This window comes from Embiotoca jacksoni, unplaced genomic scaffold (assembly GCF_022577435.1).
Source record: "Embiotoca jacksoni isolate LCO1_2020_lvr unplaced genomic scaffold, fEmbJac1.0.p SCAF_5, whole genome shotgun sequence".
NCBI classification, from domain to species: Eukaryota; Metazoa; Chordata; class Actinopteri; family Embiotocidae; genus Embiotoca; species Embiotoca jacksoni.
In genome coordinates, this window is record NW_027185403.1 from 3,922,458 (window position 1) to 3,994,546 (window position 72,089).

The following is a 72,089-nucleotide window of genomic DNA, read 5'->3' on the forward strand; positions in this document are numbered from 1 at the left end:
CTCCAGAGGATCAGCCTCATTGTTAAAAAAAAACAAAACAGTGACCTTAAATAAAACCACAAACCCTCATGGACAAGGCAAGAAGAGACACTGCTGATAAATTGTAGCTTATGGTCCAAACATGGGCTGTGTTAAAACAAACTCACTGAGACAAAAAAAAAAAAAAAAAGAACATAAAGATGCACAATAGATAACAAATTTACTTGCTTTAAAGGGAGTAATGACAGTCCACTGGCAGCAGAGATATTTAGTCCTCGAAGTGAAACTGCCGAGTTGATTGTAGCTTCCCTCCAAACTCCTGCCATCTTCGTCTACGTAGAGCTACTGCATTAGGACACGTTTTTCCGTCTTGCTGTGTAGCAAGAGTCAGCCAGGCTACCTTATCTGCCACCAATGTTAGCACAGGTCCCCTATGACAGCTGCTGGTTATTTGCTGCTGGCCTCAGAGGCTGAAGTGTTTTCATAGATGAAAAAGTAGTGAATTCCCCGCACATCCTGAGCCCTGACCACCACGTGTGGTGCAAATAAAAGTTCCTTATCGGACAAAGCTTAAAAATACAAACCCGCCGAAGGACTAGTGAACAGTGACAGACAATTTTTTATTTCTCACCTGTAAGAGGATGTATGTGGAGTGAAGATCCTTAAACTAGTGCATTCTGCTAGCTGCAACAAAAGAACTGGTTTTGGCCAATGACGGTCTGCTCAGAAGGGAATATATTCTTATTTGAACATGCATTTGATTCAATATGGTTGATTCAATATGGTTGATTCAATATGGTTGCTCATTTATTCAGAGGATGCAAGCTGAAGTCATTCTATCCATTTATCTTTAAAATATTTATACTGTTGTTGCAGAAATTGGAAATGTTTGTTGAAATTCATTGCTATGCTTTCATCTACAATAGGCTGACATAATACACCAAAAGAGTCCACCAGCATGCAACAAGAATCATCCCACCTTGCAAAACATTATATAAAACCAGCTTGGTGCAAATAATAATAAGGCCATAGAGACCTCTTCTCTTTGACCTCTCTATTGTTTCATGTTAGATATTGTTTGTGAATTTATGATACTGAGAGTCGAAGGAAACAGTTTGTAGACGAATCCTAAGCTTATCTTGGAACGGTCTGCAACAGATGAACTATTTTCAGGGACCTGGTTTGCACTGATGTCAGCTTTTCAACTCTGTCAAAGTTGTTTGTAAGATGACCGTGAACACTGACAAGTGGATGAATTTAATGTTGGATGTCTCCACCATCAAATATACAAAATTCAACATGTGAAATTTATGGGATATTTTATCAGGCTTCATCTATAAATTAAGACTTTGCCATGGCCTAAAATGTATTATATGATATGTCTGCCTTCCTGCAGAACAAGCTAGTTCTTTTATAGAGTTTATCTTATCAATTAGATGATTTTTAAAATCCAGAGACCCACCAGAGATGAAGGAATAAAAGGCAGACACAATATACAGTATATACTGGCCTTACCCCTCTGCATGCACCTCTGTCAGATGCTTTCTCTTTATCTGGACTGCCCTGGTAGCCATTGAGATCTTATCTGGACAGGCAAACTATGAAGCCAGGTCATTTCAATTCTTAAAACAGATTAAATCTGGCCAAATGAATAAATCTGATTCCCTCACATCCAAAGTGCTTTGAGAAAAAGCAAGCAGACATTGAAAGTTTGAGATGTATGTTCTGAATGAGATGAGTGTAATGCTCCACACTGACAGTTTGAAGCCTTGGAGGAAGGAGCAATTGCACAAAATGGTCTATGTTAAAACTGCTATACAATCGTTTCATGTCACATCATGTAACAATGCATGACATACTGGAATTGAATAGTCATTTAAATTTGTAATGCTCTCAAGTCTTGTCATCTTATGTAACGCCAACTGTCAGTGAAAATTACAACCATGGGTTTGCAAATTTATATCGCTAATGAGTGCCTGCATTTAATTTATTTCACATTTAGATACTATAATTTGTGATAGACATTAGACACATACTGTATAATGAGGTAACAAATGAACTGAGGAAATTAATGACAAGCATATTTTCTGAAAAGTGTGATTTATTAATGAAGTGACAGTGTTTGTACTTGGGATCTCCTCTGTGTAATCATATGGAGTAAGAAAATGCAGTGGCAACTTCAAACAGCAATAATCACATAAGGTAAGGTTCAGGTACATGTATACCCACCCACACAAATTCAGATGACGTTGTTGGTCGAGGCTTATGTCTGTACTGCATTCTTGTGGGCGTGGTGTTTCTACATTGATAATAAAATATCTCTTACCGAGCTACATTCACATTTTGTGAGCCCGTATTGAGAGGACTAGTGCGTAAACATTGTTTTCAATCTTTATATACTATGTCCATAAATAAAGACATGTTACACTTTTTGACCTGTGTTTTCTTCTCAGGTGTGTATATATGCAAGTACAAATATAGCATTCATGCAGTCATGCATCATTAGACATACATCTTTATACTTCCTTTTCTTTGTTTAGCCAGGCTAGTGCCAAAGTCCTTGGACTGGAAATATCAATTATTACCATGTTGGTTTTTTTTAAGTCCGTTGATCCACCCCTTTAGTCCACAGATACCTGAGCAATTATGGGCATGAAATTTTGTACAGATAGTCACAGGATGAATTAGGGCATCAGTGTTATGGTGTTGATGGTGATATCATGGGGGGACTGCACAAATCATAGCTGCTTACATTTTTTCATACACGTTTTTGGAGCTGGTGGAGATTGATGAGAGGGATGACATTAGGGACGCTAAGTAGTCATCATCCTTTCAGTAACAAACACGGAACAAAGAGACCACACTGAAAACCCTGTGCTCCCCATGGTTGTCACTGTGTTAATGAATGAATGTGAACAAAGCAACTGCACAGTAGTTGTCTATTACTCAGTAACAAGACCTTGAGGAGTAACATTAAAATTTGCCAAAATGCAATTTCAGTACTATCAATCCTTGTGTGTGTAACCTACTGCACACACAATGTAAATGAAAGAAAGCAAATACTACTGTACTCTGAAGAATATCATAGATAACACATGGGTACAGCATTGGTGATATCAACAGGGGAAATCTGACTATCAACTATAAATCAAACCCTATGCTGTAGGTGCCAAGGGTGGGACTCCTTTAACTCATTGTGCTGATTATACATAAAGCATTAGTCTTGTTATTAAATGGGCACCAAATTAAAAAAAAAAAAAAAAAAAACATCTCTGTGGTCTAAAAGTTAATTTTCTTTTTTGTGACAATTTTATTCTCTGCAGTGTTTGCCTTGAACTGAAATCTCCCCTCTAAGGTTACAACTCAATCACTTAGCAGGGCCCATTTTGAGGTCTTTTACATTTAAGATCTCTTGAATATCAAATTATTGGTCATGTCCTCAGATTTGCACAATGAGAGTGAACACTCAAGGACGAGAACAAGAATTTGGTGACTTAAAAGACATTGTTTCTGTCTGGTTGAGATGTTTTTAAGACAAAACGTGAGGGCCTCTTTTCACATAATATGCGAGTTGTTCACAGTGAAGGAATCTGCAGCTACTTAGTTGTTGTTGTTGAAGTCTTATCGTAAATGCCATGAACAGAAAGAGAGCAATTCAAAAACTCCAGAAGCCTTTTAAATAATGTTGCCCTTTTCTATTTTAGTAAGTTCGAGTAATCACTATAGCAATATTTAATTGTGTTGGTTAACTCTTTTGTCACCTGTGTTTTTTACCTGTGTTCCCACACTATAAGGTGAAAGCAGGAAAATAACAGGTACGGGACAAAACTGAGAATCGGGTGGAAAACAAAGTGATAATTGGAATAAATTTGACTTTAAAACAACTGCAAGGATTGCAAACGAGTGGAAAAGAGTCATTGAGTCATGGGAATTCATTCACTTTTATGCATGTGATGTTTGTCTGAGGGAGCTGACACAATAAGTGACAAATTAAACATGAAGGCAGATGATTGCTATAAATTTAGCATATTTCTTCATCTAGTGCTTCAGCCTTGACTGATCTTTTTTTTTTTTTTTTTTTTTTTTAAACTTAATTGTCTCTCACAAGCCCGCCAGTATTAATGGGAGTGCAGTACCTCTTCAGGGTAATGGATTGCGAGGCAGGGTTGCCTTAGGGCTGCTTTGGAAACATAAGATGTGCTGTCCTACCATGTCAACATCGACAAGGGTAACAGTACACATTTTCAAACATCCCTCCAATTGAAAGATGAAAATGCCAAAAAGAGCTAGCAAGACACAGCTGACCATTCACAGATTGAAGTTGGTGTGAATATTACAGCTTCTGTTTGGGTTACAGTTACGGAGCTATTCTGACACTCCCTAATTTACGTCTTAAAAATGTCCATCAGACTTGCATTTCAGACAGACCATAAATCCAACTTTAGGGCACCAGTATTCTTCATTTGATGTGCTTGTCAAAAACTCCCCTCCTCCACAATTTTCTACCATCTGAAATGGGGGACTGTATATGAAAAATACTTGAACTTTCAGAAACTAATGATGCAACAGTCACAACCAATGTCCAGGAGGCAAGAAAAGTTTGTACTCCTCCTTTAATTCTGCTTACATTTTTCATTTCACTTTTCATGTGCATAAACAACTGCAATATAAATGCCTTCCAGGAGAGACTTTATCAAAATGTATGCAGTTATCTCAATATTCAAATGAGGATTATTGTACCTTGTTCCTCTTTATGACTCCCTGCTTTCAACAATGGCCCATATGTGGCCATCTATACATCTATAAACAGTGAGGCTATCTAAGAAAACTGGTGACTCACACATTCTTTACCTGCTTGAATGAGTTCACAAGAACTGCTTGAGTAACTTGTGACAGCAGTATAGCAGTGTGTACATAGATACTGCACATTAACATTAACTTTGTTCTTGTCTCTAGACTGCAAAAGTGATTAATCACAGGAAAAACAGCAATTAAGTGTCTAGGCATTGACAGTAAGAGCAGAGTAGAGGTAACGCATGCCTATTTAGAGAGATCCTTGGATTAAGCTGCATTAATACTGCAGGGAATAATACATGTAAAAACTTCCCTGAAAGACTCTGGCATCACTCATGGTTTAGCATAACAGTAAAGTGGTAAACAGCTCGCAGGACAGCCACATTAAAAAAAAAACAACCTCCCAGCATATGTTAAAAGTTGCTTCCGTACACCTTCCTCCCCAATCTCTTATCCTCCCCCTTCCCTTTATCCAAAACCTACCTTCGCCTTCCACATTACCTTTAGCATTTAAAGTCAGCTCCTCTGTGATTGGCAGAAAGGACATCAAGGTGTTATTCATTTGTAGTGACCCCAGTCCCTTCCACCCATGTCCCTGCCAGCAAGGCCATTCATGCTGCAGCTTTCACACACGATCCACACGGTCCTCTGAGCTCTTTTTATCACCACACCCAAAAATATCACAGATTTCTTTCTGCCTGCAGTGTAAGAACCCCAGCTTGATGAAGACCAAAAAGGAAGCCGAGGAGACGCTGGGAGTCACTTTAAATCATTTCGCTGAAGGTAAGGGTCATTAAGCTACATTGCAGTCTAAATATTGTCTGCGAATAATCATCATAGTGTTTGTTCTTTGCTTTGTTGGAGCATTGTATGGCAGGATTGCATCATGACAGGAGAAGTTTGCCCTTTTTTCACACATAAAATTACAATAAAGCAACATTCAAACAGTGTTGTCATCATGCACTACAAAATCTACCCATCTAAAACCCAGCCTGAGCAACACCACTTTTAAGTCTTATTCATATATTTTTTTAAACCAAATATGATTACTGGAAAATAAAATCAGACAAAATGTGTGATGGAATGCTGCACCTTAAATCTATGATGCATGCATTTTTATTTTGCTTTTTTTGGAGGCAATTAAAAATGCACAGTTTTGATGTCATGACCTTCATGGAGAGGGTTCAAAGTGTGAAAAGAATTAGCAGCAGATGAATGTAAGCAAATGTGGCATGCATCTTCCTACCACCGGTGGGTTTTCCCAGCATGAATGACGACAGTCGGCTGAAGTCAGGTTTCCAAGGTGTTTTATTCCACCACAAACATACATTGCATTCATACACACTTTCTGTGTCCTTTGTCGGTCTCGCAGCCACCCTGCTACTCCGTGTCCTTCCTCGTGTCCTGCTGCTCCCTTTTATCAAGCCAGAGAGGGACAATCAGGGATCAGTTTCAGCTGGGCCCAATTAAGCCTCTCCAAGGCACCTTTCCCTGAGCCACTCCCCCAATCAGCCCCTCCTGCAGCTGAGCCAAACCACGCCCCGCCACCACAGCAGATTTTACATTCAGGGTTTAAGCAAAGCATTTCTGTTGAACTTAAAGTTGAATGGTTGCATCAGACAAATGCCTAGTGTGACATGTCAAACAGATTGACCATGACAATATTTCCTAAACAAAACCCATTTTACACTATTAAAATCACAGCTATTGATTTAGAATGAAAATTGACATAAACAATCTGAATCAGTATCTTAAGTTCTATATGTGAAAGAAACTCTTCTGTGTGGTAGTTATCACTGAATCGGCAGACATGAAATGTCTACACGCGTCTCACTGTGTCTCAATAATCGCACTGCAAAGTTTGTTTAGGTGGGTGTATATTTAATGTCTGACTGCAATGAGGATGACTGTAAGCTTTGACATGCACTCTGTTACACATTTATAGCTTTTAGTCAGTAAAATATTGTCAACAAATTCCTTCGGTAGCTCTTAAATGTCATCTAGTACTGAAATATGAAGCTACTGAATTTTATGTTGATAATTCTTCTGTTGATAAATGGGCCCTTCAGCAGCTGTTAATTGAATGTTTATCGTAAACAAGTATAATTTATTTCTTCTATAACCAACAATGCAAAAAAAGATTTATGTTTTATGTTTTCCTCTGAATACGCCCTGCAGGTAGGCGTATGTGAGTGCTTCCACCAATTTTGGCCCTCAGGTGCTTTTGGAGTTTGATTAATGTTTCACAGTAGACTAAACCAAGTGTACAAACCCCTTGACCACAGAACATTAGTTTATTAATGCAATATTTCATTGTTTTTCTGGCCTCTTTGTTAGTGATTGTTGAACTGGGGATGAAAGTCCACAATACAGATGCAGGATTAGTTATCTGAGGATAATATGTGGATTCCTGCAGTAAACCTTGCTTTAAATTGAAAACTAGCTTGCTGAGCTCCGAGCTGGACGGTTAACTTTGGTAGTTTTTTGGTGTCCAGCTGTGGATCCTTACTCTAAATTGATACAATCTCTTAAGATGTGTGTGTGTGTGTGTGTGTGTGTGTGTGTGTGTGTGTGTGTGTGTGTGTGTGTGTGTGTGCGTGTGTTTCATATTTGAGATCAGTAGCTTTTCTATACTTATATCTTATTCTCCAAATACATATTTTAAAAGTATAGTACAACAAATTATGTATTTCTAGTGTTTAATTATTCAAATGTGGTATGTGTGGCCATTTTAGTTTGGTGCATGGTTTTATCCTGCCTGTTACAAAATAACTTGTAGTTTTCTGCAAAACACTAAAATATTGAGGAAATGAGCACAGTGGACAGGCACTGCAGAATGAAAGAACAACAACAACAACAAAAAAATCCTTTATCTTCAGTGTCAATGTCAAGCTTTTAACTAGTCTCTTTCAAGTTCTTCTATCCTGCGACTCAGAGGTGTGTGATGTTTAAAAAAAAAAGTAAACAACATTAGAAATATCATTCATTTCTAGTAGAGTCACATTGTGGTTATTGCCATGTTGCTTTTGAACGACAGACTCTGCTGCCATCTTATGGTAAACAAGGGGATGTCTACTCCTGCCCTGAGACTTCTTTTTATACTTTTCTTTTAAGCTTTTCTTTTTAAATGCCAAGTTACAATTACTTCTTTGCCAAGTTAGGCCAAGGGGTAAATGTCCTTAAGGCTGCCAGCTAACCTAGAGTCCCAATTCACTCTCAGTCATCATTACATAAAATAACTTTTCCTATCAGGAGACGTAGGTGTATTTTGTTTGCATCAACCCACTCATCAAAGCTCAAGCTGCCCTGTATGAAATAAAACGTTTAATATGCACCTGAGGTGTTCCCCCAACTACCTTTGATGTCAATTAAAAAGAACCTGTAAAGTTTTACAAGGCTTGTAACTTAAAAATAAATAAATAACAAGCAGATATAATATGAGTAGTTACATCATGCAATTAGGAATTCAATGGAAGGAATCCACAGGACAAAAGTTGTCAACTTATACGAGGATTGTTTGTTTTGGATGCAAATGGTCTCCCTGCTGAAAGGCACCTAAATCTTGGATAAGTCACCTCTTTCTTATATTTGTCTGCTTCATTCCATCCTGGCAACAAAATTCTTCAACCCAAAAGTCAGATAAAAACATAAAGAATTACTTGGGGTATTTTCCTTTCGGCTAAACTGAGCATTCCTCTGAAACCAAATTCAATAAAGAAATTAATGACTTGCAGACACAAATGATAGTTATGCAACACTTTCTCAATCACCCCAGCTTTATTCAGTTAAATGAGATTTTACAGTTACTCAATCTGCTGTTTGTCACTTCTACTTCTTAGGTGCGTGAGAAAGACAGAGGACAAATAGTATTTTCAACATCTTTTTTTAAAAACAATTTATTTTAACATGTTGCTGTTTTATGTTTTATGTTTTTGTTATTATTTCTATAGCACTTTAGGGCATGTGCCCTGTGTTGTCAAGGTATTTTAGTTCCCTTTGTTCTTTATTCTGTGATATTCTTCCTCTTGTTTAACTGTGAAGTACACATTTTCCAGAAAGGCAGATGAATGAGGAAAGAGTGAATTATTGAGGAACAAATAATGAAGTCACTTTTTGATAAAGAATGGCTGAATAGTTACTGTGTAACTCTAAATCAAGAGTCGTATTGTAAATATTAATATGATGCGTAACAACAGACTGCTTCGTGTTATGGTAAGAAGATTTGCAGCCTCCATATTATCCAATGATCATGAACAACACATAATTGATCTAATCACTGATGTTTTTTAATTGATGAACTTTGAACAGATTTTGGTGATCAAAGGTCAAAGGTCAAGACCACTGGGCTTTCTCGTCCTTCCTATCGGTCCATTCAATTCTTGTGAAAGTAATATCTCAGGAATGCCTTGAGGGAATCTCTTGAAATTTGGCACATATGTTAATTTGGCCTGACCAATAAAGTGATTAGATTTGGTGGTCCAAGGTCAAGATGACTGTGACCTCATGTCCCAGATGTGATATCTCAGAAATTCCTGTAAGGATCTTTTTCAAATTTGGCACAAAACAGTCACTTGGACTCAAGAATGAACTGAATAGATTTGGGTTATCAAAATATATTCAAAGAAGTAATACAAATTTGACAAAAGGAAGATGAATTACTAAAATAAAGATGGACATGCACAGTTAATGTTAAGCAACACACTTACTACACAGACCAAAAACAAACCATTAAAAACGGTCTAAAACAAAAACTAAAATATTTCTTGAAATTGATCTCAGGGGGTTTAGTATTAACAACTGTTTGGCTTATATCAGAAAATAAGTTTTGAAGGGAAGTGAAAATAAAAAGTAAACCAAAAATGTTCATATAAAACCCAAATACCTTACTTACTTTAAGTGACTAAAAGTATACTCCAGTTCATAGGCACAAGGACCCAGCAGAAACAAACACCCGTCTCACCCTCGTGCCTTCTCTTCCTGCCCTCCCCCGCTTCCTCCCCCGCTTCCTCCCCCAACCCCATGTGCTCCTGGAGGAGGTGATTTTACCTCAGTATGAGTGTGTATGGGTCTGTGTATGAAAGATATTGAGGAAGTATCACCACTGAGTGCAGGGGAACGGAGCAGAGAAAAAGATGATGGGTTGACCTTTGGAAAGTGTCTTATCTAAAAAAAAACCTGGAGATCATGGAAGACAAAAAAGTCCTCCATTTTGTGCCATCTGGTAAGTTTTACAGCGGTGGAGTGGGGTGAGAAGGTCTTTCATGGTGCAACCCGAGCCAACTGTGTCAAACACATGGAGAAAGTCTGTTTATAGCACATGTGTGTATGTGTTTATGTGTGTGCTGATAGGATTTATAAAGTTGCTAAAAAAAACAAAAGTGTGTTTATAGCGTACGGTCATCTTCAGAGGTGAAATTATTTTTATTTATTTTTATTTGTTTCTTCTTTGGGTGCTTGTTAATTTTTTTTAAATGTTTTTATTGGTTAATATTAAAACCACAGGATAAGAGAAAGATGCTTTCATTGCCAAGAGAGCTTAAAAAAAAAAAGGCAAGGCAAATCATAGAGGTCAATATTTACAATAAGACAATAAATGGTACACTTGTCTGTCATGACGGGTTTTAACAACGGACCTGCAACACATTTCTACTCTCTGATTTAACCCTCTTAGAGCACCACCAAGGTAAAGGATTCATTTCAGAAAAGCACATTAAACTGATCTAAAAATATTGGTTTGATTTAACTTTTTCTTTTGTTGTATTGAGTGGGAAAGTCTCCACCTTTATGCTACTATAGCATCCTGTTAGCAGTGCATCAAACACAGGATATCTAACACACCAGAGCTGAAGCAATTCAACCTAAAATTAATTAGAGACAGTTTGATAATCAGTAAATATTGTTTCCAGGCAAGGCCGCAGCTTCTCAAACACAAGGATTTGCTGCTTTTGTTTGTCATTTGATAGTAAATTGAAAACTGGGTCACCTAGAACTTCTCCTCTGAGTATGTTTTAAGGCTTGAAGTATTGGTCAAGTGCTTTAAAAATGTAAACATGTCAGTAATTTTTTTCACTGTTTAATGACATTTTACAGACTGTTAATTAGATAATTTACCGGGAAGATAATCATCAGATTAAACAATAATGAAAAGAAGTATTAAATCGCAGTACACAATTAGTTTCTGTTTGGTTAATGGTTTTAAACAATCCTATTTATATTTGTTCAGGTCAAGGATTAAGAATTAATCTGGATTATCTGGTACAAAAATGTCCACTATTTTAATCTGCCAAATGTCAGGCTTTTCCACTCTTTTTTAGGAAACGGTATTGAAGCTGACAATATCCCCACCGTTTGTTACTTTATTTTGGATTATAATTTACAAGGTTTCAGGTTTTGTTTAATTCACCACAATGTGAAAGTTATTAACAATAATTGGGTCTTTGAAAAATGTCTGTTTCCCTTGATGTCACTTGATGTCTAAATGAGAGGGGGGAAAAAATAGCCTTAAGGTGTATGCTTTGGCTATAACCTGTGTGATTACTGTTGGTCCAGTAGTCATATTGACTGTGCTGGATAAACAAACATTAGCTTATCCTTATTCTCAGCCTTTGAGGTGTTGAAGTGGAATGAGCTGTGGTTCCTCCTTCCTGTTATTTGCTTTATAACAAAGCCTATGAATGTGTACATTTTGACTTACAGTGTACACACCGTTCAAGGTATAAGAGTCAAATGTATTGTAGCATAGCACAACTATTCTGGAAAGAACAAAACTGAGTTGGTGACCTCCACATTTGAAAAGCAAGCTGCAGTAACCCCTTACTTTTCTGAACTTAATGTCCCTTCTGCCTTGATAGTTAGACCTTGAACAGTTATCAGGTTTGTGGCTCGGTGCACTTGTTTCTAGAGACCCAACAGGGATTCTTTCGTTTCCTCTTGCTCAAGGACATCATCTGCCCACAGATAGCAGGGTGGCAGGGAATGATGAAACACGCCTTATGCTTTCAGTCTGCCTTGTTTGACCAGCGAGATAGACCAATTACAGACATTAATAAAAAAAAAAAAAAAAAAAAACATAAATCATGGGCAGTAACTGAGTAATGTTTTGGTGTCTCAGATTTACAGAACTGCAAGATACAAAATAATTTGAGATTCAAAAATACTGATGACAAACTAGTGCAAGGACATCGAAACAAGACATACCATCACTCTGCAAGGCTGCGACTTGTTTTGAGATAAATGCTGACATCAGCATGTTAACAACGCTAACATGCTGCTTTTAAAGAAGCAAAAATGGATACCGAGTTCACATCGTAGTTTATTGTGCTCACATGCTTAACATTGGCTAATTAGCAGTAAACACAAAGCGAAACTGAAGCTGATGGGAAAGTCATGAAGTTACTATGGAGCGAAAATAGTGCGTCAATTATTTGCTTGTGATTTATAAGATTTGTAGATAAGGTTTTATGCAGCGTAAAAACACAACAGTTGGCAGTTTATTGTTCACATGGTCTTATTTTTATTGATAATTATAAATCACATTTTGTTTCACTATTATCATTTTACAGTTTAATAGTGAAGCAAATGTCTATATCTGACATAAGGAACATAAAGAGGGCATGCATGCGAAAATTCATGGTAATTCTTTTAAAAGTTATCAAGACATCTAACTAACAACCCAAAAAGTCAACCTCATTAGGGAATTGGAGGAAAGGTCTATGATGAACAGACTGGCTTTGAAACAGTTCACGGACAAGGTGACGGGGTCAGAAAGGAGACTGTTTTAAGGAGTAGTTTCAATGTCATGGCTGCAGAGCCCCTAATAGAAAAACTCAAGGCTTAACTTACGCTTCTGTACACCAGAACTTACACCAGACTGTAAACATGGGGAAGTAATCTCACCTGCCAAAAGTACACCGACAGGAATGAGTCATCATAACCCACTGATTTAAAGAGAGACCATAAAATATTATGGCTCTTACTGTAGCAGTCTGTACTGAATGAACAGTGACTGGTAGAGAAGACAGACAGGTGATATTTCCAACACAGACTGTCCTGTCATTTTTCCTCGTGGAGCACAAATGTCATTGATGTCTTCACACCAATTTCAATTTTAGAACAGATGAGAAATTGTGCTGTTCAGTGGCAGTCAGTCTCTATTGTTGATCACACTGCTGATATGATACAGTTAGTATTTACAATAAACCTGACCTTTATGAGACTTTAAAGGTCTCAATCATCCTCCACTCTCCCAGCTGTGATACAGACAGCTCATTGCATAAGCTGTGAGGTACCCTGTTGTCAGTGCAGACTCCTGTGAAGTGGAGGAGGCCTGGGAATGTTCTGTCTAATCTGCTTTGAGATGTAGCCTTGCTCTAGAGCCCCTGGAACCAAACTCTGCTTCAGGCTGCAGCAGCGTCTCACGGCTACATTACCGCCTGCACAAACATCAGACACAGCTGGCATCAGATTTTTGTTATAAGTGAGATTGAAAGGATCTCCTTTCAGTTTCTCAGCACGTGCCATTTTGTTATGGTCTTCAATATTTACATAACTGGCATCCACTCCCTTTTTCATTCCTGAGTCACATCATTTTAAATATCTTTAAGGTCTAATTGACTGTGACTGTATTGACTCAGCAAGCTAAAATGTTAAGGGTGATAAGCTGGCTTTTAATTCAAAATAAAAATTCATGCCACCATGTACAGTGAGAGCAGCTGAAAAGATGAACATTTTTCTGCAGTCTAGAAACCTGCTGGTCCATGCTGACTTTTTTGTCATTCTTGAAGTGAGAGCTACTGTTGCACTGAGGGACAGCCCCAGGGTCTAACTGTCAGTCCAGTTTCACACAATAATACCACACTATCACCACGTGGTGGTAACTGTGTCAAACATCTCCATTAAAACACACTCAAAAGAGTCTTAATATTTAAGATGTTTTGGTGTCACACCGGACTACAGCTAGAAGTTCAGAAACAAGTTCATAGGCAAAAGAAATTCACAAAAATGATTGATTTAAACTTAAATATATGTTTAGTCTAAATGTACTGGAGCAGGCCTGTAAAATAGTCAACATGAGTAAGTTTATACTGTTGAACGCTGCTTAAAAAAGAGGGAAGAACCTTAAAAACTTAACACAATAGCAATATGTATCATCATATAAATAAATAAATCATCTGTTTGCATAAAAAAGCTAAAAACGAAAAAAACATGCCAGATATTCCCAAACTTTTCCAATGATGTACCAAACCACATTTTCCCAAGTACTACTTTCCCCTGCAAATACCAATTTTTTTTTTTTTTTTTTTCATTCATTCAAATAAAATTCACAGATTTAACCATGCAATAGCCTCGGAAAGGCTGAATAACAGCAACACAAAGCTATTTGCCACTGAAGCATTTTAAAAACAATGATTAAGAAGTCCAAACCTGATGTGCCGAGCTAACGTTGGCGTTATGCTATTTTAAACGTGACGTCACGTTTAACGGCGAAGCACAGACAAATTACATTTCTAAAATATTTTTTAACAACTAAGTTTTACATCATTGTAATGTGATGTGTATATGTTATAGCTGTTTTGTGTAATACAATTAAATGACTTGGAACATTGTTTTGGACTTAGGCCAGTTGAAGCACAACTGTTAGGCCTTTCAGGAAGGCTCCAGCAGGTGGAGTCTTGCCAACGTACCATAGTTTAGGAATCACTGATTCGCACTGGCCATCACCGAATTGCAGATAGACAAAGTTAGTGGCTAGCTGGTGAACATAGTGGAGGATTGAAGAGCCAGATATTTATCTTAGAAGCTGGTGACCAAAAACTGAACTAAAGAAAGTGAATATTGGATTTATTGTACATTGGCCGGGTGGCCAAAGTCCCTACTCCAAATTAACGATTATGTTGCTATGAATCTGCTCAATGTGTCAGTAAGAAAAGGTTTGTTTGGCCATGTCCATTTTATCATGTGGTAAAGCGTAGTGCTGCTCTCATATGGCTAAAAATGAATTATAAAAGTAAGTAATACTATTTTAAAGTCAAAACTCTTTATTGTTAAAAATCTGAATTCTTTTCATTCTGCTTCATATGATGCTAACCTTTCCATAAAGTGATTGTCGGTGCCTTTGCCAAACAATAAAAACAACAATAAAAACTTTTAATATAAAAGACTTTGACTTGAAATTGAGCATGAAGTTTTCTGAAGATAATATTTGTTTTCTCACTCCCACAGAGACTCCATCCACTGGGAGGTCTAAGAATGGATATGTTTTCCAAGAGATGGGTGCGTACAGCTGCAGTAACACACATCATATTCACTGATATTGCTTTTCTCAGCGGAGAATTTTATCTGCATTATACCAAACATTATTCAGGCTTATTTCTTCCTTCAGGACGCTGGAGATGATACACATGAAACACGTAAATATATTGCATCAGTTATTTATGCTAATGCCAATGCTTCTCGCTGCTCACTGATGACCCATTTCACATGCTGGTGAGCACAGCCAGTCCCTTCGCTGTGTGTTGAGAGGTTAATTAATGGGTAAATGACGAGGCAGATGATCTCTGAGTCAATGGTGGGAAGAGGGAATAATCATAGCTCAAAGCTTTGCTCATGAAGGGTTAATTATCTAATTCTGAGGCCGTTTCTTTCTTCCTCAATAAAACTGGCAATTGAGAAGCCATATTTATCTTCTATACAATGAAGGAATTTACGAGGGGCTGCTGTTGTTATATTGCTGCATGTCTGGTTTAAGGGGGATTTTTATTGTCTCTCTCTCTCCCTCTCTGCCTCTCACTGTGTGCTTGTCAACAGATGGCAGAGTGGTGGGAGGGCAAAATAAATTGTCCCTTACTGGAGACACTGTTAATGTGGATAGCATAGCATCTTAACCTCGATACAAAGAACAGTTTTATCTGTGTGACTCATAATAAAGCAGAAGCTGGTGTAATGACCTGTATTATTATCTCTTATTTTATGTGATTCCCTGAGCTGTAATATGAATTTATACAGACATAAATACCTCTCCTTTTTTTTTTTTTTTTACTTGGTTGATACTCGACTGTGCACATTTATGTTTCATCCACAGAGCTGCAGGATGAAGAGCAGGAGGATTGTGGGCAGGATTCAGCTAACAACGACATCCAGATTAGTGTCTCAGGTGTGTATTACCTAGGCAGGTTTATTTGTGGTCAGATTTGCTCTGACTGTAGGTAAAATAGAACAGATGTCTCCATCATTCAACACAGATTGAGCGGTCATTGCAGTGGCGGGCTGTCATATTGTATCATACTCTTGGACTTAATTGTCTGAGATAGATTTGTAGCCTCTCCAATTAGGAAATGTTTGACAGCTGGATACAGCGAATCATAACAAAATAAGACACTGATAACTTTGGAAATACAAAGCAAAGATATTGTATTTTAAGACTGCGACAGTGTGAAAGTACATTTTCTCATATTTCTTGTGTTGCAGCTCCTGAAGGTCCTGAATATGGGCTTTTAAACACAACAAGAAAAGTAAGATTTACTTTTCTAGTCACCCTCTCTGTGTTGTGTCGTCATCATTATGGCAAATAAAACATCCTTTGACAGTTTCTTTTACATTTTTACCTCTGAATATACAGCCAGAAAAAGATAATTTTTTTCATATGTGGTGATGCACACCACATTACTATAAACTAACTGAGAACTGTGCCAAATCTGAGAGTCTTAGCAGTGAGCTGGGAGGAAATGTAGAGAGTGGATTTACTTGCTGCATTTTGATATACCAGCCCAGTATCATGTGTAATAGATCCGTCAGTGCACTAGAACATACCGTGTCAGTCTCATGCGTTGCCATGCCTCGGTATGCAAAGTACACGCACTTATAGCCAGGGTTGAAGAGGGTCATTGGACAAAGTGCCAAAAAATTATCAAATTCCCTGACTTTCCCTGTCTGGAAAATAGTTTTTTTTAAATTTCCTGAAATTCCCTGACACGTGGGAACCTTACTAATCCTCCCCACGTGGTTTTGTTTTCCTAAACCTAAAACCGTTCTTTTTCTTAGTCAAGGCAAAATGTGACACTCACACCCCGCTGAACACAGACGCCTCCAAAAGAGATCAGTTTAACATTTTTGATTAACGTTCAAATAATGTCCACTGAGGAGACAGAATGGAATTGAACCCATCTGTGGGTCCTACTCAGATGTTCAAATATTGAGTCCGTCTTGGACGTCCATCAGACGTACAAAAGACGTAGACATGATCTGAACGTCTCCCTGGCATCATGTGTCTGCTGGGACTCATAGACTGTGTATATAAAGTGGACATAGCTTCCGGGTCTAAAAAATGAGGCTGATGCACGAGCGGTTGGCTACAAAAAGCATCTGGCTCCCAAGACTCCCATTAAACTAGTCTCAGAAAATTCTCAGTCTCATCTTGATTTTCCTAGATAAAGTCACTCCTTCTGTTTAGTTTTCGTGCCGTCCATCTGAAAATAATCCTATCATTAATTAGAAAATAAGCTTTAAAAAGCCATGTTCTTGGGGGCGTACCTGTTTAATTGACAGGCCTGTGGTGCAGTCAGATTACAGCTGTCGGTGGGTGGGACGTAGTAATTGCAGCGTTTCCAATCAGATCGAGTCAGATCCCCCGCTCGCTCCCCCCAGTGTGCCCAAATATGGTCACGACCGGCTCCATAATGGCCAGTCACAAACCAATGGGTGACGTCGCTGCTGGTTGTCACTTGCTGGGACAGCATGCTGTAGTGGGCAGATGGGTGTATTACATGCTTTGGCGTGATACTAAGCTGGATATACAGTCATCAAAATCAGAGGGGGAGGCATTCATTTTTCACCAATTTGCATCAATAAACCAAATTTCCTTTGTTCTTGCTCCTCTCAGTATGTGAAGCCCATGAACTTCCAGGAGGAAGTGCGTGCCCACAGAGACTTGGACGGCTTCCTGGCCCAGGCGAACATCCTTTTGGATGAGAAAGCTGCAACTCTGGACCAGGTTCTGAGGCGGATGTTAACTCACGTGGTAGAGGACGGCCGCGGGAGCTGCGATGTGGACGAGGTCATGACCTCAATGTTCACAGACGCAGGAGGGAAAGATATTAACGGTGAGCGAAACTTATTAGCAGTGAGTCACTCAATGAAGTGTTTGCTTAAAGGCAGCTTATAAAAACAGCATTATAGATTTTCTGGCTGTCTATTATGTTGCTTTATGTTTCCACAGTTCACCTTCTGTCAGAAACCATTCAGGGTGTGACGGCTACTTCTACTGGCATCCATTACCAGCAATCTTGGCTTTGTATTCTGTGAGTTCATCAGCAATAATAATGTCATTTTGACTTATTTGGGTTTCCACTTAAAGCCTCTCGCTAACTTTATGATGGAAATCTGCTTGAAATACAACTTCATAGAGTTCATTTGACTGCACGGGGACAACTTACAAAAATATTTTAGCTGGAAAGCAAATTTCGTGCTTTGAAAGTGGAACACTAATTTACACCTGTCAATACAGAAAGCTTCACAATCAATCATTCATGCGTCACAGATTCAAAACAAGTAATTTTTTTATTAATTCAGCTCCAGTGTGAGGAGCCTGCAGAGACGTCATGTGTGCATCGCGAGGCTGGAGAGGCCACAAAACTGGGGAGTCAACTGCCACGAAGCTCGCTACGTCATCCTCATCCTCGCTCCACCTAGAACGGTAAGTTTTCAGTTCTCCTGTTAAATTTGGGTTACTTGGCCAGTACAATTACTAATTGTTTAAGCTCATCAATCAGTTAAGATGGATTTAATCAGTTATCAGTCAATCCACAGAAAATAATTAGTAACCTATTCTGATAATCAATGAAGTGTTTGCTTAAAGGCAGCTTATAAAAACAGCATTATAGATTTTCAGGCTGTTTATTGTGTTGCTTTATGTTTCCACAGTTCACCTTCTGTCAGAAACCATTCAGGATGTGACGGCTACTTTTTCTTTTATTCACAGCTTGCAGCCTCTCAAATGTTAATATTCACTGTTTTTCTTAGCCTTCTATAAGAGTAAACTAAATATCATTAGATTTTTGACCAGGAGTATGATAGTGCCTGGAAACTTGTTGTTCTTTTTTCTGATATCTTACAGACCAAAAAAATGTATGAATCAATGATTAATACAATGAGTTGGACTCAAGTAACCCTCTGAATCCTGCTCCTTTTTCACCATTAGCGGTATATTTCCGTAATGCTTAACAAAAATGCCAACAATTATTGAAATCTGTGAGAACCTAAAGATGATTAACAACTAGATATCAATCTTAAAATAATCACTTTAAAATGATCTAAATCGACTGAACAGAAGAGAACTTTTAAGCCTCTCTTTTCACTTTTGTGTCACGTTTTCCAGAAAAGCACCAAGACGGCCATCGAACTGGGTCGAACATTTGCCACGATGTTCTCTGACATTTCATTCAGACAGAGGCTTCTGGAGACCAGGACCCAGGAGGAGTTCAAACAGGAGCTGGTCTTCCAGCGACAACAGCTCTCGATTGTCAGTGAAAAGTCGGTCGTAGAGGAAGTGGATGACTCAGATCCACGTAGAGGAAAATCACTACAGGTGTGAAATCCGAGCAAACAAGATGCAAAACAGACAGTGACACATCGGTTCTTTGCTCTACTCAGTGCCGAATTTACTGGAATAATAAGTGGCCATTTGACTTACATTGTTATGTACAGTATGTTGAATAAGGATACGACTGAAATTGAATGTCAAAACTAATATGTAGCGACATGGAAACAAAGCACACACAAAAAAACAACAACATTTACATTCTTGATTGAGTGTTCGGTCTCTCCAGATGTGGAGACCACCCTCATGTTTTCCCACTTTATCCAGGCACATAAAGATGTGGTGCAGTAAAGTAAAGTAGTTGAGCCAGATTATCTGAGTATCCTGTTTCCACACTCTATTAGCCAGGCCTGAGGAATGAGAAGCAGCTGGGCAACAGACTGAAAACGCTGCCAAGTCTTCCACGGAGCTGGCAGCAGAATGTGTGCAGCCCCATGTAATGATAAAGTACTTCATTATGTCCAGTTTTTGAATTAAGAGGAAATGTGTGTGCGCAGCAGGGGGTTGGTAAAGAGGGAACATCCAAATGCTGCGGAGAGAGGAAGCAAGCATTTGGGTTGTAAAAGACCAAAGTTAACAACAGGTTGTGGTTTCACCTGATGTCCTGACGGCGCTCAAAACAGCACTTAAATGCTGGTTTGTTGCTGCCAAACCAACCTTTTTAACCTGTTCCGCAATTTCAAAAGTGTTTAGCACAAAAACAAACAATGATGGACGCTTAAATATGCCAGTATCTTTGCTTTTATATTCATCACTCCCAATCAAAACATCCATTAATGTGGGAAAATTTATGTATTTCAAATGAATTTTCTCTTTATAAATATTTTTTCTGTCTTCTCTTGCTCACAAAAGTCACAGTCAGATGTATTTTTTAAAGTAAGGTTACCTTCAGATCTCCATTAGCTCTGCGGGGGTATAAACGACAGTCAATCAACTCAGTGTGAGCACTACATCAGCACCAGAATGTACTGTATCACGGAGCTTTTTGTGTATGAGCGAAAGTTTGGCTGATACATTGCAATTTTTTGGCAAACTTCAAAAAGAAGTGTAATCTACTATTGACACCCTGATTAAATACATAAACATTGATCGAAGCCTCTGTGGCCCTGATTTTTATCTTCCTTGTTCTTCACAGTGCAGAGATTTCTTCAAAGCCGGTAAAGGTGTTTACGATGACATCCGTCGTAGACTACCTCTGTACCCCTCAGACTTCACAGATGGTATTAACAACATCTTGTAAAAATCTATTTTGTGGATTTGTTCCTGCTTTAGTTTATGACATCTTTAATGATCTTTTGAAGGTATAATTGGGAAGGACCGCTCACTGCTGAAGTACACCACCACTGCCATTTTCCTCTACATTGCCATTCTATTGCCCGCTATCGCCTTCGGCTCACTTAATGATGAAAGCACAAGAGGAGAAATAGGTATGGACTTAATTTTTACAGCCTTGATCCAGAACATCCTATCCTCAACCTGGTGTCATGACAGCAAGAGTAATGCTTCTGTCTGTCCACTACAGTGTACTGTGTCAGTGTCCCATTTTGTGACAGGGCATGGAAACCATGTGGTACCACGAAGGAAAAAACAACAACACATTAGGGTTAGGCGCCAAGATTACTTGGTTAGGGTCAGGCAAATATTTTCTTAAAAGTATCCATGTGACTTTATCCTAGGCTTTGTCAAATAAGGTCATCACTTGACCTCTTTCTTTATCCTGGTTACACGTGCGTGTACTTTATACGCTTAGGCGGGGAAGCCGTGACACTGACATGGTATCCTAGTGGTCTGATTGGTGTATTGCAGGTTTTAGTATCCCATATTATTGTACGACTATTTCAACTGACAAGCATATGAAGTACACTGGAAAGATAAACAGTGTAATGTAGACGTCAAACAACTTTCAGAAACACTTTTATACTTTGTGTTGATTTTGTCTGTTGACAGATGTTCAGAAGACTATCGTTGGCCAGAGCATTGGAGGAGTGATCTACTCATTATTTGCAGGCTCACCACTCGTTATTCCACTGACTACTGCACCACTGGCCATTTTCATCAGCGGTCTGTATTCTGTGTTACTACTTAAAAATGAATCAAAAACAATGTTTTTTTAAAAGTGCTATTTCATTTTTCTATTAAAAAGGTGATAAAGTTACATTAACATGGGTCGGTTGCCAAAAGAACACCAATCGGCTTGTTGCTCCATCGCTGTGAGCTAAACACTCTACAAAATCACGACTGTTTGCTGGCCTGGCTCCTAAATGGTGGAATGAGCTCCCCACCGACATCAGGACAGCGGAAACTCTGTACATCTTCCGCCGCAAACTAAAAACACACCTCTTCCGACTTTACCTTGAACAGTAGAACTTTAGTAGTACTTAAAATGGCACTTACTGATAGAACTTTGTAGTTTGGCTTTCTTGAAGAAATTGTATTTTCTTGATTCCTGTTGTTCTGGGTTTTGTATCCTCATGCACTTATTGTAAGTCGCTTTGGATAAAAGCATCAGCTAAATGAAATGTAATGTAATGTAATGTAACACAGACGATAACTACATTACATGCAGCAAATGCAGCCCGATTCAAACCTGACCCACAACATACTGTAAGGTAGCATCAAACAAAGAAATGAAGACAGCCTGATAGGTGACATAATAAAACTGATGTTTACCAGCTACTTTGGTTCGAAAGTGTCGTTGCTTTCAAACACCAACCACACAGAAACGTATGACCTACAGTAACTCTGCAACTTCGTGAAGCTTCTCAGCAACTTTTAGTTTGGGTTTTTGTTTTTACATCATGTACTGAATGCTTCAGTCTCATTGTTCTTTTCAAAACCATCTCCAGCCAACACAGGCAGCTGTTTACAGCAAAAAAAAAAGTTTTGATGAACCTCATTATACATTATACACGCTCATCGTCAAATGGATATTAGCTAATTGCAGTAAACAGGACTGGAAATTAACACTTAAAAAGGGAAAATGTTCCCCAACAACTCATTATCAGCATGTTTTCAAAGCTGTTAAACAGTAAAACGGTTGTAAAAATTAACAATATTTATGAGTTTATGTCTGTGTGTGTGTCTCATGCATATTTTATAGTTATCAGGGGTATCTGTGATGACTACGACCTTGACTTTGACGCTTTCTACGCCTGCATCGGATTGTGGAACAGTTTTTTCCTCATCCTCGGGAGCTTATTCAATGTCAGCCTGCTGATGAAACTCTTTAAACGGTGAATACACAACAGGACTCTTGCACAACATTTGTTTCAATTACATATCACAGACAGAAAGCCCATACATGTAACTGAACTCTGAGCCATACGGCCACACACTGAATTGAAATTACTGATAAGAAAAGGCACATCTGTTATGACTTCCATTTTTCAGCCATAATCATTAATTGTACATTCACACTATCTGGGCAACTATTTTGCCTTGAATGGACTGTTATGTCTGTGGGTGCATAAAACAACACAGTTTTGATAAAATATGAAGGATCATGCTGGGCTTCTTTTTTCTCCCCTTATCTCCCAGCTCAACAGAAGAAGTAATTGCACTGTTCATCTCCATAGCATTTGTCGGGGATGCGGTGAAAGGCACCGTCAAAAGTGAGTAAAGCCAAGGTCAGACTACATTAAACATGTTGTGAATAGTTTTGTTCGAGTTGACGTAACCCAGCAAATAGACATAACCATAATGGAATGTTTAGAGGAAAGGCAAGCATAAAATCAAATAAGTCTGCATATGTGCGGTGAGAAAATAGAAGGGATATTAACATAATGTGGTCTTTCACAATGTTTCTATTTCTACTTTTTTCACAAGTCGGGAAATAAATAGATTAACATATGGTGGATTGTTTAGAGATCTCTTCTTTTCTCTAAGCTTCAGACTGTTGCTGTTTTCTGCAAACTACACTAAACTTCGAAATGCTTGAATGCTTGGAGATATACAACCCGTTCACATTTCAGGGCATCAAATACTCCTGTTTTGTCACAGCTTGCTGGTGTCTCAGAGATTGCACAAGTTGCTAAAGTAAAGTAAAGTAAAGTAAAGTGAAGTAAAGTAGCATCGGGTAATGTAGCATGATGCTACTTGCTTTACATATGCAACGTAAGTTAAATACATTGCAAAATTTACATTGACTTTTGCTTTCTCAGAATTTAATACTGGTCTCACAAGTCCCATTTTGTTCCATCAAACCATCCCTGACCTCTTTTCTACAAAAAACGTTATAGTTATTTCGAGTCTGTCATACGACCTCCTTCTTCGGCCCGGATGGTCACGATACTGATGCCCAAGGGCACCTTGCATGTGCCTCTCTGATACCAACAACATTGACAAAGCTGCAGTATTCGATGCCCTGGGAAAGAGAACAGGCTAAATATACTGAGAATCACAACATAAAAATAAATTATATGAACAAGTTGATACATTGTAAAACGATACCCTTTTAAAGGGATTTGTTATTTCACATTCTCCACATCGGCTTTTAATGATGGTCATCAAGATCTAAACTGAACCTTGTCTTTCCTCTCAACACTTGACAAGTATATTTTGTTGAATGTGTCACTTTTTAGAAAAGAAGAATTTAAATAGTCCTGCTTTGTCCTCTAGTTTGTCCTCCGTGTCATCCCTGTCTTCTTCCCTCTTTCCTCCACACTCTACAGTTTTTGACCACTTCTACCACGGGCCCACGCTGGTGACCACAAACAGCACGCTGGTGCTTCAGCAGATTAATGAGATTCTAGAGAAGGCAAAGAACCAGATGGCAAACACGTCAGAGCATCATAATGACACAATCTTCCTGCCTGAGTCTTTGGTGATATGCACAAGAGAAAGGCCCATCCTCTGTCTGCTGCTCATGTTGGGGACTTTGTGGCTGGGTTATGCCCTCTATCTCATCAAGAAGAGGTACCGATTGTTCAGTTATTGGTTCATGTTTTGGAGGTCTGAATCATTTGATCAAATTTGTTTCATTATATTGCATAGCTTTGCTTCTTTTTGGGCTCATCTTTGGAGTTATCCTTTACTTATCTTCCCACCACTAAGTTTAAGTGTGATGTAGCACATGTAAACTTTACAATAAATGTAGTTATTTCCCACCCCTGCTTGTAGAAGCTGCATATGGGCTCAGATAACTTGTACGGGAACATGAATAAAGATGGAAGAAAAACGTCACATCCCAGGAGTCAGGCAGAAGATTACAAATCATCCAGTGAATTTCACCCTTCAGCAATAATAATGTAATACATGTGGTAGATAAATGTGACTCTGCCATCACGCATTTCCATGTGTGACTCCTGGGATGGCATTGTTCTTTCCCTTCAGTGGCAAACTTTCAGGACTTGACATGAAGGTTCTCTCAAACTGAAAGAGTAACTACAGTAAATACTGCTGTGAAACACATGTAGAATTTATTACATTAGAGTTGCAAAATGTTGAAATATGTATTTCTTCTTTCCCCCACAGCCCATATCTGAATGACAGAATCAGAGAGGTGGTGTCTGACTGTGCTTTGCCTATCTCTGTGGTGATATTCTCCTACATTGGCTCTTACCTTTTCCTTGACATAAAGCGTGAGTACAGCTCTCTCAAATGAAACAACTGAAAGCAGAGGACCCTTGAGACTTAAAGTCACAACCCTGGCATATAAAACACTGTTCAAAGGCTAAATCTTCTGTTGGAGGGGAAGGAAAGGAAAATATTTGTTTTCAGTGAACTTTCAACCCAGTGTGGGTTTTGATATGTGTGCCAGGAACAAAGAATTTAAATGTTGGCTTTAAAACAAACCTTACTCGCAGAAAAAGTTTTTTTTGTTTTTTGTTTTTTTTAAACCCTTCATCTGTGTTTAGTGTGTTTTCTATAAATCCTTTGCCCCTGTCAGTTCCTATATTCAGTGTCCACGATGGTCCGATCTTCAAGTTCCCTCCATTTGAGAAGCTGACAGGATTGAATGCACTGAGCGCAGTCGGACTGGGTTTTCTGCTCGCTTTGCTCATTTTTATCGACCAGAACATCGTCATCTCACTCACACATGTACCAGAACACAAGTAAGACCAATATTTTCTGTTTGAACAACAAGCGGTGACTACAAATTGACCAGAACTGGTCTTGTAACATATTTGCAGCAGTGAATACTGTTGCTCCTTCACTGACAAACCACTTGAAACTCATGTGTGTGTGCCAGGTTGCTAAAAGGCACCGCGTTCCACTGGGACTTAATGCTGACTGGCTTCATCAACATCCTCATGTCCTGTCTTGGGTTGCCATGGATGCACGCTGCCTTCCCACATTCCTCCCTGCACGCCCGTCAACTCGCCAAAGTAGAACAGCACGTAGAGAACGGACACCTCTACACAACGTGAGTGAAGTTAAAGCGAGGGCAAAAACCAGGCGGTGCTCTGAAAGACATCCAGTTTGTCTAAATCCTTTTAATCCTCAATTTGGAGGTCTTGTGACAAACCTTCTTGTTTTCAACCACGAATCTGGTCGCATACAGCGATCTCCACTGCTATATCGGAGCATTCACCCAACCCACCTCCTCAAAACAAAGAAAAACTCATATTACATAGACATTACCTGAACTATGTCACTTCTCCGGGATGCCATATTGTCGTTATCGACATGCCTGCTAGAGGTCGCTAAACCCTAAAATGTAGCTGTGGGTTGTAATAAGCTGCTGCACGAAAGATATTTGGGGCATTTTTTTTTTAGAAGATGACAGTTGTATATTCTCTAACACAAAGTTTTACTTCTTTCTTCTGAATTATTGGATATTTTCACCTGTTTAGGGACCACAGAAATCCTTCAAATAATAATAATTAAAAAAAAATCGCTCTTTGGTCTGCTTACCCACGATTGCATCATTTTAGTGTCACAAGCCAAAAGGGAACACATTTCTTTACATGTTCTGTTCTGTAGCCAGATAAGACACACTTACTTTTCTCTGCCTTTTCTCCCCATAGTATCGTCAGTGTGAAGGAGACACGTCTGACCTCATTGACGGCCAACATCCTGATCGGCCTGTCTGTGTTCTTGCTGCCCATTCCTCTGCAGTGGATCCCCAAGCCTGTCCTCTACGGCCTCTTCCTCTACATCGCAGCCACTTCGCTTGATGGGAATCAGATGGCGGATCGCATGGCCCTGCTGCTGAAGGAGCAGGTGAGAGGGAACAACATAAGAAGACTGGGGTTTGATTGGTTGGCCTGTTTGCTAATGATCAGTAAGCCTGTTTTCACCTCTTTGTCTCATTTTCCTGTTTACTGATTCAATTTCACATGGTCGAAGCCTCGGATGAAAACCAGCAGTAGTTTGAAATAAATAAGTGGGCACAGAACCAAAATTTAAGGCAACTTTGCTGCCACCATGACAAGCAAATGTACTGAGTTTCTTCTTGAACTTGTTTTAGGTTTACATGCACATTGAGTTGGTGAACAACAGTACAGGTTTGGTAAAATGTTTTGCAATGGTGGCAGCAAAACACTGCGGGAAAAAAAAAAAATCTGAATTTAATTTCAGCAAATAGAAACATTTACAAGCGTACAGGGGAAACTGGTATATATTTTCCTCTTGATTGGTAATTTATGCTGTAAAAACAGGTGTGCTTTTACATTCAAAACTTGACTTTAGAGAAGCAATGGGTATTATAATCAATCTCCTTTTACTATATTCAAAACAAAATATGAAGTACTTCACTGAAAACAGACTTTTAAAAACGTCTCATACTCACCTTTCTCTATCCAGACCTCCTATCCTCCCACCCACTACATTCGCCGTGTGCCTCAGAGGAAGGTCCACTTCTTCACAGGGGTGCAGGTGATCCAGCTGATCATCCTCTGTGCGTTCGGGATGTATCCTCTGCCCTACATGAAGATGGTCTTCCCCCTTCTGATGATCCTGCTGGTTCCAGTCAGGTGAGATAACCCGGGCCAACAGAGGGCAGAGTGCGACCACGGAAACCTGCAGACCAAAAAACAAAGGTCACTCAGCAGACCTGTGCTGCTTTTAAAGGGGCATACCACTAATTTTACACAGGTAGATGAGTTTACCAATGAAAGATGCTGCTACTCAGAGGGAAAACTGCATTTTGTAAAGTCTAAAATCCTGGAGAAAGTTTTAATAGAAAGCCTGTGTTACAAACTGTGTTTGAAAGAATCATTCATTTATCAGTCAGGAGGGTCTGGTCAGATTGCTATGAATCGAAAAATGTAGAAACGTTATTGGAGCACATTTTAGACTAAGGCTATCTTTGATTGTGCTGAATTGGGTTTTAAAAAAATGTGTCTCTTTGTTGGAGGTCCTTATTTAATGAGTAAGTGAAAAAACCTTTTGTTCCACTGAGGTGTTGCATTACATTCTCATTCATTTACACTGACTATGTAATTGCTAATTTCATATTACGGTTGATCAAAACTTGTCAGAATGGATGCTCGTATCTCTTCTTGAAAGATTCATCACATTGAGATGCTGCTTCCGTGTAAATATAACATGCGTCTGTGTTGTGTTTTTAATCTCAGGACCAGCTTGCTTCCCAGAATGATCGATTCCAAGTATCTGGACATCATGGACTCCCAGCACATGTAGAGCAACCTTCTGGAAAGATTAATTTCCTCCAGGTGGAAGGGAAAGAGACTCAGAAATCCATGACTGTGTTAGTAACTGAATGAAATGCATTTGGACTGCAAGATTTCCCTTTGAGCACTTGCTGGTGACTGGATCACAAGTTACATTCTTAATTTGTTCTCTCATTGTTTCATAACCAATTTACCATAAGTGTAGCTCACTTTGAACATGTAACATTCCTACAGCTTTATTGTATATAACACTTTAGTAATGAAGGTTTTCACATACAGACAAGTGTCTTGAGCGGGTAAGGGACACGTGGACGAGTTAATGTCAGAAATATATTTTGAAATATTTAAAATAATCTTCATTTGAATTGAGGCATCATGTTGTTTGAGAGTTTAAAATGTTATCAGTGTAAGTAATGTTATCACAGTAGAAAATCCAATGTGAATAGGGATTTCTCACTGCTAAGCTAAAGTGTCACCTCACATTAGTGAAGCTTTAATAAATAACACTGAAGGCAGGTTTCACTATACATGTTGCAGTTGTTTAGATGTAAAACACTTATATTTTCATTTTGAGGAGATACATAACTCGTAATGTACGTTATTTTAAAAGGTAACTGGTGTGTAATGTTGGAATTAAATCAAACTTGTGAAGCAAATAAAACCCTTTAAAGGAACTGAATGAATATGTTTCATTATATCCAACCTCTTCTGATATTTACTCTTGAAGCAAAAGTTAACATAGCCTAACCACCATGGACACTGCAAGGACTGTGAGCCCCCCCTGTCTGAAATAATTTCACATCAGCACAATGCCTTTCATTATTGAGACAAACTCTGAGAGTTCTGAAGCTACAATATTACATGAAATTCTTCCAATAGATGGCAGTAGAGGTTCACCTTCTGTGTGCTTTAAGATTAGGCTTGGCTGGTAACAAATGTGTACACCTGCAGTACATTACAAAAAATATGAGCTAGATTTGTATCATCCTGCAAAAGAAACTGGGATAATGAAGATTGAGCAGATAGTATGAGCAGCAAGCAGTTTTCCCCAAAGTCACCACCTTTGGATGTTTTTTCATGTAATTTAGTTTCATTTACTTTCTGCAAAGCCACCTTTGTCTGCCAACAAACTCCTTAAATGATTTTAGATGCATTATGCTGCCTTGGCTGTTTTCAAAATTGTTATTACACCATTAATGCATCAAATATTTCATAATCTCGGCGCTGAATAGCTTGAGTATACATGCCAAATGGTTAGTTGAAGCAGACTGACAAAACAAAGAAAAGCAGCTTTTCAAATTGCGCAACAGTAATGCAGCAAACACAATGACTGTATGTGGATACGGTGGCTGACGTTAACATGAAGGTAGCTGAAGGAGGGGTTGGGGTTGTAGTCTGTTGTAATTCATATTCAATGGTTAAGAATTCAATTGATTTGTAAAAATGAACCAGACATGGAAAGCACCTCACGAACATCCTCTGATAGCCAACATGTATCCTTTTCCTGATTCTTAAGGATAAAAACAATCACTGATCAGATCTAAATGACAAAATAAGAAACATGCCAGGTGATTCAATATAGGCAAAAAAAACAAACACCTTTTTGTGTTTTTTTCTTTAAGAGCTTACAGTGTAATTATGTTGCATCTAATACTGTAGAAGCAAAATTGAAGACTCCATACATTGAGAAATATAACAATATATAAGAATCAAAATGTACGAAATCGAGAAGAGGCAAAAAGGAAACCAGAGCGCTTTGAGGTTGAAAGCAGATCCTGATGACCTTCCTGTGGAGCCCTATAGTCCAGGTTGGCCCGTGCAGCGAGCCCGCTGTCGGCTTGAGTATAAAGATGCAGCCAATCACGGCTCTGCTGAAATTGGTTCTCTGAGGGGATTTGAATCCCATGAGTTAAAAAAAAAAAAAAAAAAAAAAAAAAAAGCAAGAGGGAGCGAGATTATGCGACTGTCACCACAGAGATAAATTCACCTCTGGGTCACCATGCTGCCAATTAATTTGCCATCACAAAAACCTGTATATTTATCTGTCTGCCAGCAACACAGAACACCTCTTCCTGATCTGAGATCTGTTGTGAATCATTTTGTGTTCTTCTCTGGGCAGGTACAGCCCAGAGTCCCCATTAGTTGCTTGTTTTCTTCACATTACTGGTGTCCTCAGTGCACCTGCTTCCTGTCGCCTCTTGCACATCCCAAAAGTGTCACCAGCAGAGTCTACATGTTCCTGATGTCCTGGAAGCGGCAAAGGTTCGCTCCCGTCTGAAGGTACAGGACAGCCGATAAAGAAGAGCCTCCTACTTGTGCTCCAGTCATATTAACAACAAATTATTACAGCTAATTTAAGACATCATGTTGGAAGATTGTGGAACAGAGCATCAAAATGTGTGGCCTCGTACGGAGGACAATACAAAATGTACTCATTTTTACAGCTATTTTTATACAGTAGAACTTTGTTTTAAGTAATACTACTACATTTCTTAAAAAGTAAAGACTAACTCAGTGGCTTATTTTTAATATTTAATAAATAACTTTCTGAACTTGCTGACTCTGAATCAGTCTTTGAGGCTTGTGGGTGCCACATGTGACTGGCAGCTTCTACACATAACACAGCCAACAGTTAAGATTCCACAAAAAACTACTTTCAGACACAAATTTGCAGAGACATTGTCACACCTTCCCTATTCACACTTCTGCTCTTCATTTCCATTATGCTCGCTCTCAGTTCTCACACCTTCACTTAAATCCAGTAAAGAGCAAGCACCAAGACAATATGAGCTACAGGACAGGATTTTCACTCAGGAAAATCCAAACAGCTATGGTGACAGTGGAGACAGAAGTACACTGTATGAGACAACCCATGGTGTCTTGCTTTAATAACTAGGTAGTTCAAGCCTGGTGCAGATGTCAGGATGCATTAAGCTTCATCATGGATATAGGGACTGCTGCATCATTATAGACAATGGGGCTGTGTGTGTGTGTGTGTGTGTGTGTGTGTGTGTGTGTGTGTGTGTGTGTGTGTGTGCGTGTGCGTGTGCATGTGCGTGTGCAGCCGGCAGATAAGCAGAGAGGTCTGGGCTTGTTGTTGGGGAGTCCAGCCAGAGGTATTGACAAAACTCTGTGGGCTGCTTGATGTGCAAAGTCAGTGTTGAAACAACAGATAGACAGGCTAACAACCGCACACAGACTTGAACAAAAACTCAGACGGGCACACAGTCATGCATTTAGCAGGCCAAATGCAAACAAAACACAGACATCACACGCACATTTAAATGAAAAGTTAGTCATTTTGGAAAATACATGACAGAGCTAGATGAGAAAATCAATATTACTCTCAGGTCTCTGCTGTAAAGATGAAGCTTGAGTCAGGACTTTGGAAGTCAGACTTGGAGGGAGGGTGATGACAAAGCTCTGTTCAGTTATAAACCAGGAAATAGCTCAAACATGTCACCTTGTTCAGAGAAATCAGGCTGACTAACAACCCAACCTGGCAGCGGCAGGGAGCAGCAGAAGGACGCTGAGCATGAATATATTTAACAATACGTTGCGCAAGTGGTGATGTGTGACTAAATTAGTAGGCGATAAATGCAAAACAACAGAAACAGAGGCACTAATGAGCAAAGCAAAATCTTTTGTATATTGAAGGTGACACACTGTGTAAATTCAGATTCTAATTTCTTTTTTTGATAATAAAGCAGGTGGGTGCTATAAAAGTGCTGTAAAGGTGTCGAAACCAGAGATATAAAAATACAATTTAAATAAAAGATATAAAAGTTGACGTAATTTACAGGTGTGGAAAATTAAGCCAAAGTGAAGTGCCTTAAACTGCAATACCCCCAAAGGCCACTGGGGCTTACTTCCAAAAAGCCTTAAAAAGAAACATTTTTTTTGTTTGGTACAACATTTTTTGTTTGATTGACAGGCTTATGGTGCAGTCAGATTTTCACTCTAGGTGGGCGGGACGTAGTGTCTTTAGGTTTCCAATCAGATCGAGTCAGACCCACCTCTTGTTCCTTCCCAGCTCATCCAAATAGCGTCACTTCTGGCTCTAAAATAGCAAGATGGCAACGGCCAATGTCTGAATACCAGGCTTCACAACCGCAGTTCACAAACTAATTGGTAACATCAATGTTTGATCGCTAATTGGTCAAAACTCTCAATCCACAGAAAAACGCACAAAGCCCGTACTTAGCAACTGTGACATTTGGACATCCGTGAGTTTGTGATGTCACCAACTCATGTCATATGTCCGCCCTCAGCACGGCCCGCTGTCCAGCCTTTTGTGTAGAAGGGAGGTTATTCCATCTCAAGGCCAACAAGCCAAAAGACGTGCAGTATGGAAAACATGTGGTTGCCTGAGCATGAATTACTTAGAAAAGAGTCCGCCAATCAGAACAGAGGGATGCTGATATCTCTGCACATTAAAGACGAGGACTCAAAACAGCCTGTTCTTGGTAGAGCTCCAAAGAGAAGCTTAAGAGAGACGAAGTAGAACCATACTGATGGTTTCTGGTGCTTTAAACCATAAAAAACACATATTCTTTTTGGATATCAAAACTGCACATAAAACACGAGAAAATCGTAAAATACTGGACCTTTTAGAGTACTCACTAGAATCAGCGGAGGCCTAAAAGTTTCAGACAAACAAGATATGGATACCAGGAAACATCTGCAGTGCTTCGTCCTGCATTAGGAAAGAAAGCTGTTGGAATAAAGCTGCTACGTTCCCACAACAAGTGTGGATTTTTCTCATCTGAACACATTAGATCATGTAGTTTAATTATGCGATGCGCAGTGGGTTTGCGCAACGACAAGAGAGGCAAACAGATTCAATCGATGTGTAATTTCATTTATGTCAAAATGGGTGTAGTTCATGCTGGAAGTTATCAAAAACTGCATGATATGGTTTCCCTCTGCCAACACAACAATGTTATGTTTTAGCCATGAATCAATCAAATAATATAACCTGGATTATGTCTGAACTTCACCTCAAGAAAGGGAAAACAAAGTCAACTGAGACTGAATAAAAACTACTAAGTAGTTGGGTGGACATCAATAGTGGAAATAGATTGGATTGTTAGAGGAAAAATACAAAGAACTTCGAGCCATTTTGTACAGTTTTCTTTAAAAACTGTCGTCTATAGTTTTCATTCTTCTATTAGGTCCTCCACAGAGGAGGCTTCAATATTGGCTCATGAAGTACAAATAACAATTATATTTCATCAATCAGGCTTTATTGCTCACTGAAAACCAATCTGGGGAATTCTTAAAAATGTCGCTTTTGTTGGATGTCTCAGTATTGAACTTAATAAGTATGCCGCTGGTAAGAACAGGTAAATGATTGTTAAGGTACCTTGCTGTGTGAGTTTGCATACAGGCTGAAAAAAACCTGACAGTAACTAATGGCTCTCACCTGTACTTCAGGCTTGTTTGTGTGCCAGGAGTCTAAAATGGCACAGCAGGACTCTGGCATACAGCGGGCCCATATGTCAGCCCTGCAGGGAAATGTAATCTATGTCACTGTGTCGAGGACGTACGTGCGTGCGTGCGTGTGTGTGTGTGTGTGTGTGCGTGTGTGTGTGTGTGTGTGCGTGTGTGTGTGTGCGTGTGTGTGTGTGTGTGTGTGCGTGTGTGTGCGTGTGTGCACGTGTGTGTGTGTGTGTGTCTGCCTGTTACCTTGGTTTCCGAACGTAGCAGGTAGGAACAGATGTACTCGTTGCTGGCTCTAAACGGGTGTGCAGGAAGGTTGAAATGTTCCCTTAGAATGAATCAAATGGGTCAAGCTAACACGTTAATTAAACTGTCAAAACGCAAAGACACAGCAGGTCACAAACCTCCAGTCTTTAGAGTTTCCATCATCGCAAAACACATCAGGAGACCTGAACAGAACATTTTAAGAAATCAGTTTGTATTATTCTTCCTCCGCTTGACTGAGTGAAAAACAAGCAAGGAGGCATCGAGTGGCTTTTCTGCGACTCCCGACACTGCTAAGAGCCTCTTGTGTATTATGACTCCAGATTAGAGGCAGTGTTCAATGACGGCTTTGATGAGTGACAACGGCATCAAAGCCGTGTGCTACTGAAACTCTCGAAAAGCTCAACCAAACCATCTGCTCTCGACTCTGTGATCGGGCCTTGAGAGAGATAATCCTCTGCTCCGCTTGTCATTAGAGCAACAAGATGCCAACAGGAGAAACAGGAAACTCATGAGCACCCAGCTGAGATATTGGTGCTGAGTCTTGTGATGATCTGACCTCAATGTGTGCATCCACTCGTACTCATGAAGCAAAACAATAGAAAGCTCTATACACCGAACAATTGAAGTTGGAGCTCCCGTTTTATTAGTTGGTGTCTTATTTTGGCAGTTTTGGCCATAATTTCTGCAGATTTTGAAAACATTGTATTCCTTAAAGTTACTGATGAAATCTGGGAACAACATGTAAATTTAATTTCAGGTATGATGTTTTCTTCTTCCCTATGATCCAAGAAGCTTTAAAATGTCTTAAAAAAAGAATAGAAAGAGAGAGAAACAAAGTGTAACGTCTGTTAATATATGTTTATTTGTGGTTACTTACTACATATAAACAAAAGGGTAGATTTATTTGTGTTTTACTTATTGATTTGGTGTACAAATAAAAAACATTGTGACGAGTGCTAAAATGGAGTGGTTAAAAAAAAGTACAAAATAGAGTTGTAACAAAGAGTGATGAGAAAAAATGGAACAGAGACAGCATCAAGCTCCAGGTAATTACTGGAAAAATAGCCTAAAATACCTTGTACATTTTTATATTTATACTCAGTTTTTTTTTTAATGCCAAATCACGTTGTTTCCTTACCATCTGGCCGTAAATTAGGTCTGCTACTGGTACCTTGGGTCTACACCACTTTATTTGAGGCCTATCCCTAACCCTGAAAACCAAAACTGAGTGCACCCAAAACATCTATAATAATTTGTGATTGTACAGGGAAAGAAGAACCAGGAACTGTAACAGGTTGGGTAATCATTGTAGGGTTTGCTTTTATTTTTGCCTCCAAAGAATTTTGGCTGATCTGGAAGTTTGCTCAGTTCCCGTATGACTGCCTAAAACACACATATTTCTCAACTTGCTGGACTTCTTTTCAATGATAGTATTTCTAGAAATGTATGGGGTTTAATGACGTGAGGAAGAGATAGCGTTTCACGATTACACACACAATTGAACACACTGAATTTTTAAAAATATGATATTATAAAAAGTTTGTAGAGCTTGGTTGGTGCAAAGGGTTTCAGCTGTTGTGGATCTTGGCCTGAGCTACAACATAATTTTGTAATAAAAATGTTTATATTATAACAGTGTATAAAATATTAATTGTTTTCACATGCATAAGGATTGCTTCAGTTTTGAAAAAAACACAACTTGCCCTGAAAATGCCTTTGCAACTCAACAATACAAACAAAAGCTCTTTATTCTTAGATACTTCTGCTTCTCATTTTTCTTGAAGTGAATTGTTCAAAGATTGTGAAACTGTTCATCTACGTTCACTATGAGGGGGAAGAGAAAAGGCAAAGAGATCTAACCCTTTGTTTTCTGATGAAACATTTTCCTTCAGGAGTCGAGCGTCCCTTTTTTTCCTGCGGTGCTCACTTCACCTCAACATCAAACAAGACGTAAAGAAGAGTGATTTTGACACAAGAAGGTGCCGGCATCTTTAACTGTGGCCCGTCTCTGCCTCAGCAAACAGCCAGAATGAGTATGAACAGAGGACAAGCCCCATTGATTACCTAACTACCTGTAAGCCAATCATACAGTCGTTCTGCTATGACCCAGTGGAGGCTGGTATTTCTGGCATTGGAAGAGCTGTAAAACTGTAACTACAGGACAGGCAATATCAGTTGGTAAAATTTGGATTTCCTTTTTCATCTCTAACAAGACGCAGCAAGTTTTATGTTTCGTGCTTTGAGCCAGCGAATGTCCTTGACAATTAACATGTGGAAATGCAGCATTCCCGAAAACAAGCCGCAAAATAGGACAAGGCTTTGTTTACTTCTATAAATAATTTGGTTTATTATTCACATGGGAGATAGATGTTGGCCATATTTCCCATTATCATAAAGTCATATAGTGTTATGTAATCTAATGAGTAAATTGGGCTCTTTCTCTCTTCATATCTTCTTTTTCTCTTGCTCTAATGGCAATGTAATTACGCATAGCTATTACCTCAAAGCGACTGAAGCAAATCAGGAAAATCCATCTGCGTTAGAGGTGCCATTGCAAGTGCATGCTGTGGTTATGTTTTGAGTCACATACGGGCTCAGAGAAAGTGGCAAGTAGGGAGTCTATGAAGGAGATTCACTTAAATCAAGTCATTAAAAACAAACTAATACAAATCAAGAGTGGACTGTGGAAATCAGCACCATCAGCAATGTGAGCAGTGAATGGATGTATGTCATATCAGTTATGTCTGAACACATGGGACATTTGTGTTTAGTCTGGAAGGCCCAGATGAGCTGCATTACTGAAGACCTCGAAGATAGTGAGAGGGGCGTCAGACAGGGGTCCCATTTCAACAGGTATGTGGGGAGTTCAGTAAAATGTGAAATTAATATTGTTTAATTTTTGTTGAAAGCATAATTTTTGAGGCCATACATGTTGCCGCTATTGTATTGATTTTCTTATAAATACTGCAATGCTTTGAGCTAAAGGCAAGCATTACTAGCTAACATGTTCACAGTCACAATACCAATGAATGCAGTATTTCAAATGTTTTCATGCAAATAATACAAATATATAGCAAGAACAGCAGTGGTCCTAGAATCGATCCATGTGGAACCCCAATAAAGATCCTTAAGAAGTCGGAATTTATACCTTCAACAGATAAAACTTGGGATCTATCTGTATGGTAATTGCTAAAACCAGGAGACGGCAGTGTAAGAAGCAAAGGAAGAAGATGAATATAATCAACTGTGTCAGTTACTGAAATTATGTCATTTAACACTAAAGAGCCAGCAAAAGCAATTTATGCAGGTTTATACTAAAAAGTATTGGACAAAGTGAAATTTTAGCCTGATGAAGTAAAGTTAAGGGATCACCAGTGATTAGGATCCATCCTCTGGGAGGCATGAATGTATATGTACAACAATTCATTAATCCATCAATTCGTTTTTGAGATATTTCAGTCTTGACCAAAGTGGTGGACTGACTGACTGACTGACTGACATTATCAAAAACAGAGCTAAGCCTCCACAGCTGCCGATTTTACATGGACTAAATGACTAATTCTGGGGCACCTGCTGGAGTGAAAAGTCTCAAACTGAGCGCAGAAAAGATGAAAACTGTCAGGATATTCAAAGCTTTACTTTTTGTCTTGACTGCAGTATCAGTCAGAGCTTCATTCTGCAGACTCAACCCCTGCTAAACTATGATCTGTGTCAATCAGGAGGTAATGTCCTGTTTACGCATATACTGCATCTTGATCATCCAGGTGCATCAGTTAAATGGCTAAAAAGTTGAGATGAATATTTGTGAACAAATTTAATTGTCATTAATGTCAAATTATTTTTTGCTTCAACTTGGACAAGATTGTAAACAATAATCGTGTTTGGGGTGTAAATGTGATTCCATGGAGATACGAGTAAGACAGCATACCGAAATCCACTCTGGAGTGGTTTTCCTCTCTTAACGACTGACGATGCAGCTACATCCTGAGGAAAATGACAGAAACAAAACTTCTATTGCAAACACTGCTGAAAAACCCTCACAGCACCAAAGTTAAACATTCATGCTTTCTGAAAGATCTAAACAGGGCTGTGGGTCATAACAGTCCCACATTTAGGACTACATCAATTTTCTTGACACTGCAAATGCAAAAAAGTGCATTAATAAGCATGCAAAGTGTTTTCACTGTAAGCAAGTGAAAAAAAAATAGAGACTAAAAACAAAACAATCTACATATAAAAAGAAGTACAAAACAATGAGCCAAAGATGAAGGAGCAGAGGAATTGAGCCAGCAGCTAGAACTCTGACAAATGGGCAAAACAAAAGCAGAGAAAAAGTGCTAACGATGCTCGAGACGCTCTTCATTGTGAGTCTGTGACTGCCTGAAACATAGAAGTGAGGACAGAAGAGGAAATTTGCATATGTAGCAGAAAAAGACATAATGTGTGTTTTGATTGAGGGATATGTCTAAAATTATGATTGTGGCAATTTAAGGTGTCGACTTTCCTACAATGTAGTCTAATCAGGTCACAGTGGTCCCGTCTTCTTGTCTGCAGTGACAGTTTGTGCCTGTATGTATCTGACTGTGCACATTTACTGTATATGTGTCTTTGCATGCTGGGGCACAGGTCCTTCCTTTTCTAACCTAGATGTGTCTAGGTGATTTATTCTGTGACGAGGACAGTCCCTGGGAAGACTGGCCTGTAATGACATGTCATGTCAGTGGAGCAGTAAAGGGATGAGAGGAAAGGAGAGGAGAAATAAGTAGAGAAAAAGGGAAGATAAACATTTAGCAGGGCTCAGGTTTTTTTCTCCACTTACACTGACTTGATTAGCACCCTGTTCGCTCCCTCTGTCGTCTCACTTTAACGTCTCCAGCTAGAGTCAATTAGAAAAATGAGAGGAAACGTCAGTGAGAAACAAGTCACCCACTAATGCAATCGGACACTCCAAAACTCACTCTCCATCGCTCTCAGAGTCTCTCATACACACATCGACACTGACACATAAACAGAAAGGGGAGCGGCACGAGCAAGGCTTACTTTCAACTGTTCAAGGTTTGGAGACAAAGTCGTCCAGAGGAAAGTCAAATACTTGTGTGAGTAAGATGAATATATGGCCACACGTCCTAGAATAGCAACCAAAATAATTGGCTTTTATGTTTGCATTGCTGTGTGGATCGTCAAAATTACATCCACCACACAAAACATATTGATTCCAAAAAACCTTTGAATAGAAACAAGCTGTTGGAGATGACACAGTGACACACTGTTTAACGTGATTAAAGTCGATTCTCTTTCATGGCTGAGCGCGTTGATAGCATTACAACGGAGCTGGCAGGTGTATGATGAAAGATGACATCTTCTGAGAGGATTTAGAAGACTATAGGAATGATATCATAACTACATTTTTAAACAGATACACAGTATTAAGAAATAATGCAGTGTTAACAGACGCAATCCTGCATGAATGCACACAGCAAATGAATGTTTGCCCGGTTTTATGTGTAATCTACCGTCCAATGTAAACTGAACTATCCTGTCACATTGTATGAAAGGAGCCTGTAACATGTGTTGGTATGAATCTTAATGCATATATGTTTTTATGCCCATCTGTCACAAGAGGAATATGCCCGCTGGTTTTCTTGGTGAATATCATCCCCCTTCTGACAAATAGGAACAGAAAAGAGTGGTTTCAACCGGGAAATAGTCTCCATCATTCCTGTGACACTTGCTCTTGTAGTTTTGACTATGCAGCTGCACTGACTTATGCATTTCTCCCATTAAAATGTATTTATTTAATAGCTGTTATTGCGATAATGTTTATCTTTTAAATATTTTAAAGCTTACTTTTAAAAGTGCTTTGCTGTATCTTCACACTTTTGCTCCTCCAAATTTTGAAACCTGAACGGATCTAATGGTGAGAATTATGCTAAATTACATAATGAGACATATCGAGCCACTGTGACCTCAGTTGATGTGATCCAGCACCTCATGTGACAGCTGAAACAGAGAGCAACGGATGTGCTAAGAGCTACATTATGGACAAAGTCAACATTTCTGATCAGGATCTCTTAAATTTATTAATTCTGAAGTCCAAAAACTAAAGTGGTGTTCTTGAAGTCTTGAGATGACCTCAACAGAACAATGCTAGAGATCTGGAAGAAAAGGATAGAAATACTCAAACATGTGCAAAAGGAGCAAATGGAAGGCACTCGTGCAGAGGAGTAGGAATATATGGAGTTTTGATGAAAATCCTTTATTTTATTTGTGGTTTTGACTTTGACAGGTTATGATGTTAAATGAAGAGACAAGTGAACACTGACAGATTTACTCCTACACATTTGAATGCCTGAAGTTTGCTGTCAGTTATTGTCCAGCGTGCATATATATGTGGATATAAATCCACATGTATGCAGTAATATTGGCCTGGCCAATTTCCCATTCAGCCTCTAATTACAAGTGCTCCAATTTAATGTAAACGCTGCCATATTAATTTATGACTATGAAAACTGTGCTTCAGGGAGTTTGAGCATTTCTATTTTAAACACACTCCTCACTGGCAGTTTCAGACTCTTTATCTGTGGAAACATGCTAAGAGCAGACAATTCTTTTAAGTCCTTATCCTTGTTAGGGCAGCTGTAACATTTCTGAGGGCTGAAACAGATCAGCAGTGTAAAAAGTCCATTAACTTTTTCAGTCGTGGTGGTTTAGACAAATTTAAGGGGACAACGGGCGGAAGTGATGGATTGTTTGCAGCGGCTAAATCTGCGGGAGCTGCGCTATGTAGTGTGATGGTTGTAGTGGAGGCTGAGGTAGAGAAACATGGTGAAGGAGTGAGGGTTTGTGGTGTATATGTGTGATAGAAGTTCTCTTAAGGGCGGTGTTACCACTGCAGAAAAGACAGGTGCGAAGTGTGATGAAGTCGTGGCTCGACGAGTTCCAGATGAACATATCTGGTGGCATTATTAATGTTGATATATGCCCGTCTCTTGCTGAAAAAAACACATGGAAAGTTAAGATGGTACAGTTTTTGGGGTCCTTGACAGCATCTCCAACACACACTTGTCTCTGGGGTTTCTGTATTTGTCTTCAACACAAAGATAAATGAATAACAAAGACATGAAATCAGGTTGCAGCGACATGTCACGGTGTTATTTAAAAATTCTAAGACTGAGGTCAGAGATGGCAAATTATTTATAGCTTAAATGAAGATAGTGCTTGCTGGATAGACACAACTTTTATAAGCTGCCATCCTGATTATCTGGAGAGATGACTTTCTGTCAATATTTATTTCACAGCACACAAAGGTCGGTTGAGGAAAGGCAACAAAAGTTCAACAAATATTAACTTTTGTTTCAGTGTTTAGCAACCACACCACATACAGAATAATGGTGCAGCAAACAATGCTGTTTTCAATCAGCTTAAAACAAAAGGGGGGACACAGGTGTTGTCTCCCATGACAAAACTCGTAGTTGGATGTCTGTCTCGTGGGAGAGTCCAGATATATCTGGCCATAAGGCCTGTCGTCTGCTTAACCTGAGGTCAATATCCTCACTGAGGTCCAGATGATGCATCTCTGCTACTGCAGTGTAGAGAAATAATATTCCTCAATACAGGAAGCGACTCAAATGAAAAAATTAGAGAAGTGTTATCCACTGGAACATCATCTCTGCTCAGAGCCCTGGGCACAGCGAGAAAAGCATTTCTCATTTATAACTGCGGACTAGTTGTATTGTTATAACTGGTGAGGGTGTGCGTGTGGGTGTTAAGAGGCTGAGCTTGTGAACCCAAGTGCAGACAAACTATGAAGGCAGGGAAGCAGTTAAAGGGATTTCTTGCAAAACTTAGAGGATTGATTAGGTGTACGGTGAAGTGAGCCTTAAGCTGCAGGCCAGAGAGGGAAGCTGGTAATGGGCAGAGCGGTGCCGAGGTGTTTCGATCCAGAGAGGGTCTCCAGGTGAACAAAGTGAGCTTGGATTTACAACTGAGCGGCAGGGATCGAAGCTGGGCAGCAGGTGAGGAAGACGAGGCCGGGTGGAAGTCAGGGATGACAAGACAAAGCAGAGACGAAGAATGTAATTAGTCAAAAAGAAAGTGCAAAAACACGGCACAAATTTCAAGCTGGGACGTAGTAGCTCTAACTGTGAGATGCAACAACCATCTGGCGGAGCTGAGTATATGCAGAGGTCTTGATTATGGTGATAAGGTGCAGCTGGTGGCTCCACCCCTGACTCCAGCACACCTGCAGACAATCACACAAACACAGAGGAGGAGCTGCTCTGAGGGAGACCCGAGGTCAGATGATGTCCTGAGGGCAGATGTAACAATGGAGGTGATTCTACACTGCATATATCACGCAAGGTGGGGGATTCATAGTGGGGAGCACCAGACCCAAGTGCTTCCAACATACAGAAAAACATAAATGAACCAGAGGACCGTCACACTACGTCAACATGGTGGAAAAGCTGTTTTTTGTCGTTATATCTGTTATATATTTTGCTTGCCTGCCTGCCTCTACACAAATCTCACATGTTGCGCGTTCGAGTGACTTTCTTAGTGCCGAAATACATCGTCCTATCTGGGAAATCCTCCAGAAAAAAAAAAAAAATCGGCTCCAGTGAAATTAAGAGTGACAGTGATTTGGGAAAGAGGTAATGAAAAATAGGGAATACATGTTTCACTCTCTCCGCACCATATTTATTTTCAACCACTGGAGGGGTGTGTATGCGCAGCAGAGAGACAATGGTTGCCATGGAAGACACCTATTCAAGAAACACTCAGGTCTACTGAGGACGGCACATGAACCGACTCGAGCAGCTCTTGGGTTTGAAAAGATTGACCTGAGACCAGAAAGGAAGCCGCCAGAGTCATCAGGTAGCACTTGACAGTTCTATTTTACTATTATCATTATCCAATTACATAGTTGATTGAGTCTGAAGCTCATTTGCATGTCAGCCTGCTTCCCTGTTGCCATGTTGAGCCAAAATAGGCAAATGACAACATAAGAAGTAGGGGAGCACACCTGCACTCACATATTTGATGCATTTTAGTAATTCAGTTGGGTTGAAATCTTTGCAATATTTATATGCTGTCCTCTTCATGAAGTAGCAAAGCATTGAATTTCAGTACTTTTTTCCTTGCAAGGCTGCAGACAGTATGGTTTCTTTGTCTGCACTAACATTTGAGCTGTCCATCACCTTAATGGCTGCTGTTAAATAAAAACAATACACTCTTTATTTCCCATCAAGTTTCAAAACTGTTCCAGAAATAATCAGTTACTTTCTGATCTGACTTTTTTTTAAACCCTGCGACTTCCTGCTGACTCCCAAAAACCAGGAGGAAAACAATTTGTTCCATCTCTTATTTTATGATGTAACATCAGCGCAGGGCATTACAAGAACTCGATGGAAGACATGGTAGTGATAGCGACGTGGTAATTTTCCCCAGACATCTAAACATTTCTGCTTCAAAACGACCCGCTTTAAAATAAATCTGCTTTGTGGTGTAAAAGTTCATTCACAGATTGTGCCCTCAGGTGCCTCCTGCCACGCATACACAAGGAAACAGCTCCAGGCTGTATCTCGGTTTGAGTTTGACACAGAGAAATCTCAATGTGCAAAATATATATGCAATTTCTATTAAGATAATGAAATATAATTTCCTTTGAACAATTTAATTTATACTTTCAGAGTTATATAGGCCTACTTAAGATTTACACAATGAAAATATGTGAATACATATATACAAATATTTATGTTGGGCGTTTTGAGCTGTGTCACTGGGGGCGTTAGGCCCTGGTAGGGTCTCCCAAGGCAGATTGGTACCATGCCAGAATAAGAGCAAAGCAAAACACCCAGATGGGGAGCAAGTTGCCTGGACTAGGGAAACCGGGGCACCCTCCTGGAGCCAGACCTGGTAGGAGAGCTCGCTGACGAGCATCGAGCGGCCTGGCCTTTGCCCATGGCACCCGAAAAAAAATGACATTGAGCCATCACTGTGTGGACTACTGCTTGCAGGAAAAAGCATGTGGGTGGGATGCAGTGCAAGCTGAGAGGCAGGACGGAGAACAATGTTGACTGGCTTACATCACAACCCGACCCCAGATAAGCGGTTGAAGAGGAAGGCTGAATGGAGACAGACAGACGGACAATTCCATCCTTACTGCTGGCTTTATTTGGGAAAATATTTTCTAGACGCAACCACAAATGCACTAAAATCTTCCCAAAAATGTTGCGTTGTGTTGAATCAGTTCCTCAATTTGCAATATTCGTCATGCACTGAAACTCATTATGAAGTAATTTATTTCTAACTAGACCGCAAATGAGGCAATGTTTTAGTAGATTTTTCCATTTCAACTCACAAAGATATGACCAGAACGTTTCCTATACGTTGCACGTCTGTGTGTGTGTGTGTGTGTGTGTGTGTGTGTGTGTGTGTCTGTGTCTGTGTCTGTCTGTTTTCTTTTGAACCTGGAGTGTGTGTGGTCTGCAAGTTGTGCACTGCTGCCTCTCGCTCTAACTCTTCCTTTAATCTCAGCAGTTGTTGGACAAAAATAATATATATTGGTTAGCTGTTGACGTTCATGTTAGCTATGTTTCGTGAGTGCTGATCTTCTCTCCAACAAAAACAAGTTAACCTGGTGCAGGGTTGCAAGAATTAGACCACAATCTTAACTCTCACAGTCACCTACACTGTCGCTGTGCAGTGTGTGTAATGTGAGATGAACACTGAACTCTGGTCTGGAGACAGGGAGCCAGGAGTGATTCAACTAGTCAGAAAGACAGACCTGCACATAATGAGCTGCTCTGCATGTCTGGGACCTCATTCACACCAAGTATGAAAAACTTTGTGTCCTGCATATTCTATCTAGATAGATGAATGATCCAATTACACTCAAAAACCTTTACATTATGTATTGTTACGGTCTGTTTTGAGCATTTTTTTTAAAGCACAACTTATAAATTGAGGCATTTTATATTCCAGTTTACAAGGGTTTACATACATTGTTTGAAAGAAATGAGCAGAAATTCAAAGAAATAACTTGTAGTATTCTTGGTGAAAATGAAAGTCAGGTTTCAAAATGTAAGTTTATGTGTCAAAAGAAACTTCACCTTCAAAATCTGAGTTGTAGCTATTGAAGGTCAAGTTTTAATATCTACAACAATATCTTCAATATCTGTAAAATGGAGATTGAGATTGAGATTTATCAACCTAGTTAAACTGAATAAACAGCCCACAGACTAAACACACAAAGTCACGTCAGAAGACTGTGATGGTTAGCAGAACACCATATATCAATGGCTAACTAATGGAAACCTGAAATTACAAATTGACCAAATGTAATCTGTTGTGAAATTATGCTTGGTGCTAACATGCTTTTCATTTAGAAATCTAATCAGGTAACGGAATAATTGTGCTTTGTTGTAATTGCAATTTAATTGAGCCTCATGACTGAACCTTATAATTAGCAAATATGAGCTGAAAACAGAACCTTCCCAACTGCTTATCCAGTATCCTATCATGATGCAGGTAACAGCAAATAACTAACTATTTTAAAGATGAGGGATATTGTTAACCTCATTGTATTTTCAGTGGCAAATGTAAATGAGACTCACGTCTTATGAGAGAATGTTTACTCAGAAAGAAGAATCATCCGTGAAAATTTATGACCCCCATTGAGGAGTATTTCTCAGACAGGATGAAGCTGAGAGGAGCATGAGGAAGAAAAAAGACACCACTTAACACGTTAACACTGAAAACCGAAGAATGACTGCATAACTGGTGCACAACCTGTCAAAATTTTGACACCAAAGGCAAACCTCCTCACATGCCTTCCACCCCTCAGAAACTAAACCTCGTCGCTGGGATAATTGAAGATTGTGTTTTCCCTCTGCAGCTCCCTGATGTAAATATGCACGTGGGAATGTGCAGGAAGGAAAAACAACAGATGTGCTCAGCCGACCCTTCATTGGTAAACATAGTCTTAAAATATGGACATTTGAGCTTTTGGCATCATTTAGTTGAAAGCAAAAATGTGGCAAATGGTAAAATTCTGCAGCTAAAAGGAGAAAAAAAGACTTTCTGGACGTCTGCTGTCCTCGTCTTGTCAGTTATACACCACTGAACCACAGCGACATGTATAACTCTGTCGTGCGATAACGGCTCTGGCAAAGAGGCGTTAACTTTATAAGGCATAACGAGAGGGATACGGGGAATAGGCTGAAACAAACACAATATAAATGTCTTTTAGGTTTCAAGGTCAACATCAATTCTCTCCTTCACATCATTCAAGAGGTGTCATGCAGGTGGAGACAGGACGCATTTATCTGCGGGGAGCGCGGCAGCCTTTTGAGTGCCAGAGAACAACTGAATTTCAGACTGGGGAAAAAGCAGTGTTAAGACTGTCAACTCCTGTTTTAATCGATGTATACACATTTCATAAAGATAATTACAACAATTTTTTTCAAATAAGATGGAAGTTGAGGAAAAGAAAATCTTTCTGGCAAGCAATTGACTCTGTGACACATCTTCACGTAAGAAAGCGTAACTGCAAGCTGGGGCTATTTGACAACACAGCAGGTGTTATGAAAAGATGACTGCAGCCTGAGGAAGTGTTTTCTTTTTCTAAATGTTCCTGCGGGTATTAATCTATTAAATATGGCCTAAGGATGTGGTTCTTGATGAAGGTCCTCAGGACACACAAAAAAAATCGCTGTGTTTAAAGGGTGTAATTTCTATAGTTCTGTAGTTGAATCAAACAACAAGAGCAAATTAATTCATATCCTGTCTCCTTCACAAACACATACCTGCAGCTACAAAACACCACGTCATTAACACGAGTGTAAATGTTACTGCATGTAAATGCTGCAAACAACTTAATAGTACAGGTACAATCCAAAATCCACCTCAAACAAACAAAAACTAAGTTAGACTGGAAAATATTATGGACAGAACTGACCAGTCGGGTGATTCAATGGTGGTGTGTGTGTAGAGTAGTGGGAGTTACCCTGTATGGAAGCAGTACAGTAAATGATGAATAATGTAAAACTAAACACTGGGGATGCAACTGTCGCTTATTTTCATTAACAATCTCACTAATCACTTTTTTAATTAATAACATTTTCCTATCAGAGCTCAAGGCAACACATGCAAATGTCTTGCTAAGCCCGAACAACCAAAATCAAACATAAAAAGATATTGAATGTCCTATATGACAAAGAAAAGCAACAGTTCACAGGGTTAAAATTCACTCAATTTACACGCAGCAAACACGCTGTGTCAGATCATGTCTGTCTATCGTTCATCAGTCCAGACTGACTTTTGGACATCTGGTTGATGTCCAAGACAGGTTCAACATCTGAACGTCTGAGTCGGACACTGTTTGGATGTCTGGGGACATGTTTGATATTTGAATGTCTGGCTAGAGCCTCTCGAGACAGCTCTGGACGTCAATGGATGAGCAAAACAGGTTTAATATCAGAGCATCTAAGTAGTCTTCAATATTTCAGCGTTTGGCTAAGATCCTCTCAGATGTCTATGCTAAATAAATATAAATAATCACAGTATTATGAAAACCGATATAGCATCGTGCAAGTGTTGGTTTTTAATGTCTTGATGCTCACCTTGAACCAACCTCCAAACATGAGCAACCCAACAGTGTGTTTACAGATTAAAAAAACAAGCACTTTTTCTAGCTATGCATGCTATCTGGACGCTAACCTGGTGTATAATAAGTTGCTGTTCAGTATAACTGTTACAGAGCATTCATGTCCTAGTGGTTTGAGCTCCTGCCCTGTAATTAGAAGGTCTTTGGTTCAGCTCTCTCCTGACTTGAAAATGTGCTAGTGAGATGAATAATGAATTGATAAGAAACAAAGTGTGACCCTGGAAAGACTGTAATTCCTGTATGACCATGCACTGCTAGCATTCCTAATTTTTAGAAAAGTAATAAATTATTGCATCAGCAAACGTTCGGCAAAGATGGTAAACTGAGGTCTTATGGATGTGTCTGTGCTCTGTAGGCAGTTACACTGACAAACATGTTGGCTTGAAAAAGTACTGAAATGATCAATCATCTTTCAAAGTATATGCTCATAATTTTCTGTAGATGGACAAATCATTTGGTCAATTTAGCTTTTTTAACACCACTGTCTGAAGACAAAACAATCCTACATGACGTGCATCGGGCAGTGTGGGTTTAAATAATCCTAAACTGCTGTCAAAATCATTAAAAAACAGGAGTCGGACCATCGTGACGCGACCTAAAGGCCCCATGAAAGCCACACTTAATCTACCTGACAAGAGCTCCTCTCAAGACCACAGTGTGACCATGACTTTATGATCCCCAGGATCCAATTTAACAAAGTTTATGGCTGCCTGCCAAAGGGAACATTTTCCTCCTCATCTCGGAAATTCCAGTCTGATCTAATTTAAACTTTATCAGACAAAAGAGGACCTCATCCCTCACATTAAGTAGACAGAAAGGTCCAAGAAGTGATTTATTCGTCATGGTAACTGCCTTGCAACTACTAATTTAGTTACAATATCCCAATGAGGACAATGTTAAAACTTGAAAACCTTTTTAACATGGAACATTTTGACAATGGGTTCAGTCTTCAGTTCCTCTAAGCTCCGACAGTGAGCCAGCATCCACAACACCAGCAGCCTGAAATTGAATCCAACATTTCGTTCATTTTAGTATTTACACCTGTGCTTTTCCTCTGTGACATCTTATGTGAAAATGTTCCATGTAGTAATATTGGTAAACATGGGTTTCTGTGAAAATGTTCCCCTCGGTGGCTCGTTTGAGGTTTTGGAGTATCATAGAGTTGAAGATGATATGTAATTTGTCAGATCAGTGAAGTACAGGCTGAGCCGATCTTTGATTGATTAATTATCTGATGTGATAAACCATAGCCGAAGTGGGCTGCACAAAAAACGCCTCTCCAATTCCTCTGAGGTTACAGTTACATGCACAGTACAGAAATGCTTTAAGAGCAATAAAATTCAACTCATAGTGATTGAAACCAAACTGAATGTAACATAGTTTTTTTCTTGCCTTGCCTAAGTACCACCTGCATGACTGGAGTGCATATTTATTTATTGATTTTCCTGTTATGTAGGTATGAGTCAAGAGTTTTATGAAATAAAGTGACATTGCAATAAATAATACAAAATACAATTCTTAAAACAGGCATGTTTATTAGGATACTTTTTTTATTATTCTAAATGACTTGTTCAGGTGCATATTATTAGCAGCCCAGGATATGACGGTATTGATTTAACAGGAGCGTCTTCTTTATCAGATTTCATTCATAGTTATTTTGAAACTTACTGTCTGTATCTAAAAAACTGACTCCAGAGATCCATTAGGATGATCTAAACTTGAATTAATGGATACTGAGATGATATATAATATACTAAGTCCCTCGGAAAATCAATTTTCATTTTCAATCTCCTCCATCTTCTGAAAGCTGTAGTTTGATCACAGGAGAATTGGATTGTTTTGGAGGCAGTGTTGCATTATCTGTGTCGTCTTTCTACATATTTATTGTATTTTCTTAAATTCCCTTCAAGATTACCCAGAAACTTTCCGCCCGATGTCAAAGATATCATATCTCTCACTGTGTGTATGCATTTTTCTGTGCTGTATATTACCTTCTGCATTCCTTGAAAAGCCGGCTGGAGGAAGCTGAGCTGCTGTGTCTGAGTGGTTTGTCCTCCTTGCTCCTGATTGGTTGGTTCTTGCCATGTTCCTGTTTGAGCAGCTCCACCTCCTTCCTGTAGGCGTCCAGCTGGCATCACGGGGAGTCGTTCTCCTCCTTTAAGGCTTCTGCTTGGGAAACACCTACACATCCATGCGATACATAAACATACACAATGACGCATTATTCCATTGCCAAGGAAAGAATTTAACTATTGTTAGTTTCTGTGCCAAACTCTATTGTTCTGTGCGCTCTGTTGTGCCGAAGAAACAATCACTCCCTGTAGGTTTCTAATTCAGGCATCAACGAGCAACACATTTCTGCTCTCACAATTCTGTGACTAATTCCTGATATTCCAAGTTCAAATTGAAACTGCAAGCAGTGATATGCAGGCCCTCGGATGGTGCACGTCGGGGATCCAGCGGGTTGGTGCTGCGGGCTCCCCGATGCGCAGCATCCCTGGTGCCAGCAGGGGGGCGCTATGACTATGGGCGAATATTATCATACAGGTGTCTTCAGGGCGGGGCTGTTATCAAAGATGTAATGTTTGAGGAAGATCGCAATATGTACATAAATGTTACAGCAATTTATAGTTTCATGGCGAGATGATCAAAATGGCCGCCACGCCACAGGCACACCGTTCGACGAAAACAAATTCTTTTGATAACTTTTTCATCTCCCAGGTGTTAAGATAGGACAGACAAAATTTCAGGTCGGTACGTCAAAATCTGTAGGAGGAGTTTGTTAAAGTACAACGTGTGCTGTGTATCTACGTGTTCACCGGATTTGGTGCATGTAGGTAAATGTAGCCACCGGGGCTAGCGAGCCATTTGGCCACTCCTATATTTCTGCTGCAGCTTTAAGATTTAGAAGACTTTCAAAATAAATTCTAACCGATTTTACAGTCTAACGCTGATTTTGAAATGACAGGAAGAAATCTCCAACAGAAGGAAGGAAAAACTTCCCTTTTAACAATATTTAAACTTTCAACAGTAGAAAGGAAGAACTCCCTTTAAACAGGAAGAAACCTCTAACAGAGGAAAAACTTCCATTTAACTTGTTCTACACTCTAATTCGATTTATCATCAGTCTTTATTCTTTTATTTCTTACAGACACATTGAAAATACTGCTAACTATTTCATAACACTGGCACTAAATTGTTTCTTTGTAATCTCAATCACCGGAAAAGTATAGAGAAACCCTCCTGAGACGTTTAGACAAAGAATCATTTTCTTTCTTTTTACATTTCTGAACCAAATGCAGAGTATGAGAGCCTTTAACAATTTATGTTCCCATGCAGTTACTGAACTACAATCCCTTTTGAAAAGGGCAAAAATGCCTTTTATCTCTAAATAGGGTTTTGACTTCAATAGGATTCTTCCTTTTCTATTCCTTTCCCCCCCCCTATTAACTTTCCTGAAGAAATTGAATTCACTCTGACCTCAGTGTGACGGAAAGCAGAACAAAGCTGATTTATTGATTTTGATCTGAAATCCGGCTAATATATTAATAAATGCCCCCAAAATCTGATTTTTCAGCATATTTGCAAATTGAGGCTTGAATATCTAATATGGTACCAACTCCAATGTGCAACAGGCAAAAGTTTGAGCCATGCAAGTGTGTACAGGACATTTAATTCATTTCATGGTAACGAATGCAATTAATTTAATGATCAATGTTAAATTTACCATCAATAATTTTCAAAGCAAAACGCTCATCTGGCTACGAAATGTGAATATTAATGTCTGCTTCTTTTCATCTTCTTTTAATCTTTTATTGTATTATAGGAGGCATGTTGGATTAGTGAAATTACCCACCAACAGAAATTAATTATTATCGCTGAACTACTGCGTAACAACTCTCCTAATGAAGCCTCTGATCCCTCAAGAGTAAACAAGGAGATCACTGTGCGACTGCCTTCTTGTGCCCAGACTTGTAAAAATGTTGTTACAAGCTGCAGTTAAGATTAAAATGATTTCATCGGCTAACGTGCTTACCAGCTGCTGCTTGAATCTAACTATTGATCTGCCACCCACCTGTAGCTTGACCCCTTCCTCCTGAACCACCTAATCCGCAACAGCAAAATGTATTTTGAGGGATATGTGAAGCTGACTCGACTGCATTTTCTGGAAAGTAGGAAAACAGTTGGCAAATGTTCCCATACAACTTGACTCATTTGTTTTATTATTCTTACAACACAATATCTGCAGAATTATTGAGCTTTTTTATGGTTACATTGAGCCACTAACAGCACTTGGTTTAGATTTGGGAAAGCATGTGGTCTGGTTTAATTCACAAAAACTACGGAGGAAACTTGGGATAAAAACTAAACATTAACCTTTGAACATCCACACAGCGATTATGTAATTTGCAAACAATTTAATAATCTACTGGCATGATTTTTAAGGAAACAGTGGTGGTTGCACATATTTTGCAATCATTTTGAATTAAAGTCTAAATTTACACCACTGACACCATCAATAACATAATCTGAACATCTTTTTCTGGCTATCACTGCCCCCACAGGTATATTTCCACCTTTTAAGAATTTAAGGTGCCTTCTTCTCGCTATAACTATTCATTTATGTATTTTTATTTTTACATCAGCAGACCACTTGTGGGTAAGGCAGGGAGATGTTAAAAATGAAAATGAACAAAGATGAACAGTTTATATGTATTAACACATACATGTATATTTCATTAACATCAGGTTGCCTTATTAAAATATGGCTCATCTGTGCTGCAGTACACGGCCAACTGTAAAATATACTACAGTTCCATAGTCGATTCTTTCAGGTAATATTATCATTCACATTTCCTGATATTAATATAATTATTTTTCAATTTGAGCCTGCATCACGAAGATATTAATACGATGTCTAATATTGCATCCATATGGTGCCAATAGGAAACTGTATTGAGAGAATTATGATGAAAAGATCATAAATATTAGATGATAACAATATCCTAAAATATGTTCAATTTCACCCTCACAATTAATGTGAATCACATTAGGATATCATAGGATATAATCTTTTCAATGCACATTTAAAAATTCCCTCACAATGGTGTAGTGTATTTTTGTATGCTCAAGATACATTGGAAACAAGATCAAATTACTGACTAAAGGAAATTTAAAAATGGATATGTAGTCCCCTGTTTGTGGGAAGGGGTGATGGTAGTATTGATCACCAAGTCTAATATCTTAATGCCAAAGGAAAGCCAACAGTTTGGCCACATTCTACCTAATTTTTCGGTATTTGCCCTAAAGTTTGTTAACAACAGTAACAAACACGTGCACAGAGAAAGCAGCTTGTTCTGCCATTAATCTCTGTCCTCAGTTAGAAAACCCTCAGCCACACCTTGATCTAAGATTTATTTTCCAGCCAACTCATAATTGAGCGTTTGTGCTCACTGTGTAATGTACAACCAGCTACATAATTTGTCAAATTCCACAATGTACAACCAATATAACATATTATATTGGAGCAAGATTCAGCAACACTAGCATTGTTCCCTGTTTAATTTTAGAGGTTTTTTTTTTCGTTTGGTCTTATATCAGATATATCAGTGCAAAGATTCAGTATAGTAATAGTAAGAAAGCATCTTGCAATATGAAGCCTAAAGGGCGTGACGTTCCTTTAGAAAATAGATTAAAAGATTAGTTCTATTTCCTGTTCGGCACATCTTATTTATCTCCTACTGTGCTTCCTCTTTCTAATATCAGATTATAGGTTCTTTCCAGAAGTAATGCAGTCTATGTGTGTGTGTGTGTGTGTGTGTGTGTGTGTGTGTGTGTGTGTGTGTGTGTGTGTGTGTGTGTGTGTGTGAGAGTATGAGTGTGTGTGTAATTTATGATTCAATGATTTATTTTATACCTTCCGGGAGCTTCTTTGTAACAAACAGCTTTAATGCAATTTTTTTGTGCAGCTAATCTGATGGACCTTCATTTGTCTACAACTACTATATATAGTGACTGTAGAAACAGAACAATACTGAGCTCCCGAGAAGAGAATTACATGATTTTGTGGGTCAAACCTTTACGCCCACCTACGGAGGCCTTAACAACACTTGGGACCCCAAAAACATGTATTTTTTAGATTTATCCAACTCTAAATCTTGAAATGCAGCCGAGTAGATTAAATGTGTGGCCAGTCCAAACCCAGCCAGATTCATTCGGTGGTGTAAGTGCTCCTTTTGCCATTTCTAATTCAACAAGAAAAAACGGTGCTAACTTAATACAATGTACTGATTCGGACTGTCATTTTTTTCACACATTCCCACGTTTTACGCAAACTAACAAACTAGCTTTGTTGGGTACTTCGGTTGGTGTTGATGGCCACACGATCAGAGCCGGTTCTAGTCACTTTGGCGCCCGAGGTGAGGTATTGGTTTCGGTACCCTTACTCCATCCTACGCACTCTGCTAGTGGAATAACAACATTCAATAAATTGTGTACAGTATTATTCATTACATGATAGCGCTTACATGGGGGGACTTTATTTTCAAAGTCTTGGAAAAAGATATCCTAAATATCAAGGGTTAGATTTCTGTCACTCACTTATTTATTACTTTAACTTTGTGTTCAGATTTTATGCCTTGTCTTTGTCTTTTATTGTGAAGGCTGTAATGATGTCTGAACTAGAAAGGTAATCTGCACGCACGCACGCACGCACGCACACACACACACACACACACACACACACACACACACACACACACACACACACACACACACACATTAATGCGTCTGCTCTATTATCACATTGGAAGGCACAAGGCATTTCTTCTCTGTTTAATGCAGTGTGAAAGTATATAACAGATAAAAGACAGCAGGATTAAACAGGCTATTGAGCATGTTAAAACTAAAGATCAAAGAGCACTGAAGTCCTTTATGAATCTAACTTCTTTACATTAACAGTGAGAACTCCCTCAAATGCTTCCAACAATGCTTTAAAGCTGTCATGAAAAAGACAAAACAAAAGAATCTTGTTTTTATGTCTTTTTGTTTCAGACATGACTCGAAACTACTGAAAACACTTTATAATGACATTTTCTAAAGAAACTCAGAGGCAGAATAAAAACACAAAAAGCAATGTTGGTTAAATCTTCACATTTCCTTTCCTCAACTATTTACTCTGTAGCTATCCACTTCAATTTCCTGTGCCATGTTAAACGGTAGGAAAAACCTCTTAAAAGTCACAACAGGTTTCACCTTAGTGAGAGTGAGAAGTGACGTGACATTTTGCCTGAGCAGATGATTTCCTCTGCAGCAGACGCCTGAACATTAATAACATACTGAGATTGATTCTCTAAGGTTTTCAACACATTAGGTGTTTCACCAAATGTACAATTGTGGTTTTATATTAAAGATATCAAATTGATAAAGGAAAACAGTATGTTACATTTAAAACACAAACAATTAAGTGAAAATATTAAAGTCCTTAACAGCAAAATCAACTTGGTTTGGTTTAGGGAGGGATTATAGTTTCTATTAAACTACTACTTTATTACTCCTGCTTTTTTTAAGGTAAGGGGACCTTCATAGTCAAGGTTACATCAATAACCACAGGGTTAAAAGCAACTGTCAGAACCTAAGCATATCATAGTTATCTGAAAGCAACTGGACTTGGAAATCCAAGTCCATCCACTTTAGATAGACCATGACCTGGATGAAACTCTTTGCTCCAGATGGAAATAAATATTTCATAATAAATCCTACAGCAACTCATGGGCTGCCACTTGACCTTGAACTCAAACAAAAAATATATAAAATACTCACAGGGATAATCCTCACATCCTGATATTTAGCAGCTGATATGTTTACAATGTTCTCCAACTTAGTTTATTCTTTTAGCATTTGCCAGTTGGCACTAAACAGAAAGTAAAGCTGAGGCTGAATGAGATTTCTATTATCTTAACCAAAACTATTAGACAAATTAAAATTTGGACATAGTGATTGTCCTAAATGCAAATTATAATAGTCAGGACCAAAGTGGAGGACCAACAGACTGACGCTGTGTTTCCTAAAGACACACTACAAGCGGTAAAACAGGAGGGATTGTTGCTTCACCATCATATAACAGTTGTAATACATTCTTTTGTCTGCAATTTTCCTTTAGAAAGAGTCACCGTGCATCACCAAGATGTATTTAAAACTTACTGTGACACATAAACATTTCATATGGAGATTATAAACTGAAGACAAACTTTTCAACACAAAGACAACAGCGCACATAAAAGGATGGAACATTTTACAGAAACAGAGCGAGGAAACAAAAGAAGATAAACTAAAATAAAGACAGATTTGTTGAATTTGATTTGCTTCATTTAGGCATTTAGAAGACGTACTTCTGCCGTGGTCTGTCTGGTATACAGATGGTGAGGCAGTTTGTCTTATTACAAATACAGTGATGTAAACAACACCTAGAACAGGGTAAGAATAATCCAGGAGCTGATTTACACTTACACTGAACACTCGAGGCTTTTCAGCAGCAGCACTAACAAACACTGGGATCTTAACATACACGCACACGCTTACAAGCTACAACCTCCGATGCAAAGGCTACTGCCATGTCACTGGGGAGTTAACAACAATGTGCCGAGGCACAATGCTCCACCTAACAGCAAATCAATATTCGTGGGTTAAAGTGTAAAGTGTGATTAATGCATCAGCTCTCTAATGTGGACAGCTCCCAGTAGTGGTTCTGAATGCTTGTTAATGTCATAGATCTATTTCTGGAACGTTATTAGCATTTTCATAGTTCTGCAGGGGATGGAACAGAATATATGCTGTTCTCTTTTGATACTGTCCATGAATATTCACAAAGAACGGGTCCTCATTGACATTCAGCAGAGAAAATGTTTCAGCAACATGCTGTGACAAAACTTGATTTGCAATGATATGTGTTTTCTGTGTCTGGATACACACCATTACACTCATTGTTTGTGTGAGTGCATGATATAAATAAGTGTGTGTGTGTGTGTGTGTGTGTGTGTGTGTGTGTGTGTGTGTGTGTGTGTGTGTGTGTGTGTGTACTTGTATGTTTATTGTTGTGATGACCTGCTTGAAGAGATTTAGACCTTGGGAGTGAGGACATCTTTAACAAATGGGGACATTTTAGCATAACATCAATTTCTGAGACACCTTCAAAAGGCTGTTTGGGGGTGAAGACTTGTGCTGTGTTCCAAATGGCGTACTTGTGTACTAATGTTCACTATTTCGAGTGCGTAAGTGCGTTCACACTGTCAAATACAGAAACATGCAGTGCGCATATCGCCATCTTGGCTATATCCATGAAGGGGTGGGGCCACCAACGTAAAGAATTTTCTAATTAAGGCGTCTGAGGAAGCTGCAGCTGTTCCTGAACACCACATAAAAGTATTTCTTTTTTCACTGCTGGTGCTGGACAGAAGCTATCAGTGTGTTTCTTGAGTCCTTTAAATAGAGGACACAAGAACATATTAATTTCTGGGTAAAATAATTAAAGCTGCAAACATTTTGGCAGGTGATATATTCACATGCTGAGGTTATTTCCGGTCAGTGCAGTACGGCAGTGTGTGATTTGAAACAACGCTACCCTTTCAAAATTCCTGCACGACACGAGTAAGAGTCCCAACATGTAAGAGCACTATTTGTTAGTGTACTAAGGGGAGTATGTCATTGGAAACACAGCACTGGTTTTATTGTTAAGGTACGGATTAGGTCTAGGTTACGGTTAGTCCAGGGATATACACTACGCGTTGACGCGCATGAAGGCTGCCTCACGTAACAAGCGTCTGTTTGAACGTTGGTTGTGCAGATGCGATATCCACATGGCCGGTAAGGGCGGAGTAGGGGCAGTATTTGCAAAACCAAAGGAAAACAAGCCTCAGCCTGTTACGTCCTTGCTGATGGCGTGTTTTGTCCGTCTGTGATCTCAGAATCAGCAAAGTAGTGACCCCCTTGATTGTCGCCATATTTATTGTTTACATCAGACCGGTATGGATGTTCTAATTATACACTTGTGCCTTCTCGTAGAGTCCTCCAGTAACACACAGAGTACAGTGTATGGTACAAAAAGTAAGTACATCTCCAGCCTTGAGGGTGAGAGCTTGGGTTTGGTATTGAGTTGGGATGGTTAAGGTTATGGTAAGTGGCTTAGAAAGGTGTTATGCCACTGAATGTCATCACAAAGATAGACATACAAGCGTGTGTGTGTGTGTGTGTGTGTGTGTGTGTGTGTGTGTGTGTGTATGTGTGAAATATCTGGTTGTTGATTACAGCCCTAACTCAACTGTTTTTACACTCAATCATTAAGACACTCTCAACAGCTCAAAACTTCCCAATCAGATCTACACCTCATGCTGAACTCATTATTGAAACAGCACAGACTCCATTAAACACGAGTCTTTATCATAATTAATGTGGCATTTGTCTGACAGTAAATAATAATGAAAAAAAGAAAACCCCTGTCAGATCCTGCAAAACATGATGAGATGGATAACCTCAATTCCTGGCCCAAACAAAACATGCAAACAAGCTGTTATTTTCTGTGTACATCCAAATATGAAAGCAGGCAGGTGATGGTGAAGCTATTTCAAGCAGAACGACCTGAAGTGACCTGCTCATTGCACACCCTTTGCAGTCTTCAGGATTCAATATTAAGCCCCTTACTGTTGTGTTTCTAGATTGCTATTATGAAAACATTCTCGCAAAACACATAAGGACAGCTTGTTATCTTTATACTTAACAGCAAAAGAGTAAAAACATTTTAAAGTATAAAAACTGATCAAATATCTGCAAACCTCTGCACGCAGGGATAAACTTTTTTTTTTTTTTTTTTTTTTTTAAATGAAGCAGTCTTAAAAGTAAATTAAAATACTATTCTCAAACTGCTCTCTTTTTGTTTGGAAGCAGCATTGAATTTGTTCAACTGCAGTGAGATGTGTAGCTGCAGGAAAAAAGGAAAAGAAAAAAAGAGAGAAGAAGCAGAGGAGTGAAACAATGAAGTCAGCTGGCGGAAAAAGAGATGTGTCTACAGTATGTATATATTTTCGAACTGTGTCAAATATTGATTCAGTTACTTTGATTACTTACACATACAGACATAATAGACAAAGAGGGTCCCATTGAAACTCAATTCAGTGCATTTTTAAATGTATCTGAAGTTACCATTAAATGAACACGTTATGAACTCTTTTAATGTCCAAATATATCTTCCTGGTCTTGTCTTGATCAGATTTGGTGTGATTTTGGTGATATCATTACAGCAATGTTCTCACATGCGGAACAGCTACCCAGACAGGTGCACAGAATCAAAAACACGAGACCGCGAGAAACTGTGTGAAGGGTTCTTTGGTTTCTTTAAAGTTTAACGACAGCAAATCATTTATAGAGGAGTGGGTTATTAATGGAAGGAGGGGAGACACAACCAGCGTATGTCACTGTGATTTGGATCGATGCTCCATACAATGCAGGCCACCACTAACATGCAGATGTGCAATTCTAGTGACCTACAAAGGTGCATGGTCCAATAATTCATACTCTGTTCAACTGAAGTCTACACAGCACGTATTATTTTAAAAGGATGCAATTATTTAAGACACAAATTATTGTTTTCTCAGAATATCTTTTCTTAAAACCCTTTAAAAATCCTGAGGTTTTTTTTGTGTGTATTTTTCTTTTAGAAATATAAAGATAAGGGCTTGGCTGCTTGTCGGAGTTCAGGGGAAGAGGACCTAAGTACACGACACAAAGGCAGTCAAAAAAGCCAGATGCGACGTTTAATGATTAAAAAAAAAAGGCTACAGATGAAAAAAATAATAGGCTCAGGTCGAGTCCAAGGAACAGGGCAGGTCAAAACACAGGTGAGAAACTAACTGTCACCAAACAGAGAAACTAACAATGACATAATAGCCTGACAAGGAAGTTGTGGTGAACAGGAGGTATACAGAAAATGCTGCAGGGCCGAGTGAGAGCAGATGAGTGGCGAGGAGAGGTGGGTCAGGTGAAGGGATGCAGCAGAAGGGGGAGCAGGGCAGATCAAAGTGGATGGTCTGAAGAGGCAAAAGAGAATTTGTCGTTCTAAATATACTTTACCTTTTTAACATGTATAACATCATCACGGTAACTAAAACAACAAGTTGCCAGACTAAGATATGTAGTGAAGATTTGGAAGGAATTTAATAAAAGGTATTAGGTGTATATTATATGTATGTAAATACAATTAGATTTGACTCTGTTAAGATTTGTTGTTCTTGCTCTGCTGAATATCTACTGTATAAGTGTGAAAATGCATTTAGAAAAACAAAAAAACTCTGCTCACCTGCAGTATTTGCAGGTACAGACTTCTGTGATGGCTGGTCTGGCAAGTAGGCATTAATCTAGAGTCAGATATACTTCAGCACTCACATGATGCCTTTCCTCCGTCTTTGGAGAGACCATCATGATACTTTGGAGGCCGTCTTGTTAGACTACAGCTGAAAACAGTAAACTCAGATTTTCGTCTAAATAGAGTCTTTCCATCACTTGTAACATTAACACAATAAAAACAGGCTGGCAGCAGAAGTCAATGTAATGTCATCATCATCACACGCTGTATCCTTTTTTACAATCAATATGTTCGCAGATAAGACTGCCTCACCTCCGGACAAGATTATTGTATATTGATATTGCTATTTCCCTCCAAGGTCCCTACTATTATGTTATGGCTGTTCACAGGGTTTATGTATTGGATAGTACAATTTAACCTTGGAAAAATGTGTGTGTGTGCATCAGGCATCAGTATTAATTTATTCCTACAGTACTTCAATTTCATTGGTCAATGAGAAATAGAGGTTTAAAGCAGGGTAGAGGCCCTGCAGGTTATATAGGTACTACTAATCTACTGTTGTTTTTCCTCTGCGGCCACTTATATTCACCACATTTAGAGGAGGTGCTGCTGCCTGCACCTTTGGGTGTAATGACGTAACATAAAACATAACTCTGTGGTCTGCATAATCAAGTATTTATGTTCTCTGTGTGTAAAGTGTCAAAATATATGAATTCCCCAATTTATAGTTTTAACATACTCACAAAGTGTCATATTAATACAGACTGACACCACAAGGGTCGACTGACTCAACATTACTACCCGTCTTCACCAACCAAACGCCTCACTAATTTACATGACGCTACGCCAACACTATACATGCTGTGCTTAAGTAAGTCACTACCTAATACAAAGCCTTAGCAACAAGGTGAAAGTATGCAGTATGTTACTGGGGCTATAGATGAGCAGCTTTCTTCACCGGTGTTTTATCGAGTTCAGCCCACGATACCTCGGGAAGGCTCAACAACAGTCCTGGCATTCAAAAACTACTCCCCTCACTACTCACATCCACCACCCCCGCTCTAACTATTTTACATCGAAACTAGTATGACTTGTTCCTACATACTTTGGCGATGTTATCGTTGCTCAAATCCACAAGTTCATAAGTGCTACACATGACCACCAACTGATCGTTAGGCTTGCAAAACCAATATAAAGCAAACCCATGTATAAGATAGGTAAATAAAAAGGTATAATCATTCAGTTTATCTAATTGTATTTTTCTACCAGGGCTGATCAATTGATCAGGAAAAAACACTTTTTCCCAATCGAGATACACCTTAATCTTGGCTGCAGACAGAAGAAGGCATACAGCCCAAAGCCAACACTGAACAGCTTCTCCTCTAAGGCAGAGAGCTGTGTGGAAAATTCAAACAACCGAGGAAGAGCATACATTGACCAGCTTTTTTCCTCCTCCTCCTTTGTTGAAACAATCCCACCGGTGAGAGTGAAGTTCCCAGGAGATCTACCTTATGTTTTTGATGGAAGGCAGTCATGCTTAGCAAGACATGTCAAAAAACTATCTGTGGTTAGGGGCACAACACAGCCTGCGGTAAAAGCTACACTCCTGGTCAGGATTTTCATTTTTCCTGCTAAAAGGGACACAATCATAAGGTCTCATATTCCCTGAGCAGTTAACAGGACGAGGTAAGAAATGGAAAGTCAGCACTATGTCAAATAGGGGGAATGTCTCAGTGGCAGTGGCAGGTCAGGGACAGCCTGGTAGTGGTACCAAAATATAGAACTCCTTTGTTGGTTAATTCTTGCTTGTTGTAATTTTGGGGAAAGAACTGTTGTAAGGTGACCAAGTATCAGTGGAGATAATTCTTAGTCCACCTATCATTTAGACTGTTATGTGATATATGTGGTCCATAACATTCACTTACATTTCATAGAGGGTGTGCAATATTTGCATAAATCAAGTCTCTGCACACAAACCCAATGATATGCTCCACTAAATACAGGCTTTCATGTACATTCACAAGTGAGTTTTGGGTGTCAAAGGTGCAAACTATTATCATGACTTCAGTAAAAACTGACCTGACACAAAGATGGAGTGGAGTAAACAGTCAACAGTTAAAACACGAGCCACAATCACAACCTTCTGCTCTCGTGTCAGGTGGATTTTGACACGCAGACAAGAATGGCGGCCGATGGAGACTTAAAACTAGAGTTCAGATGAAATGGTCAACCAGTGAGGGATTTTCTTAAACAAACAGATCATCATCTGTATCTGTGGGGTATAGAGGTTAGTATATCTCTCTCAGTGTATCTCTCACACATTCGATTTCTTTTTATTTTCTTAATTCAGATTTTATTTCTGCTCTGTGAACAAACACAAGAGCAGGACGCACTTTCTATTCTTGAAAACAGTCATTGAATCCTGCAAAACATTAAAGCTGCCAGGAGCTGGTAATTCTACTGGATTGTATGTTTTTGCTGATGTAGCGTTCAGTAAATTGACCAATTAAAAAAAAATAAATCAAAAGTTCAATGTATAGATTTTATTTATTAAAGACAGTTCTATTCAAAGTGATAGAAATGTGAATGTCTACAATAATGTGCCTTTGGCTGTCAGTCTGGAGCTCTGACAAAAGCAGAGTCTAGTAAATATGGATGTGTGTTTTGTTCACAGGTGAGGTGTGTAAAACAGCCTCATCGGAGACCATTCTCAGTGTTGACATGTTCATGGGTGGAACTACGGCGAGAGGAAGACAAACTCATGAATAGAAATATGTGTTTTTATGGATTATTGTGCTGGATGTTGACGGCCTTTAATGAGAAAGACACACAGAGAGGCAGACCAGAGGGACTGAGGGTGACTGATGGGGAAATATAGAGACAGACAATGAGAGAGAGAGACAAAGAAAGGAAAAAGTCCTGGGAGGTTGTAACCCACGCTGCCCTTTTCAAAGCAACATAACATACATAGGTATCAGTATGAGCAGGCTTATGAATATGCATCACGCAGAGCAGCACGGTCTGATCAAGGCCTGATCTCAGGTGATAGGTCCTCACTGTTGTGTTCTCCCATGCAATTAAAGCTTTCATAGTTTGTTGTGGCCTTTCCATGTCACACATCCTGAATCCATTCTCATGTATCAGATAACGGTGTTCACTGACCCTGCACTGTTCAAAGTCAATGAGAGGATACACAACCCAAATGAAAGCATGGAAGTAAAGGTAAAATAACTTTATATTACTAAAGATTTGGTCATATATAATGACTGCTTAATACATATATTATGTTGTAAAATGCTTTGCAGACTGGGTCCACTCTGTCTTCTTAAAGGTTAAGATAAATTAGCTAGATAGCTTAAAAATAATCACAAAATAATGAGATGACTACACATCAATGTTGTTTTGGTATGATTCACTGCAAAAGATGAAACAAAAATAAACATTTTAAAACAATAATAAATGATTTGTAGCGGGGTTGTTGTATGGGGAAGGTACATTAACAGAGCAACCACATTTCAGTGCCACTTTTACAAAAAACGGGCGGCAACCCGTCCATTTGCTTGTGAACTGACGTTTTGAATCCTTAAGTCAACATATCATGACCATATTTGGGTGAGCTGGGAAGCAGTGAGGGGTTTATCTGACTGAGAAATCAATCCATCTGTATGTGCCAATACAAGGAAAAGGAGACGTTTATTTTTTTTTTCTTATATTAAACCTTAACAAGCTTAGCTTCCCCTGGAACATACTGTATGTGCCCAGCAACAAATACTCTACAGTTACTGTAATGTTTTACTCATATTCATGTGTGTGAGACAGAAAGAGTGACAGAGAAAGTCTGCGTTAGTAAGCGTATGTTAGAAAAGAGGATACTTGTGTCATGGTTTCTCTCTGGGTATTTGAGCATTTGATATGCTGTGTATAGAGTGGTGACCTGTGATAAAGCGGCAGACTGCAGTGTCATGGGAATTATAGTAGCGCAGCGGGGTCGATTGCACCTGTTAGCCGAGTATAGCACTAAGTCAATGGTAAATGCTGTAGGATGGAGCCATCTTCTCCAGGTGCTGTGACATGTTTACCGTGTCCATATATGTGTGTCAAGAGTGACATACATGGTATTTAACATGCAAACACATAGTTTCCTGTTTCCCTGACTGATGGCAGGGGACCAGACCCGATTTTCCATGTTAAGACGTGTTCGCAGACTCAGGACCTGGTAAGATTTTGGTCAAGCCTTTATAATGGATCAAGTGGGTGTAGAAAAAGCTTTTCTGTATCCAAACTGTTATAAATACAACAGCCAACACAGCCAGTGTCTCTAAATACAGTAAGACGCAAAATAACTGACAATCAGAGAGAGTGTAAGGCACCTCTCTTTTGACTAAATTTCTGAATTTAATTATTGGATAATTTGTTAGAAATTCAACTCAACATTCAACAACTAATTTCTAACTCAGAGTTTGACACAAATAGTGGTCAAAGCATTTATGATACTTCTCCTGAATCTAATTTACATTATGTAAATCTTAATCATTAATGTTCAGTGTGTCACCAGTACTTTAAGAGTGTTGTTGTATTTTGACCTATTTTATTGTTATGGTGCTACAGTTGTGCAATAACTATATCTGCTGTTGAGGAGCATAGAGTACATTTTGTTAGTTTTTTGGTTTGACAACCTTGAAATAACTGTTATTATTCATTAATATTTTTTAGATATCATATACATTATTGTAAACCATGGCCGTCAGACAACCTGTCACCTGCTGATCAATACAGCTGTCAAATTAAAAAAAAAGTTATTATTTTGCACCCATCGTTCCCTCCTTTGCTGGTCACCTGTGAGTTAGGATTCGGTTATACTTGAGATACATTAGTCTCCTTTGATCCGAAGCCTCACAGTTTTACCTGGTATTAGCATGTGGTATCTGTCTGGATAAATTGTCTGAATAATTACATGTAATTCACAGCCCATGCAATCTTAAAGGTTCACTTTAATGGATTTAAAGCTGAAATGGAATATGATATTATAAATGTTTTGATTGATGAATCACCTGAAACTAAGATTTGTTTTTGTCTTTGTTACCTAAGAATGAGCCCTTCATATCGTTGTAGGGAGCCCACCATGTTACACCGCCATGTTTCTACAGTAGCCCAGAAGCGATAAACCAAACGCGAAGGCCTTCCGCATTTTTCATTAGTTTCACGGCCACCGTAGATTCTCCTGCACGCTTAGAGGGGGATGTGGAGGAGAGCATGTTCATTTTGTTGCAATCTGCACCCTCACCGCTAGATGCCACTTAATCCTGCATAGTGCTTCTTTAATTCTTCTTGCATTGTAATCAGATCTCTGCTTGCTTGTTAGTTCGGTGTGGCCGACAGATTTGTCAATAAAAACAACGCAGGTCAAGGAAAGCAGTGTGAATGCTAGGTAAAAAAAAAAATAGGGTCTCTGTTTTCTCTTTAAATGCACCTGATGTAGCTGCAGCTGAATCTCTCTGCTTTTAAATCTGTATCAGCTTTTAAATCACTTCAGAAAGTGTACTTTAACAATGTGTTTTAACAGAGTATTTAGTATCTTATCAGTATTTCCACTATTTCCATTGAGGGAACTTAATGAAGATCTGAATTTTGTTATTTTGTGTTCCTTGTGTCCTACAGTATAAATTGTTATACTGATGTTAAGTGGGGAGGCACTGGGAGAAAGGATGATGCGGATATATTAGCTGTATTCCCATTTTGCATTTGGAACAATTTAAGGCCAGCACATACCTTCTAACCTTCAAGTGACAATAAATAAGGCGAAGAAACTGAAGACTCACGTTGGGCGAGTATGGAGACCATAGCTGTCTTGAACTTGTCTTTAGCCTCTTCCATCTCCTTCTCGTGCTCTCAGCCGTCAGATAGTGCTGTTTTAGGACTGAATGACGGAGCAAAAGTTTTTGGCGTTCCTGCTGTCGACTTCAATTCGTTCCAACCAGGTCAAGAGTACACACACTGCTTCAGGAGACTCCTTGTCATCTAGGAAAGTGAGAATAAGATGAGATAAGAGCGAGAGTCTGGGTCAATATGAGCATGGTGAAATAAAATTTGCCTCAATATATTTACTGTCATCTGGACAGAAGTAGAATGAAGAGGAATGGTGCTTACAAAAGAAAAGCTAAAAAAAGGTACTGTCTTTTCAAACTCTCAGTCATTTGACAAAGATAGGAGGAAAGCAGTGAGTAAAAACAGAGGGCAGAAGACGGAGGCCAAAATCAATACCATGGAAGTACAGTAATAGAACAGCTTCTGCAGCTAAAGTTTTGTCCGGTGAAAAGAGGAACTGAGAAACAAGTTGGGGTCACTGTTAACACGTTAAAGCTGCCTCTGCAAGTTTTCTCTGAAAACATTTGATGTTTGAGAGTCTGCACGAGGTAACAAGTTCAACATCAGACCAAATGAGGAGAACATTTTTCAATGTACGCAAAACTAAGAGAAGAAAAATATTCATCCCAACTTTTAAACTCAAACCCAAACTATGTATTTACCTAAAGCTGAACTTATATTTAGTTATTATTTGTGCATTATGTTATTATGTTATGTACATGCTAGCTCACCGACATCTAATTGTTTTGGATGAGAGAAAGCTTAAAAGAGGATTAATGAAATGATTGAGGACGAAAATGATCATACTCTTATGTTAAATATAAAAGATCAGGAGGTAAATAAGGAGAATAGCTTCTGGTAAAATCAGCTCCTATCTTTCCAATAACAATCTTTGGTAAACAAGCGTCACCAAATATCTGCATGGAGGGTGAGCACCGTGTTATGTAGCTGCAGTTTACAGAGCGCAGGTTGTTCTGCAGAACTCCTGCTTTGTCTGGTGAATAATCAGATGATGTCAAGAGACTTTATTGATTCCTATTGTTGTTATTCTGCCGTGGTTGTCCTGCCCTCCGCTGCTTCGCTGGGCTAAGAAAAAGAAGGAATATGTGCCCACACACAGACGTCGGTGCTCAATGCACTCAGACTTCCAATACACACACACACACACACACACATACACACACACACACACACACACACACACACACACAAAGGTGCATATGCGTCATGTACACACACATAAACCTTACTTACAGTCTTTACAGATAGAGCAGCAGGAGGTTTATATTTATTTAAACCAGGTTCTGCAGATGCTCTCAATTTCTCTCTGTCACTCTCAACCACACACTCGTACGGTCACACACACACACAAACACAGTGGGGTCCATCAGATGGCTTGCATGAAGGATGATCTATCACGGCTCCAGATATTGAATCAAGGTGTTACCTCCTGAATCCCTGAGGTGTTGCTGTTTGTTTGCAGGCAGATTCAGGTCTCATAATACATGGCCCCCTGCAGCAGGATTAGTAATAGACAATCTGGATGAATATTAGTGGCATTCGATCACTTACAATGGCTAGAGGCCATTTGGATTTGGATTCTCATTTTTTTGTGCCTAGCTGACGCATTACCTGAACATAAATACACAATAAGATAACAGAAGAACGTATTACACTCCCTTATCAGAAATAAACATCCAATTAACAAACTTCGCAACTCTGTGTTTCTGCGTTTGTCTGTTCATCTGTGAGTCAGAGCTCATCTGACAAGCAACAGATGGGACAGTCAGTGTAAACTTGCAGAAAACGATCCAGAACATAACAATTTTCCCAGTCAAAAATATCCTATTGCTCTGCAGAGTGTGTCATTGGATAAACACAGTAACCCCATTAAGCGCGGTGAACAGCTGTAAGAAAAAGACACTCGCTGTAAATCTGTGAAACATCTCAGTAAATGGTGATGCATTTAGGCAAAAATATACTTTTCCTATGACATTGCTCCTCTTGCTGTGAAAATACAGTTGCAGAAAAAGTGTCAACTCGAAGATAAATAAGCTATCTCGATAATAAATCAATAAAAAAGACTTCCCAAAAAATTACCAGCCCTACAGAGCTCTTATGCTATTTTGAAGTAAGCGACCTCCTAACTTTGATGTCAAAGTAAAGCAGGAAGGGTGAGGACAGGAATGTCACTGGGATCAACAACGAATCCCCCGCTGCAGATGTTTGATTGCATTAAGACTCCACAAGTCTCACCAAGATATTCTCACATCCCAGAGGAGCCTTGCACCCACCCTCTCCTTATACATGCTCTGAACACTGATAAAAACTATACATGACCACACAGGGCATTTTAATATTTAAAATTACGGAATAGGTCCTTGAAGTCAAAAATGATGAACAAGTATTGGGCCACTTTAAGTTCTCAGCAGGAAGCATAAAACACTCGAATCAGAACAAGTCTGTAGACACTAAGGAACACTTAATCAAATGTCAAGTGTGTTTAGATTTGAGTTGCTGCTAGCTCGAAATAAATTTAGATTCAACTTAAACATAATGTCATACCTGAATGGACTTCCATCTTATAATGTTGCGTTACAATTTACATTTCCATCTGGTGAAGAATTGTCATTAATATTTAAATTAAAACTGAACCGATCTGATTGGTAACCCCGCCCACCGATAGCGGAAACTCGACTGCACAACAGTCCTGTCAATCAAACAGACATGCCCCCAGAAAACACAGCTTTTTTTTAAGGCTTATTTTCTAATTAATAACGGGAGTATTTAAAGATGGACCACCAGAAAACTATTAATAAAGGAGTGACTTTAGCGAATGACACCAAAATGACTCATGGAAAAAAATGTATTGACTAAGTATTTCATAAGTGAAGATGAATTGGAGTCTATGGAGCCAGAACCTTTTTTGGAGCCAATTCCTAGCAGCCCTCTCTGGCATTGAAGTTCAAAGTACTTCCTTATCGGACTCATTTCATAAACCTGGAAGCAACGTCCACTTTTATATGTAAGTATATGATGCTGACACGATCACAAAATCTTGATGATAATGTTCATTCAACCATCTTTCAAACTCTCGTTTAGTGTGTTAGCATGTTAACATTTGCTCATTAGCAAATAACACTAATAACAGCTGAGGCTGGGAATGTTCATTAGCGATACGAGAAAAAGTGTCGCACCAGTTATACATTTGACATGATGATGGCGCTACGTGAACTCTGTCTGTGTTAGAGCCCAAGCAAATACAGCGACCTGGGGAGAGGAGGCGGAGGTTTGACAGGAGATGAGACAAATTACGCATGCATAGAGAAAACAGATGAGATGGATTGTGGCTGAGACGTTCACTGACTGGATGAGTGTCAACCAAGTGAAATATCAATTTCTATCAAACACATACTCTGGTTTTGATGTACAGTAGATACACAGAGATACGCTGAGACAGAATAGAAAGCACAGATAAGCAGATATGCACAGATAAGAATATAGAAGGGTAAATCGATTAACTTCTCCTCATTTTCCTCCAGATAAGAAGGAGCAAGCTGATCCTCTTTGTTCTCCGTGTCCTGTTATTGCAGCTGCATTCCCGGGGCCAGATGCACAAAGCTCTGTGCAGATTAATGACTGAAGACTAAACACAGATACATATGCACGGTTGTCTTTTTCTTGTGTTTTATAAAGCACACAGATAAACACTTGGTTCTATAAATCTCAATCACTGTGGAACTGAAAGCATGTGCACAAGACCTATTTTCCCTCCAAAAGTTTAATTTGAATGGATGTGGGGAAACTAGGCTGGTATTACTGAAATTGAATTCACTTTGTGAATAGGCTGTGTCTGGCCACAGTCCACTAAGGAATGTTTCCAGTCGTTGCATCCCAGTGGGCACATATCAAAGGTTTGGAAACTACTGGAGCAGCCTTTAACCAATCAGCACTGACCACTATATGACATATGTAATGTTCGAAATTCACCAGGGTTGAACAAAGGAGACTCTCCCCCAATGTGAGCAGAGTGCAGCGTCATGTTGGTGAATGACTATTGCAGACTCTAAAAGAAAAAAGAAGTAGGCGTTGTTCTTGCGCCGGCTTTATTTTCCTTGATATTTTCTTGCAACAACTATTCGTACCGCCTCATTACCACCGCCATTCTTGAAACTACATTTTGAAACAAACATTTTGACTTCAACATCATCGTACTTGGCCACCCCACTGGTCGCTGGTTGGTCTAACTTTCAGAGTGGCTGATCAAACCTTCATGCAAACAGGGTTTCCAGACTATAATCACCTTGACAACTGAAGCTGAGAGTAAAAGGTGGGCGGAGTCAACCTGTGCGGAAACACCCTCAGACCACCATTTGCATATTTGTGCCCGCTTTGCCACTCATGAGACCTGTCAATCACAAGAACGGCAAAGGAGCTGTCACATGTGCAAGGTTCTCCAGAACAGCTGTCACAACTTAGGCTCATGTATAATTTATTAGTTAAAGTTTTATATTTAAAAATTAATTTGAAAGCATTTCACAGGTTTTCAAACATTAGCAGCTTTAAAAAAAAAAAAAAAAAAAAAAAAAAACTTTGCCTCTAAATGTAAAATTTTATTATAATTTGAAACATTGCTGTGTTGTTTTCTAAAAAATAATGACAGTCAAAGAAACTGGAAAGAAACCTTAAACAGTGTTTTACTCTAAACACCTGCTGTTTAATTTCTACCTCATCTCACTGCACATTCTTCTTTCATAAACACCAGTTCATGTGTGGAAAATGGCTTATGCATGGCTCCTGTGTGTGCATACATCAGGCCCCAGGTGAATAGACAGAGACTTTGACAGACAAAAGCAAACACAGAGTGACTTGAGTGTTTTTTTTTTTAACTCTACATGTATGAGAGTAGGAAACACTAATTGCAGTGTCTCACACCACTGCCTCCCAACTGACTCAAAGCTCATTCCACTGTCTGTTTGTAGGAGCGAAGTGCAATCATACTTTGTTAATTTATTTGTCCGTGAGAGGTTGATGTGTTTACAGCACACTGTGTGGTCCAATACAAGGAAAAGCTCAGAAAGACCCGGGCCAGCCTTTCCCTTCAAATACATAACTCTCATATGAGGAAAAAGGAGATAAAGTCAGATGTCAGCACAAGCAAGAGAAAAACATACAGCAAGTGTAAGTTTTGGGTTGTTTCTCAAATCTGTTTTTCCTCCTCAAGGCTCTTGGTTTGCTTCAATATTTCATAAGGGGAGACCTTGGTGAACAGAGGCTGCAGTGATGTGTGTGTATGTGTGTGTTTGTGTGTGAATGTCTGTGTACACGCGTGTGTTTTGGGAGAAGAGGTCACTGTGTACAGAAAGTAGTGATATATGAGAAAAATGCACAGGTTTGTCACGTGGTTAATATCAGGACTTATAGCTCCAGTCTTACTATAGGAAACGGTTAAAATCACACATACACTGTGTGTGTGTGTGTGTGTGTGTGTGTGTGTGTGTGTGTGTGTGTGTGTGTGTGTGTGTGTGTGTGTGTGATTTTACCCATTTACAATACATTTTATACAATAAATAATGCACAGGTTATTATTGCAGTGACCGGTGTATTGAATGAGCTTTGTGAAGAGGGAATATATGGCCACCCTTTCACAAAGAGAAATTTGGGGCATCTCCGCAGGAGAAGCTGCTGGATGGCAATAAAAAAAAATAAAAAAACATCATAAGCTGGTGATGAGCAGAAAGACCTCTTAAAGCTGTATCCCATCAACTGAAGGACAAATTCATTTGTACGGTGATCTGACCATCTGATTTGATGGAGAAATGATAACATTCTAATGTTAACTTCAGATATGTTGGACATATAGTTTATTAAGTGATATTACGATGTCATTAACTGATTCCAATGTAATATCAAGGCAACTTTAATTCTAAGTTAAGACACCTGAATGTGCATTCTAGACAGACAAATGAGGCAAAGATGCTTCACACAATGTAAAGTGTTTCAGCTTAAGGAGCCAGTTTTTGCATATTCAGAGAATGTATGACTCTTATTATCAAGACAAAGCAAGGTGACACTTCAACAAGGCACTTTAAAGTACTCTACACAAAAAATAGAATGCATCAAGACAAAATGTGAAAGCAACAGATAGAATTAAATAGGAACTACAAACATAAGAAATACAGCAGGACACATTTTAGTGCATAGTAAGGCCTTGAATAAACTGCCTGTGTGACGTGTGTGTGACAGCTACCTCACTGTGCTGCTGCAGCTCGTGTGTGCGTTCATACTCCCAGTGTGTCTGCTGCAGCATTGCTACTGCCAGCACTATATTTATACATGAAGTTTCTCTGTGATAATGGCTATCAGTAACAGAATGTTTTAAGGTCCAAGAAGTGAAGGGTTGCAACCAAATAGAAGTGTGATTTTTGTTTACCCTCATTTATAGCAAGAAACATACTGTCCTTCACCTGGTAAATTATTGACATAACATAATCAGAGCCTACATTGGGTTTCTGCTGTGACTACATAGTTAATATGTGATCACAGAACTTTTCC

The 72,089-nt window shown here is 39.1% G+C and overlaps 1 protein-coding gene across 1 annotated transcript; it reads left to right on the forward strand.

Moving 5' to 3' along the window:
* Positions 1-9,867: 9,867 nt before the first annotated feature.
* On the forward strand, positions 9,868-28,606 carry LOC138211169 (solute carrier family 4 member 11-like). Its single transcript, XM_069170861.1, has 20 exons — positions 9,868-9,994; positions 14,995-15,045; positions 15,854-15,925; positions 16,240-16,283; positions 17,651-17,870; positions 17,987-18,068; positions 18,340-18,463; positions 19,145-19,354; positions 20,502-20,586; positions 20,668-20,793; positions 21,314-21,427; positions 22,467-22,599; positions 22,904-22,977; positions 24,037-24,280; positions 24,839-24,945; positions 25,254-25,419; positions 25,557-25,730; positions 26,335-26,530; positions 27,113-27,282; positions 27,886-28,606. The coding sequence occupies exons 1-20, from the start codon at positions 9,958-9,960 to the stop codon at positions 27,950-27,952; spliced, it is 2,496 nt and encodes an 831-aa protein (XP_069026962.1). The 5' UTR covers positions 9,868-9,957; the 3' UTR covers positions 27,953-28,606.
* Positions 28,607-72,089: the final 43,483 nt, after the last annotated feature.

What these genes read in the sequence shown, in the direction of transcription:
- LOC138211169 (XM_069170861.1), top strand. Translation starts at nt 9,958, where the DNA reads ATGGAAGACAAAAAAGTCCTCCATTTTGTGCCATCTG. An exon ending in CCTCCATTTTGTGCCATCTG is followed by an intron (nt 9,995 to 14,994) that starts GTAAGTTTTACA and finishes TCACTCCCACAG; the next exon opens with AGACTCCATCCACTGGGAGG. An exon ending in CTCTATCTCATCAAGAAGAG is followed by an intron (nt 24,281 to 24,838) that starts GTACCGATTGTT and finishes TTTCCCCCACAG; the next exon opens with CCCATATCTGAATGACAGAA.